The sequence below is a fragment of the Strongylocentrotus purpuratus genome, unplaced genomic scaffold, assembly GCF_000002235.5.
Source record: "Strongylocentrotus purpuratus isolate Spur 01 unplaced genomic scaffold, Spur_5.0 spur5_contig_844, whole genome shotgun sequence".
Taxonomy (NCBI): Eukaryota; Metazoa; Echinodermata; class Echinoidea; order Camarodonta; family Strongylocentrotidae; genus Strongylocentrotus; species Strongylocentrotus purpuratus.
The window spans coordinates 490630-542185 of NW_022145551.1; the positions used below are offsets into that span (position 1 = coordinate 490630).

General features: G+C 36.0%; 2 protein-coding genes across 4 annotated transcripts; one reads left to right on the forward strand and one right to left on the reverse strand.

Annotated features, from left to right (window-relative positions):
• Positions 1 to 10672: 10672 nt before the first annotated feature.
• Positions 10673 to 25171, reverse strand: LOC115926169 (glycine-rich protein DOT1-like). The gene is made up of 2 exons (XM_030990711.1): positions 24387 to 25171; positions 10673 to 11178 (listed from the first exon to the last, which is right to left on the reverse strand). The coding sequence occupies exons 1-2, from the start codon at positions 24651 to 24653 to the stop codon at positions 10912 to 10914; spliced, it is 534 nt and encodes a 177-aa protein (XP_030846571.1). The 5' UTR covers positions 24654 to 25171; the 3' UTR covers positions 10673 to 10911.
• Positions 25172 to 27125: 1954 nt separating this feature from the next.
• Positions 27126 to 49372, forward strand: LOC100891423. Of its 3 annotated transcripts, none has more exons than XM_030990718.1 (13): positions 27126 to 27472; positions 28288 to 28563; positions 30425 to 30537; positions 37105 to 37266; positions 38357 to 38503; positions 39543 to 39638; positions 40314 to 40739; positions 41237 to 41356; positions 41888 to 42091; positions 45733 to 45808; positions 46371 to 46529; positions 47878 to 48018; positions 48416 to 49372. In XM_030990718.1, the coding sequence occupies exons 2-13, from the start codon at positions 28306 to 28308 to the stop codon at positions 48482 to 48484; spliced, it is 1971 nt and encodes a 656-aa protein (XP_030846578.1). In that variant the 5' UTR covers positions 27126 to 27472; positions 28288 to 28305; the 3' UTR covers positions 48485 to 49372. The 3 variants fall into 3 exon arrangements, with proteins under 3 accessions (XP_030846578.1, XP_030846594.1, XP_030846585.1); XM_030990734.1 differs by having other exon boundaries at positions 41252 to 41356; XM_030990725.1 differs by having other exon boundaries at positions 27129 to 27472; positions 41240 to 41356.
• Positions 49373 to 51556: the final 2184 nt, after the last annotated feature.

Here is a 51556-nt window from a genome sequence, read left to right on the forward strand (position 1 = left end):
AAGTCTGTTTGGAGCCAGAAGGGCGCTAACTCACACACTTTAATACAGAGGTATATAAGGCCCTTCTGGCTGTGAAGAGGTTGCATGATTGTTCTACATATGTTGAGTTACAGAGAGCACCCCAGGCACAGTACAACATACCTTGATCTCTTCAATGCTACTTCAGCATGGATTTCAATTGCTTTTCATAGGCTAGACTTATTCTAATCATCATCGTCCAGACCTTGCAATTCTATGGCATCTGTTCTGTTTTCTTTCTTTCTTTGAAATTGTGTTGTATTTTGAGTGTTTCCCAAGAGCAATCTTGCGATTACGAATTTACAAATCATATGTTTAAAGCCAGGTGATCTATACATTAACAGAGAGCTAACACCGTTTTGGCTCTGAACAAATAAAATGATTACACTGTACCTTGTTTCCTTTTTTTAGATCATGGTCAAGAATGTATCGGGAAGGGGAGACTGCCCCCACCCGAGACTGCCCCCACCCCCCCCTCGCCCCTCCTTCACATATGCGAGTGGCCTTGGTTTACATTGCTGTGTCAAAATGGTTTCAATTGGTCTATGTAGGTTGTACTTCTTAAGCCTTCTTTTCATAAAACTGCCTCAAGAAATTCCACACTACAGCATACTAAAATTACATGGTGGAGTGGGAGATTCCGTCAAATGATTCCCATATAAATATACAATGGCATATGACTTTTACCCATGTATTTCATCTTGAAAAGGAGCATAGAAATATGTTAGATAGCTCTATCAGAAAGGCAGAACCATTATTCTATGTACCTGTAATATCAATATATTGTCTATTTTTGTTGTTCAATAAGTCATATGCCATCATACCTGTATGTCGTACAGGACAAATTGCATAGAATCGACTGTCTCTACCTTAAATGACAGACATAAATGAGTGCACATACATATATAGGAGCCTAAATTGTTTGCTGCTACCCTTTTTTCCTTCTCATCTTCATTTGCCATACATGTACACTCATTCACATGTAGAATGTGCTTTCTTTTGCTGCAGTGTTTTTTGAGGTGGCTTCTACCACATCACATGTGGACTAGGCCCTACTGTGCCACAGGATTTGTTTGTTTTTAAACAGGATTAAATCATTAATCTGCTTACATTTCAATCGCTTGCACACCTGAAGGCATGTCTAGTATCAAGCAGTGTTATATGTATGGTGCAAGTTCCCATGGAACATATTCCAGTGACGTATGAATAAAGAATGAACAATAAGTTATGTTCTTGTTGGCACAGAAGTTGATACTGGTACACATTTTCCAAAATGTTGTGCATGAGCATTATACACACCAACAGGATGCTTTGTTGGTTGTTTGTCTGTTATTTGCTTGCTTGCTTGGCACATATCCCAGTTTTTAGGAGCAAAGTGGAATGCAAAAAAAGAAGAAAATTTGAGTTGAGCCCCCTATCCTATTTTTAAACAAATCCTGGATACGACATGAGGATCAAAAGTAATAAAACTGGATAGTCAGCACTCAGCTGCACTGCCCCTGTGCCCCTGCCCTCTCTTTCTAATCCATGAAAAGTGCCCTCTGTGCCCCCTCCGCTACACTATTTTAAAAATCTTTCTATTTACTAGGGTTAATATCAATTGCATTTCATATGCACGACAGCAGTATTGCCTTTAACATGACTGGGTAACATTAATAGGTGGCATTTGTTCATCGGTTGAACCTCACAGGGCCCCCTTATGCCCCCTCCCCCTCTTTATACTCGTTTTATATTATCCTGTGCATAAGGGTCATGTGTGTACAACAGTAGCACTATACCTTTAACATGACTGAGGAAACATAATAGGTGGCATTTGTTCATGTGTTAACCCTCTTGGGGCCCTTGTACCCTTACCCCCTAATTCAAATTCCTTTTGCCCCCTCCCTTATAATCTATTTAACTCTGTGTATAAGGATCATTGTGTGTACAACAGTAGCACTATATACCTTTAACATGACTGCAGAAACATGATAGGTGGCATTTGATCATGTGTTAAACCCCACAGAGCCCCCTGTCTGTTATGGTATTCTAATGATCCAACATACACAGTAACCAAGCTAGCCACCGTTCAGCTGGTATAAAAACTGAAATGAACTTCAGGATATAGACTATGCACAGTTCAGTAATGCACTACAGTACACACAGTGACATAAAGAGAAGGTTGAGTTCCGGGGGATGTTTCACTAAACTTGTCATCAGTGACAAATCACAGTTCATGTTATAAGCTAGTGAAATCCTCGCTTCTGATTGGTTAACAGCAGATTTGTCACTGATTTTTGTCAATTGTTATTGAAAAAAGGCTTTGTGAAACACCCCCTGGTAAAGGTGAAAAAAATTTGTGAGCTTTCTCACTCGTTTCACATTAGTTTGGAAGACTATTATAGAGAAGTTCCTGAAGAATATTGCTTTCCACTGTTCAGCTGGTACATTCACTTATGTGAACTTCAGGGTAGAGACTGTGTGCAGTTCAGTATTAATGCAACATTAAGACTATAGTGACTGAATGCCACATGGTAGTTGTGTGCTTGATAACAATAACTGTAATTAAGATAGCTGCAATATATTAACGTAAAATACGACTTTAGGATATTTTCATAGACTATAATGAAATATATATTCCAAGGGTATATGAATTATTCCAATAGCTTTAGAATTTCCTGCTCTTAAAAATACCTTTCTTACAAGACGGACTGTTGTCTATTGATCAGAAACTACCAGTTAGCCAAAGCAATGGACAGAATTTAGAAAGGTTGAAAGCTAGGATATTAAAGGTAAAGAATATTATGTGAAAATGTTTTATAACAATTACTAAGGGATCAAGAGGAGGGCTCGTGTGGCCCCCTGGTACAAGAGGTATCCTTCCAAAATAAAATCCTCACTGCTCACCTACATGGGATGGCTGAACAGGAAATTATCAGTATGGTAGCAGACAGCAAAGATTTAAAGCCCGTCTGCACTAGTTTGGCCAGGGGTATTAGACCTCCCTGCAAAGTCACTGAAAGGTGGTTATCTCATCAAATCAGCTATCAATTAACATAATAAAAGGGGCATCATGGGGGACCAACAGGCACCGATTAGGCATTGTTTGCTATATAGAGGGTGCAAGTAGCTATAAGTAGTGCAGTGGGGCATTAAGAAGCACCTATTTGACCCTGGGTCCTCATTTATTGACCTACTCCCTCTCCCCTACTTGACTTCAAAAGTTGCACAGACTTATTTCCTCCAATGAGTTCACATCTTCATAAGCAAGCACATGGTTTGCTTTACTGAGGATAAGACCCCATGGATCGTTCCATGTGTGTCTGATTGTACAACACATATGAGGTAATGATTGTACTGCAGTCCAATTCTAAAAGCTAATCAAATTCCTATCTTAAATGCTGGATATGACATCATACAGGTACATGTATCCCCAAACATAACCCTAAACATGAACAAAAAAATATCCCTAAGCATAACTCAAAACATACTGCTCAAAATAAAGCAAAATGTAACCTAAAACTGAAATGCATCCAGTCCTTAGGTAGCTTTGCAAAAAGTATTGGCACAAAAAGACATGTCCGAAAGCAAAGTGCATAATACTTTAAAAAGTTTTTTTCATAATTAAAAGTTCCTTTCTTTAAACATTAAGCCTCATCAAGATAGTATAACGCATTTACCAGCTCCATATCTGAACAATGTGGTTTAAATGTTGATTTTCAACAATTATGCAGTTTGCATATATTCTAGGCTGCGTTCATGCTTAAATTTTGAAGGCAGAATGAGCGATCTGAAACGCTCATCGTAAACGCTCATCGTGATCGCAGTTCCACGATGTAGTGTTCATGCTTACTTCTCCAGGCAATTCTCCTTGGGTGGCTTTCAGCTGGATTCGCAAACCTGTGTGCGAATGCTACGTAGACCCAATAGAGGTCAGTGCGTTGACCCCATTTAAACGCGTTTACAAATTGTAAACGCATCTTTTTGTGAGTTTACGATCGGCGATCGTGATCGCCGTTTTTCGGTGATTCTACAAAAGTGAGCATGAACGCAAGCGTGTTTTAAACTAAACGCGTAACAGATGCCTGATTCTGGCCGTCAAAATCAAGCATGAACGCGCTCCTAGACGCATGTGTTCACGCCAAAACATTTTGCTAAGCGACCTTACTTATCTTCGATGACTTATAATCCAGAGGTGAAGGCACAAATTTTGCTAAAGTAAATATTGGATCTCTCTGTGTTTAGGCTATGATAGTATTTGCAGTTCACATCAAGTGACTTATTATGTGTCATAACAAAAGATACACTGACCTAGATTAAGGTTCCCCAGTAAGGTCGGCTGACACAGCCCCACCTATAGGCTTTCACGCTGGGCATCGCTGACCGATACCCCAAGGACACGAGCTGCAGTGGGCAGTTTAGATAACTTCAGGAATGACAATCAAGATGTTGTTGATTTTCTCCTACCCACAGAGTTTTGTTTATTGAATTGTAAGATAAATTCAACTTAAGCCGCTGCTGCTGCTGCAAAAGCAGTTCAAGCAACTGTCATGTTTGACCCAGGCCTGAATATTCCATTGCCGATATCCACAGCAGAGGCTCGTATTATATTTTTTCTATCTGCGGATATATATTCCCGTAACCTACATACCATTTCTATCTCTCATTTAGAGAAATATACGAACTAGGAAAATGTTGAAATATATAGGGACTGTCACACACATACGGCTTACAGGAGGGAAAACAAATCCCCCCCCCCCCCTCCTTAGCAATCCTACAACATACCATACATCCCTTTTTATGAGATTAGACCAATCAAATTGTCTGCCAGGCCTCGATCCAATCATCTCGCTATTTTCCAGCTTTCAGGAGACAGGGATAATACCACCTCTCTCCATGGAATGCATCATTCTACGGATGCACGCTCATCAGTCAGTAGGGATGGAGGAATGTGTAATGTACAGCCATTCTGACCATCCTGATTAAAGGGAAAACTCAGGGGCTGAGGGCCATTGATCCATTCATGGATTTGGGAAGGGGGAAAATACATCATTAAGAAGATTGCTCACCTAATTACACAGTTATGGGTTACAATAGGGGTGTAAGGGGAGGGGGAGGGGCTAGAGACCACCCCCAGGATCAACAACTTCGACGTCCCTGACTTTTCTGAACATAATTGAAACGCATATTGGTGATGTCTCAGCCCATTAGAAATTTAGAAAATCTATTATATAATGATTAGCCAAAATTTACAGTAAATGAGCCCCATTACTTTAAAGATTGGTATCCAACAAACTTCATCACTTACTTTTGAAAGAAATCAGTCCAAAATGAGATGGTTAAAAATATAGGTGATATCAAAGTTAAAATATCTTTTTAATTATTTTTGTTACTCTGTGAATTTCAGGGAAATCCACATCCTACAAATTGAATTTGGTTTATTTTTCATTTAAATAAACATTAATTTTCCTCTAACTAATATTCAGTTAGTTTTCAGGTATGGTTGTTTCTCATATTCCATACCACATCCAAAGTTCATAATTCATATACTGTTGAATTGTACCTTAATTAGATGCAGGTTTTCATCAAGTTATCCTGCATTGCATTATGTGAATGAATATCCATGTCAATTTTTTGCAACAATGTCATTCGGGTCAACAGGGTGATGCAATCATAACAGACAGGGCAAGGATAATTGGCTGCTACAATGTTTTCAAGTTGTCCATTCATGTTATTACGCCATAAATGAACAAGCAAAGACTCTCGTTAAATATAATATTAATTTCAGAAAAGCACGACTTCAGGCAATGTATTATACTTGAAAATATTAATATCCTCCTCATGATAAAAAGAAGCATGGGTACAAACTTTGTGGCACTTTGTTCTTTTTTCTCAAATTAAATTTAACCTATCATGAAAGCTCTTTTCTTTAGTTCCATAGTGGCATCTACTGTATACCAGCAGATAGAATTCTTTCATGATATTAAAATGAAATCACATGGAAAAAAATCTCATGAAAAGGGACAAAAAAAGTATGCTTTCTGTTAACAAAACCTTCATTTTTTTAAATAGTCATTTCAATGATTAAAACATGTCTCATCTCTACAAAAAATATTCATAATATAATTTTGTGATAGTAACAAAATAAAGATGATTTCAATTTTGAGCAAGAGTAGTATTTAATTTCATACCCTACCCCGTAAACCTTTCAAAATTGATGAAACATCTACTCTCCAAATGCAATGACCTCTTGCACTGGAATCTTAAAGATTCCACCAGAATCATTCTCACTTCATTAAACTTCCCAGGCAATGAATACAAGAATGTGTCATCTTTTCCTTGACTACATCTCAGCTCTGAATTCTTATGGCCTATTTAGACCGGAGGAAATTTATACAAAACTTGAAACGTCACTTTAAATATAGAATCATCGTACAGTGAATAGGGCGTACACTCTGGGTAACAACAGTGTATAACATGACAGCTGACCAATCATTAGTGCGCACTCACAATAAGCCCAATGCATTTACACACTTTTATTTAACATGCTGTTCGGACAAGAACAGGCCCCCATTTCACAAAAGTTGCCATCAGTGACAAATGAAAGTTTTTGTTATAAGCTAGTGAAATCCTTGCTTCTGATTGGTTGTCAACAGATTTTTGTCATTTTTCTTTTGAAAAAGGCTTTGTGAAACGGGTCCCAGGTCCCTGATTCTTAATTTAAAGCTTTTTATCTTTCATAACAATGCTCAGACATACAGTTCATTTTGCTATACAACATATATTTATGTTGAATGTTTTCTATTGTTTAGACTAGTTTTTCATGTTATTTAAACATGGGGGGGGGGGGAGGAGGATTATCAATCTTTGTTTTCTTCTCAAAACAATACCCTAATATATGTGTCACGATCCAACATTTCATAATACAATGGTTAGAATAGAAAATAGTACTTATAATAGATTTTTTTATAAAGCCGTACATCAATTTTTTGGGGCTGTGTAAATGGGGTTTATTCATTCACACAGCAGGAGCACATGCCCCGATGGCCTTGTGTCATTGGTATCCAAGGGTTATCAGTCAGGTACATAGCATTTATCAACATGATATGTTTGCAGAAAGAAGACGCTACTGACATCACAATTTAAAGGCCATTCATTCATCCATGAAATACACATAAATATTGTTCCAAGGACTGTGCACTGACCCTCACCATTGTGAAACAAAACTAGAGCTATTAGTATTGAACATTATAAGTTTTGAATGGTTTTACATAATAATTGAACTTATGAAACATATATTGTTTTGAATGTGGTTAGAGTTTATAGAGCTCTCTACTTCAAAAGAATAAATTGAAATATTTCATCATCAAAGTCTGTTTTGCAGAAAAAAATATAGGCTCACTCATGTTTCTCTAACAAAAATCCCTCTCCCTCTCTTTCTCAATCTCTTTTCTTTTTTCCCAATCTTTCTCTCCTTTTCCCCATCTTTATATCTTTCTAAAGTTCATCTCCTTTATCCTTGTTTCCAGACCAATCCTGAGGACCCACTCTATTCCACTTTGTCTTTAAACAAAACACAGAGTTTACTCTTGTACAACAACTTATAGCCAAATTAATTAAGGGCCTTCATTTATAAATATCTAAAACAAAATCATCAAAGGATTCGGCAGGCACAAACTATTCTATCCGTTCCTTGAATCTTTACGCCACAACCTCTAAAATATCGTAGGAGGAAGTTATAATCTACCAGTTTAGGGTGCTCTTTTATCATCGTTCCCTGCCGTTTTGACACGACTTCCCAAATTAGCACGCCCCCCGAAGCCAATCTAATTTAGTTCAGGCATTTAACTGTCAACTATTTGAACTTTGCAGCCATCGTATCTATAGTCTGTCAGCTCATAACCCCTTCTGTAGAGACAGATGTACGATGACAATGAAAACATATGAGTCCGTTCATGTCTATACGACGTGCTGAGCTTAACCCCGGTATTTATTTTGGTTCTAAGACCAACTGATGTAAAGGTACATCTACAAGTTTGTATTACTCGTAATTACAGATTCTATTAATCCTTTTACAGAAAATTAGGTTCCTTTCAGAATGAGATGTGAAGAACTCTTTGTCAACTTTTCAGAGCTGAGATCTGCTTCTACGTAACTCTTTGATCGAAGTATGTTAATAGTTCCCTTACTTACGGGGACATATCAGCTGATATCTAGTAAAGAATACATGTGATCTTGCAAACATCCTTCCATATGACATCATACTACCTATACCATTTATCAATCTGTCAATTCCACAAAATATCAACCTTCTTTCAAAATTGTTAAGTGTATCATATCCAGAGTTTCAAGACTGGTGAATGTCTACTTTAAAATTGTTAGTAATCTATTGTTCATAGAATGTGACACCATCTTTTCTAAAAGCATTTGTACACATACAGTGAACTAAATTATTGATAGGCCTTGTTAATGTGATGTTTTTTGTGTTTTTCATAACTCAAGAATGAAAGTTGGACTGGTTGAATCATGGCCTTTGTGGAATACTTTAATATGTAAGCTTTCATATGTCACATTCTTAAGAAACATAAATTGGGACAAATACATTTTTCAAAGCTTAATAACTTACGAAACTTGGTAAGAGTATGAATAACTTATTTGTTAACTATAAATCTACTTCTGAGCTCTTCTCTGCTCAAACTGTAGATGGATTAAATGGGTTTAGAATAGAAGATTCTCAAGAAACATGAATTGGGACAAACACATTTTTCAATACTTAAAAAATTACAAAACTTGGTAAAGGTATGAATGATTTAGTTGTTGACTGTAAATCTAACTCCTCAGCACTTCTCCACTCAAAATGAAGATAGATTAAATGGGTTTAGAATGGAAGACTAAAGAGGGCCAGAAGCAAAGTATCCCTGGAATCCCTGAGTGTCATTTTACAATCCGATAGACTCATCTTCCAATCGCACTCAATGCTTCTATACTGTGTTTCTATACCAGGTATCATTTTACAATCCCATAGACCCTATCCTTCCTGTAGCCCTCAATGCTTCTATACTGTACGCATGGATGAATTCACATCTCATATCTTATTCTTTTGTTATCATCATATTTTTTAAGTTTGTGAAAATTTCCTGCTATTTTTCTTCTTCTTGAGAAAGTGACATATAAAAGTTTACATCTAACAGTATTCAACAAAGGCCCTGATTCAACCAGTCCATCTCTCATTCTTGGTTATGAAAAACAAACAAAAATATCAAATTTACAAACTGTAGCTAAATACATGTACAGTGTCACTCCTACCATACAAAGAATTAATTATCTTTTTCTTTTACTTATAGATGCTTCTTTTCATATCTCTGAAATCCCTGAGTGTCAATTTAAAATTAAATAGACCTCTATTCCTATAACTCTCAATGCTTCTATACTCTATGCATGGATTTTTTAGTATGTACAGTATATGTAAGCTCAGGCCCGAAATTCCTTTAAAAAAATTATTGAATTATCATATTGGTCATAATATTCGGTATTCCCTGCAGACTTTTACTACTAAATTTTCTTTTTTAGTATCCCTCCAGGGAAGAAGGCCGGAGTTATATGTTTGTAGCAGAACATTTGCTAGCTGCAATGCATAAGTCACAATCTATTCTAACTTGCCAATATTGTAATAAAAAGAAGGCCAAATATACAGTACAAGATGTATTGTTTCTACTCCTTCAACACACGATGACCATAATCAAGACTACTCATCAAATTAATACGATTATTTTTTTTTTATATCATAATCAATAATAATATTAATCATCATCAATAGTGATCTGTCAGTTTATGACAGGTTCAGTGACCCATTCAAAATTCTATATCAAATGTCTCTCCAAGTTTCGCTCCAAGTTCCTCGGTCTTGAGCCAACCGTTTCATCGTTTCATACCCAGTTGCTCTGTATTAATATCTTGTGTAAAATATAAATCATAAAATCCTCTTAAATCCTAAAAACTCCTAAACTAATGTGTTAATAAATATTCACATTTGATAGTTATTGCTTTGTTAAATTACAAGTCTCCAAATCCACACAGTCAGACTTGCAAGACTATACTTCAAGGCACTGTCAGGCCGATTAGCGCAAGACTTGTTAAATCTTTATCCCAAATCTTCAAAGTGATTTAGGAGAGAAGGGATTTATGGCTCTGCCACGCACTTCTGCTATCTGCTTTGGATGTTAAAGTACTGCATGGAATCTGTGATTCTTCTTATGTGTATTCCTGCTTGTACCTTCCTACACCTCTTAAACTGCTTTCCTATATTTCTAGAATCCTGTACTATTGTAATGGCTTATCTCTCCATCTACCTCTATCTATCTCTTTCTTTCTGTGCTACTACTTCAAATGGGGACAATAAGAACACATGCCTCTCCCTTCACCAACACAGGTGCGAGCACTATATAACTCTCCCTCTCTCCTATTTCTTTTTCTTTCTCTCTTTCTTCTTCTCTTCTTAAGTTTGTGCACAAAAACCCATTGATGCCTATTATTGAGCAGACCATCATGCAATCAATGCCTCCCTCCCCCTTTCTTTCTCTCTCTCTCTCTCTCTCTCTCTCTCTCTCGTTATCTCCTCTCTCTCTCTCTCTCTCTCTCTCTCTCTCTCTCTCATCTCTTGCTCTCTTTCTCTCTCTCCTTCATCCTCTGTTATTAACCCTCTCTTTCTTTCATTCTTTTTTATTTAAAAAACTACTCCAAATTCAGATCTGTGAGGTTTATGGCAAATGAAAGTTAAAGGAACTGCACTTACTGTAGGAGAAAAATATATTAACTATTCAACCAATGATGATAGTTTTAAATTCTTTTCCAGTCGACTGAAGGTTCACTAGCCTGAAGTTCTGCATGCAAGACCAAAGACCCAAGCTTTGAGGATCAGCCTGACAAATGATTTTGTTTGCAAGACAAATTTTGTAGATCTATAGTGGACAGCAGCCTAATACAGGACTTCAGGAACCAAAGCTTACCATACTGAGAATACATTCTCAATGTAACGTCAAGTTTGTTTTTAACCAAATTAATTAAACATTTATACGTGTACAATGAAAGATCATAATAGCTTACCCCGTGATCGTTTCCGTTATGACTAGCACCGTTTCCATTTGCTTCTTGTTTTTCTCCTTCATCTCCTCCTTCCTCATCCTGTAAAACAAAATAAGAAAAATGAGAGGATTTTTATTAACATTGACATAGTATAATGCAGGATGCCATTTCAATTATGAGATTTTATTGAATGTATTCACAGCAATGATAGCAGATTATGAAGCATTAATATTCTTGATATAACATGAAAAATACAATTTTGCTCAAAAATGCAAAAGAAGAGCACTGAAATATCAAACTATGTACATAACAGCTCTCAAGAGCCCCCCTCCCTAAAAATATATCTCTTTACTCAACCCCCCCCCCCCATTTTCTCTTCTCCTCTCCCTATTCTTCTCTCTGTTTGCCCCCCCCCCCTCCTCCTCCCCCTCTCTCTCTGTCTCTCTGTCTCTCTCTCTGTCTCTCTCTCTATCTCTGCATCCATTCCTCTCTTTCTCTCTCTCCCTATCTTTCTTTTCCCAAGCTTTATATTTTATCACTTTCAAATACATGTACCTAAAGCCTCTACATAATATGCTAGAGATTGAGCCCCACATCATGAGGAAGACCAAAGCTCCCAAAACACTTCAATTGTAAAGCAGTAAACAATTTGTGTACAGGGCTTGTTTTCACGATTTCCTCCCACATTCCTCACCCATTGGGAGTTCATGACCCAATTTACACATAATCAATGAATGGCGTAGCCACTAGGCTTGTTGATGAATAGGGGGGGGGGGGGGGGGGTTGACACTCAAAATCACAGAGACACATATAGTTGGGGTAGGGTAAAAGTCTTGGTGGTAGTGACCCCTAAGTTCTGCGGTTCACGTCTTGACACCTAAAGGCTTGTTCAGATATATATGACGTTGCGAAAACGTTGCGAAAACGCTGCGGTTTTTTATGATGGCGTAAAGTGTAATATGCTCCACATTTCTGAATCGTACGCAGATTTCAGTGGATATGCTGAAGTCCTATGTAGAGCACAATTGCCTTTTAAAAAAAAGATATGGCAGCTTTTTGTGACGGTCTACTGTGCCATATCTAAACAAGCCTTAACTTAGTTTGGTGAATGACTACATTTTTTAACAGATGAACAGAGGGAGGGAGAAGGGCATGTCCCCATTGTGCCCCTGGCTACACCTCAGTCGATGAGTACTCACACCACTGAGGTCATAGACCTCTGAATATTATCACGCAATTTCAGAGAATTTATGGTTTAGAAAATGAGCCTCCGCTGGTATCCCTCTTGCTGAGTCCCTGGCTAGACTGGTCTCATTATGCTGAAATCCACTAAAATGCCCCCTGGTTTGGATTTCAATCATTATTCAAGTAAGGGTGCGAAATACAGGCTAATCTTAACCAGATGGTTAGGGACTGCATGAGGCAAGCAATATTCACATACATGTACCCTTGTATTTTACAACATTTATAATTAAATACATGCAAAATGCATGGGTTGAGGGGGCACCTTAATGCATTAGAATGTTTAAGAAAAAGATATTTTATCATTATTTAAGAATAGTTTCTTGTACCCGATATGCAATGTTATAATTTCTGGCAATCGGACTTGTATATCTTGACTCGCTAACATTGCCTCAGATTTTGAAACAAAATTCTGGATTTAGCTCATGCTGCAATGATAATTATAAACCTTTAGGTCAGTCAGGAATCCCATGACTTTTACAAGCAGATTGCCTGTCTGATTATCAAGATATTTATGATTGGAAATTAAAATTTCATTTTTTTGTTTTCCTAACAATTTTTATATCACTACAGTCTATTGGGCAAAGGTTTCTACTTTCTTGAGGCACTTCTGGATCATTTTGAAGCACAATATTTTTTAGGGCTTCAATATTACACCCTATCACAGACACTGATAACACGTAGGGCCGTACATCTCAGATTTAACACTGTTAAATGATGCCTTTAAGTTGATATCTTGTAAGTCCTTCCGATCATGTCCATGCCAAAGCATAAGCCCATTGCAGCTGTAGGAGAGACTACCGACTTGCCAGAGGGGACACTCCCAGCAGGACAACCAGGACCTACACCAGCAGGAGATCGTCAAGAACTGACCCAGAATCTTAACTGGATCAGACCGGAAAAGATACAATACCCCTAATGTAATTGGGATGAATATTAACCACAATGACTGTTTACATTCAAGATGTTATATTCTTGTATTAAACTTATTATGATGCAAAGTGATCCAAATCACATTTCATCAGAAAAAAACTATACCCCCCCCCTCCCCCCCCCCCCCCAAAAAAAAAGAACAAGCAAAAGCAAAATGATAAACAAAACCCAAATCAATGAAGAATATTGTAGAAATGTATGTCATCATGTTTGGAGCATTTTCAACACAACATAGAAGAAAAATAAAGAGAGGAAGGGTAGATCTCCTATGTACATGTAACAACTCAATTTGGAGCTTTACCTTTTAGGCAAATTTCATTTACTTCAATTATCATACACATATATTTGCTAGTAGAACTTTTAAAACATTTCCACTTGATTGACATTGTAGCCCTGAGTATAGAGACAGTATGATTTACAATTCTTTAAAATTAATGGTGGATTCTGGTGGACTACTGTAGTGGATGTGAATGTAGGATATCCTACTTCAAACTGATTTACCATAGCAAATAAACCTGTCACTTCTTTAATAGTGCAATAATTATATCAAACTCTTTTTAAAGTCCCTGTCACAAACTGTTTTAGACCTTTCCACAGGCACATTGCTTAGCACTCCTTTTCGTTACTATGAGCCAATTACAACTCCAGGCCTACAAATACATAGCTCTACATCCTTCCTATTAGCTTTTGGACTTTGATCAAACATATATATGTCCACAATATCAGAGGTAGAATACTTTACTAAAGTTGTAAAAGTTTAATTCTCCTATTTACCTGGTAAAGTAAACAACATCAACATAAATGCACAACTACACAAGCTATCAACTTCAATAATCTGCTGTATGATTTGTTAGTTTAATGCCAAATAGAAATTGATAAATGGAGCCAATAAAGGGAACAGGTCACTTTACAATTTCGATGTCATTCTTTGAATGATAACATGTACAAATAAGATGATTCGCACAATGTACACAACTAACACTGATAGTGTATGACCTTCGATCGAGAATGCTCAGTAGCTCATATTATTTACATAGAATCTATGGGATGGATGGCAGAAAACAGAGACGTGTGGAAAAATGTTGCAATCAACCTCCGAACTGGGGGAAATTACCTTGATATTTTAGGATAAAGTTCACAAAGATATCATAACTAATTACATAGTTAACTGTCCCTGAGCACAAAATGAATGGCTAGTGGCTCGCTTAGGACAGCAATTATACACCAGCAATTTAGGAGTGAATTACTTTGAAACCTTGTTACAATTATGGACCATTTTACAATTATTGACATTTCCTTAAGCAGACAGTGTACATGAATAATAGAGGATTGTTTGTATTCTCAGGTAGTTTATACTACAATTTGTCATTTGATTTTTAAAGCAATTTGTAATGGCACAATGTAATGTGTATGATATTGAGAAATTGTTGTAAACATCCCCAATTCAGCCTTTTGCTACAAAGCATTGTCAAATAAAACCATTATTGAATTGAATTGAATTGAATTGAAATGAACAATGTACATTGCTACTTTATGACCTTTGATCAAAAGTGCTCAAATGTTCTGCAAACGAATTGTGTATATTGTTCAAAATTTATGATACTTATCCTACAAATTACCAAACCACAATTGAAGTGCACACTTACTGTACACTTATGACCGAGGACTTTATGAATGAATTCTCAAAATTGAAAAATTGTAAATAACGGTCATCTGTCGACCATCCACCCAGTTGAGTCAGTACCTAAATAAAGTTGACCCCCAAAGAAAACAATGGATTGAAAAGCATTTTTAACTTTGGCCGTTGTTGTTACGATTTCCAACTACAATGACAGTGTAGCAGCGTGTCTCATTGACAATGACATGCGAGTCACACTTTTCAAGGGCAGAGCGTGGGTAGTTTTAACCGTCGGTATGTCATTGGTAAAAAAGAGTCAACAATGTGTTTTGATTTGAACGATGACTGTCTGTGAATGGTTTGACAGTTTGATCACGCACAATCACTATATGCCTACATTGTAGATACAGACATCATGTGTCACTATGTGGAAACCGGGCATTGTGAATAATTATTGCTTTAATCAAATACTCTGAAGAGCCTGAAATATTGTCAGGGGTTTGTCTAAATTAGCAACAATTAATGTATGCAATTCCATGAGCACAATCAAAATCACTGACTTTGTACTATTTATGTTATGGGTGTTTCTTTTACAGACCCTTAATTGATGGTACAGTGCTCAATCCAAGTTAGCAAGAATCATATTTATACATTCAGCATTAAAGAAGGAAAAACTAATTTTGTTGGTAACTTGTGAAATGAAGAGCCTGCCACCAATGATACTGTCACATATATCCCAAGGAATCGTGCTCAAGGCGCACCTAAGAAGTACTTATATCATCTGGCTTTAGCCTACATAGCTGCCGTAATGTACTGTAACTGTAAGCAGTCAAGGAATTATTTTCTACCAGGTACCCATTTGTTATACACCAGGGTGGAGAGTGGCAAATGTACATTAATGCCTTGCAGCAGAACTTGAACTGTGTACAATGTGATCCACAGTTGATGACATCTCAACATTGTATGTAAGGCCTTTGAGGCCTTTGACATGACACATGGCATCCATATTTATGCACAATGCTTTTAATGGATGATTTAGGCCTATTACCCTTCTTCATCTTCTTCTGGTAATCTTTAAAGGGATCGTTTAACAATGTTAAATCTGAGATACACGGCCCTAAGTGTTATCAGTGTCTGCGATATGGTGTAATATTGAAGCCCTAAAAAAGTTGCGCTTCAAAATGATCAAGAAGTGCCTCAAAAAAGTAAAAATCTTTGAGTGACCAGTTTTACCATACTCGTTTTCCCCAATAGACTGTAGTGTTATGAAAACCGTCAGGCGAACGGTTTTCAAAATTTGTAATTCCAATCATAAATATCTTGATAATCAGACAGGCGATCGGCTTGTAAAAGTCATGGGGCTCCTGACTGACCTACATGTAAAGGTTTATAATTATCATTGCATTATGAGCTAAATCCAGAATTTTGTTTCAGAATCTGAGACAAAGTTACCGGATCCCTTTAAAATGCTATGTAGCCTATCAGAAAGAAGAACTACCGGTAATGATTACAGGCGGTGTGAGGAAGAAAAATGTATTTTACTTGAGGGATAGGCATTAGATGCCTCAGGAGTAGTCCCTGGAAGTTCTCTGGATTATCAGCGTGCACTACATTCAGACATTAAAAACAGAGTTCATTGTTCTTCTCCATGTAAATCTGATAACAAAACAGGTTCATTAATTAGGGACAGGGTTTTTATCACTCATTAATTATCCACTTTACAAAGATAGTTGATACGAAGTGCATTCAACAGAATGAACCGAAACCTGATCTTGTATTCATGAGCCTTATAACCTTACTATACTTTAACCCACTGCTTACTGGAACCGGGTGGATCCTGTATTAAGCCTATGGAAATGAGATAATTCAGCAGTCAACAGGTTATTGACTCGATCTTACTCAGAGGTGTAAAGCTTACAATCACACATGAGTTTTAATGGATCATAAAACCTGAAACTGCATGTAGCTGGATACAGTTGACTTATTTTTGTTGACAAAAGGACCGTTCATTAACTTGAGACGTCCATTACTTTATCAGAAACGGTCATAAAAGTTAGACATTTTGACAACCAAGAGATACAGGTGTAGCTAACTAGCTATATACCTGCCAGTACTAATACATGTACATGCAAGTCATTGACATTCAGGGCTTTTAGAATGTTAGAATTATGACCATAGTAACCATCAATTATACATGTATGCTAATACTTCAATGCCAACACCCGATCCGGCGTCCTCCACTGGACCAGGCTTGTGTAGTGACTCAAGAAGAACAAGATGCTAATACTTCATTAAGGTTTCTAAAGGCAACTTGAAATTACTCATGGCCTTGAACAAAACCAACAAAATGCAAAGCTCATTTAAAATCTTTTATTGCTCAGTTATTGAATGAAAATATAAACTACCTCAACTTGTATATCTAATGTTTTGAACACAGAACAGCTTGACAATCTCCTTAACATTTTTAACTGGTTAGTGAATTGTGAAGTCACATTGATTACTGGTATAGATAAAATTAAAATGGAAACAAAATTGACGAAGCACTATTGAAAACTTGATTTCTTCTTGAAATATTATTTGTGAAACATATATTAGGTGGTAGTGTAGTGTAAAGGTTAAGAAAAGTTCTGTAAGAGATTTGGCTAAAGTTTGATTCTTGTGTGTACAACCATGGACAACCGACTCAACAAAAGAGCGATACTTAAATGGCTTCAACTTATCTACTTCATCTATTGCAACAATAAAAGTAGCAAACCTACCCAAGAAACTGCTTTTATGTTAAGTGTTTTGATTTAGAACCTTTCAATTTAGCCCTACGTGAGCAGCAACACGAGGGGATATATACAATAGATTTCCCAACTGACTGACTTTTATATGGTTACTTTTAAAGGGGGATCTACATGGAGAATTGTAAATGATATGTCTCAATAACATAGTGTGAAGAGTTATGTGGATATATGGGTACATATCTTGTTCTGGTTGCCTTCGGTGAAGTCAATTTGTGTACTGACTGGTATAAGAATTTAACATCTTTTCTGACATTTTCCTAAATGGCTGATCATGTATCAATTAAATGATGTGACTGTTTAGGTCAGCAATCTATAACAGCCAAACTACAAATCAATTCTTGAGGAAAAAAATTATGTTAACCTACCAGTAAAACCAATAAGAAAGGTCTTGGCTTCACATAAACCTAGATGCATCAATTACTAAAATCTAATTTTCTTAATATTTATTATGCCACAGCCAAATACTTGTTTCAACAAGCAAACTAATTTCCATAATATAAATCTCTGATACAATTGATTAATTCTAAAGTTATCTAACACCTTTAACATTATGTGTGTAATACATTTTTCATTTTAAACATTGTATTTCCACTTGGTTCCACCTTTAATATGAACCCACCTCATTAAAAACTGGTGCAATTTCGACAAACCTTCAAAGAGATTTTGACAATTTGAGCCACAATAGGACATGGCCTTAGATAGTGCTTCTAACAGATTTGAGCATTATCCCCCCTCTCTCTCTCTCTCTCTCTCTCTCTCTTTAAATCACAGGGAAAATAAAACATGTACAGTTGTAATTCATCTAACTGTATCTAACGGTGGGGAAAATACACAAAGGTTGAATAATTGCCTTGATTCTTAGTTACAGAGTATGTCAGAAAAACAGATACCATTTTCTACAAATTATAACAATGATTTCAAGGGAATACTCATTTCCTCTATACTCTACTATGTAATGTCACCATACAAAGACAGCAGAATCAATGTCCAGCATTTCAAAAGTATTGTGTTGTGACACTTAAAACGCTGAATTTAACACTACATAGGTTGCGTCTTGCATGTTAAAAGTGATTTACATACATGTAGACCATATACTTTTAGGAAAAAGATTGTTGATTGCAAACTTTACCTTTTACAGTGGCATACTATTTACAAGGGGACTGTCAATTACCGGTACATGATTTGACATAATATTTGTTACTGGCAGCTGCTGATTGTATTATTCTAAATAACCCACTGCCATTTAAAAACAATGCATGAATGCTCTTGGAATAGAAAATTAGGAAAAGATTTCTTTCTCTTTTGTAATTTTTCTTTTAATTCTGATCATATACTCACTAATACCACTTTAATATTTGCAATATTTGACTCCCAGGTACCTTGTAAACACACAAGATTTAGTGGCTGGGATATGCTGCTATAAATCTCTGAGAAAATGACAAATGTCCTGCAGTGCTTCCAAACTGAAGTGGTATTTTGCATCAGTACATTATTATACACATTCCCTCCCTATATTTGGAAGATTGTAAGTTGAGTCTCTTCTCTATCCTTCTCTTGCTATCTTCCCTTTCTACCCCTCCCCCCTTCAACCCATCTTCACTATCTTGGTATATTCTTTTCAATAATTCCTCCCTTCCTATCTTTATTTCACTTACCAGTACATCCCTTTCTCTCACTTCCTCTATCTCTTGTACATTATGTTTTCCTTAAATTTCTCTCCCTTTTCTGATGTATTGTATCTCTTTGTCTCCCTTGCTCAGTGCTCACACACTCTTTCTTTCTCTCTCTCTCTCTCTCTCTCTCTCTCTCTCTCATTCCCCCTCTCTCTCCTCCAGAGTCTCTCTTCCTCTCTCTCTCTCTCTCTCTTCTTTTTTGTTCTATTACTAAACCATATATATAAAATATACAGGCCACTCTTCTTTATTCCATTACTTACAAATGTCTCACATAACATTTGAAATGTCTCACATCTCTCAAACATATTTGCTTGAAAGCTTGAAGCTTCACTTCTGTAAGTTCTGTGCATCCTTCATTAAAAGGGCTTAGGTTACAATTTTACCAATCAATTGATGTAAATTTGATCTATAGATGTCAATCATCAAATGTGCTTGAATATACACAATGGGATGTTTGCATGAAACAAAAACAATGCCTCAATTCTAACATTTATCAGTGAATGCATGTGGGCCTGACCTTGAATACAATGCATGCTACCTGGCTAGACAGGCATAGAACTTCATAAGAAAATATGTCAAAATTTATATAATATGACGTTATACTGAATGAAAATGTATTGTGACTGCACTGCTATGCTTCGATAGCTTCCAGATTTATAATACAAGCCATGGACGTTTTTGGAGCGCTCAAACAAAATGTCTCTAATTATAGCAACGACAATAACTCACTTCTATACTGCAGACATGCAACGGTAAAGGTTTTGTAATGGATGGGGCATAAATATGTTTATCCTCCTTGACAACAGTTTATCCAACAAAGCATTTTCTTTTGGGAAAATCAATATTCAATTGATGGTCCTTATCATCTTCACCAAAACTTAATCAAACATACAGGAGTACACTTTGGAAAGATAGGGACTACGTTTGACAATCCTTTATTTCATGTTTAATCAAATTAATGTTTGAGACTTCAGTCACTTCATAATAGATCTACATTAAGCTCTACATTGTACATAAGGAGCACTTGCTTTAAATGATTCATACAGTCAACAACTACATGTAAACATGATGAAGACTTCATACTTCCAAATATATGACCTACGGGTTTATAAGTCACAATACAGGTCTTTTTATTTTGATGCTACCTACATTTAACAACTGAACTATTTATACTCCTTGTAAATGTCATATTTTTTGTGTTTTCATATTAACACAAGGATGAAAGGTGGACTAGTTCAATTAGGGACTATGTTGAAAATTTTAATATGTAAGTTTAATGTGCCACATTCTTAAGAAACATCAATTGGTACAATTCAGTTTTTCATATACTTAGCATGCTTATGAAATTAAAAAACTTGGTAAGGGTGTGAATAATGCAGTTGTTAACTGTACATTATATTTCATAATTATCAGGTGGCAACTTCAGTGAAAATGTCTGACAAATTATTTCCCTAAATATGTCATTATCCACTTAATGAAAGCACCCTTTGCGGTTTATGACTCTAATTATTATTTCCTTGTTGTCTTCTCCAACATTCAATAGCAGGTATGCTCACGGTATGTTTGCGGAGAGGTCTCAGTGGGTGATTTCATACCAAAAACACAGTCACACATGACTCACTTACTCGTAATAAACAGCATGTTGAGCATGAAAATGAAACCAGCTTGATTTCTTTGAAATGATGGAGTAAAATATGTGCTTGCAATTTCTAATGTGCTTTGTAATTTCTATAATATGTGCTTTGCAATTAAAGTCCCACTATATTCATTTGCTTTCAATGTTCTTACCCTGCCCACTCAGTATCTTGTACTCCTAAACTCATAAATTTGTAAAAAAATAAGGAAAATTACTTTGTTTTCTCTCTTTCATCCCACTCCCTCTCTCTCTCTCTCTCCCTCTCTCTCTCTCTCTCTCATCCTCCCTCCTTCCCTCCCTCCCTCTCTCTTTCTCTCTCTCTCTCTCTCTCTCTCTCTCTCTCCCTTCCTCCTTCCAGCACCACCCCTTCCACCTCTCTCCACTATAACCACAAGAATACATTTTAGTTTATGCAACATTAAATTTTGTCAGATATTTAAATGGCCCCGTGCATTGTGATTTACCTTGATTATAACCCTAAACAAATCGTCTCAATTGTCATTACTTGCAACAGTAATCAGTTCCTGTCTGGTGCTGGTCTTAGTCCACAATGGGTGAGGATTTTTCACAAAATTCTCATTCACAACACAAGTCACAAATGAGTTATTAAATACAAAACATTTTGACCATGTTTTTATTCCCTAATCACTTATACTAGAGTCCTTCTTAACCCTTATCCTTAAGACTCATTGTGTTAAGCTTTCAATAACTCTAATCTATTCTTAGTTCAGCCTCGTAATTTTGCAAATCTCTAAATCCTTAGAATAGGTCCCCTTAATAGCCAATATAATCGTATAAAATGATTTAAAATAGGCTGTTAGGGCTAATTCCCATAATACCCCAAATATTCCAGGATATCACACAAATTGGTAGTCATTGTGCAATGTAACTATTGCACCAATTAAGGATGCTTTTCAATCATAGAAACATATGTCGAAGGCTGTCTCTCTCAATGTGATTTAATTCAAAATTGATTATTAAATTGATTATTTTGAACAGTTTGAAATGATCTATATAATCTGAAAGACATGCTTGCCCTTTCTTAATAATCCTTCATCACTAGGCACTAGCATTACTCATCATTTCCCTATATATTCTTGTAAATTAAATGCATAATCCGAATTTAAGTATAACCTTCCCTTCATTTTCCCCTAACATACTGATTGTTAAAGATAAAGACCAGTTCTGGTCATGTGATTGCATTGTGAAAAAACGTTGTGGAATCGCTCAGAAAAGGTTAATCATCTAACATAAGTATTGGTGTGTACTACAAGGTTCTGGAATCATCAAAATGATAAGAAATTTGGCCCAGTCTTGGTAAAGTTACAAGCACTGTACACAGAAAGATGTATATGGGACTACACGACACGTGCGCGATATCTATCCGGTCCAAATAGGTATTATAATTTACCAAATATATCAATTAGTAGGCGGTTTCTACTGCAAAATTTGTATCATCACGTATTAGTCAAAACATCATCTTTCACATGAGTGGTAATAAGAGTTTCCATTTCATTTTTTGAGAGGGGGGCGTTTCCAAAACTGGTCTTTACCTTTAAGAGTTTCATTCTCTCCATGTGTTATAAGAAATATCTCAACATCTATTTTATAAGTTTTAGGAGGTTGATGTCCTGAGTTATCTAATAATCTTCTAAAGGTCTTTTCATGCTAAGAAACTGGAGATTCGGTATTAAACCATCACAGTCCGTTGCTGATTCGTTGAAAAATTATTCATGCATTATAACCCCCTTTAAATTCCCTTTTCACCCAAGTCTATCCCAAAATCCAAATCCAAAATCCCTCCGTCTTCTGTCTCTTTCCTGATTATTTTATCAACTTCTTAGTGACTACTTAAGAAGATGACTCATCTTTCTCTAAAGTAAAGAAAAGTTTTGTTCAATTTCCTCCCAGCATAACAAATTTGTCATCTTTCATCATTTTAACAAGTTACCTCCATCTCATTTTGTAATCTTCAAATTCACCTCCTGCTTCTTGACTTCTTAAAACAGATAGGAAAAAAAATGCTGATTTTGTTTTGTTCTACTTTTCTCTAGTTCAGCATACATCAGTTCAACTTTCTTTTAATTCTTAAATAACTTTTCTGCTTCTTGATTACTTTTTTGTTAATAAAGAGGGGAAACAAGATGAATGATCACCTCAAACCTTTGCTTCGTTCCCCAAGCTAAGCTTTCTGACACAGTGCAAATAAATGTCACCTTGACCCGTTAAATACCAGTCTAAAGGAAACATCAGCCCCTGTAGAAGCACAGTTTATCCATCTGACGCTCAGGGGATGGCTAAAGAATACAGCAATGAAATGTCATCTACTTCAGATCACGTTCTCTGAGCGTTCTGCAAGCGTCCCCCAATCAGGGTCAAGATAGCAAAGACGTTTTTTTAGCTATGTGTGTACACATCTTGAGCGCATGCAATAGGCCAGGGAGGTGACAGGATGGCCAAGTAAACCGAGGGTATCAAGAATTATTCTTCCTCATGAATTATTTCAATGATGCATGGCTATTAGCATCATCCATTGTGATCTTGTTATCAAATTTTATATATGAATTCAAAGGTGGATTCAATGGACAGGGGGGGGGGGGGGTGAAGTGACAAGTGAAAACAACTTGGAGCAACTTTATATCATTAACAATTAGCAATAGTTCATAACAACTCTTATCCCCCCCCCCCCCTCCTTGAAATATTGTCATTTGATTCCAGGAATGGGTGTACATGTATGGACAACATCTCATATTTCTACACAGGAAATATTTGTTTATAAGTTCTCAGCAACATGAATTTATAAAAATGCCAACATCTTCACACATACATACCCTTGCGTCAAAGTCATGAACAAACTTTGGTACATGTACACGTAGCCTTCTAATATTGTCAAGTAAGTCACATGCATGAACCACAAACGAGTCCCAGTACCTTTTTCTTTTCTTGTTGCTAAGATTGCTATTTCAATGATGTTCTTGCAGATCTTGTTTTCCTCTCAAAGATTCCCATCCATATTTAGTACCCATTATGGCCTCTGACACTATAGAAATACATATGTGACTGTAATCCTAAAATATACTGCACCATTTTCAAAAGAAAAGAAAACAGTGTATTTAGGATTTGAAGGAGCTTAAATCACTGCACCTGTGTTTCTATATATAACCCCTCAACTTTAATAAATCTTATTCTTGGGGAACACAACAAATCATAAATCACTCCAATGTTTCCCATATAGGATTGCAATATCACAGGGCTTTGATTACAACCATTCCCGACTTTCAAGTTTTGATGATGTAAAACTAAAAGATCGGATGGATGCATCAATACCTTATGAGAGATCCTTAGTCTCGTATCACTTCAATCAGACCTTTCTTAATTGCTTCACACAATACTTCAGCGTAGTGTATACTTACATCTAAAACCACGATACCCGTTCCTCTACGTTTTTCTCTCTTCTTGCCGAACCTTCCTCCCTTTCCACCCTTCGCTCCTCCTCCTCCTGCTCCTCCTGCTTTCTTTTCTCTCTTCTTTCTCTCCGGCCTTCCTCCGCTCGCTCCTCCAGCAGCCCCCTCCTCGCCTCCTTCACCCGACCCCGATGCAGCGGCGCGTTCCCTTCTCCTTGCCGCTATTCGACTAGCGGCATTCGGCTCCATATCATCTGCCTCGCCGTTGTTTGCCATGGTTTTAATCCCTCAAAACAAAATACTGTGCTATTCCAAAAAGTTCCAAAGGGACGAAATCAGGTCGAGCAGACGAAGAAATTCGGGAAATTCCGCTGCCTTTTCCCCCGAAATCCGTTTATTCCTACTTCAGGCCTTTTACGGCCAAATTCCTAACTGGGCGATCCCGTGCGTACAACTTTCCGCACTCGCTGCTCGAATAACTCCACTACCAAGCGAGCGGGGCCACGAAACGGGATCTTTTGCAGACGACAGATTTTATGTTCAACGGAGCCGTCCAAAGTCCGCCGCGCTTTTAGAGAGCGCTTTTCTATGCAAAAGTCTATCCGTTGTGTACCCACTTCGCATTCACAAAAGAAGACATTAAAAAGACGTGAATACTCTTTTACGGATTCTCTTTTCTTCCCTCTTTCTTCATGGAGACTAGAAAAAAAGCCTCTATTCACAGCTTGCTACAAAAACACCCCATTATTGAGGTATTCGTTAACCCCACAACAACCAAGCCTCATGAATATAACCCAGGCTTATTAAACCAGGGGCTTTATACTAAACGTAAACATTAACACAGCAGGATTAACCTTCCGAAAGTAAACTTTGCCAAGTACACCCAAGTAACTGTCCTTCAGCTATTGTTCGCCGAAAATAAACTAAAGAAAATGCTATGTGATCGTGCAGCCTACTTTACATGACGGTTGTATTTTGAAAGTTTTTCACTTGTTCTCAGAACTTCGTTTATAGTGGTGGTAAAACGTGTCGGTTGCAATCTGGTGGTGGCGCCATTTTAGAACTTGCCGGATTCACAATAGAATGTTTCTCCGTTGAGAATGAGTTGAACTTCGAAGACAAAGAGCGAAGATAAATATTGACACCAGTATAGTTTTTGTCAGTGGATGTTAACTTCCAGAAGGTTTCATTGATGGTTGTAACAGTAACTTATTCCAATCTGGAGGCGGTGCCATTACTAAAATCACTAAATGAATCATCATCAATCATGGTTCCTCATTTTACCACCGAGCATAATACTGCTAGCACAAATATTATCTAGTTACTTTTCTATCTATAGTGTTATCTGATTTAATATTAGACATAGAAGATTCGATCCTTACTAGTACTTGCACAAACTGATTCATCATCATCCTCTTACCCAAACTCTTAAAAATATAAAGTCATGTTTTTCGGATTTGTAAAAGTTAGATTATCGACAAAAAAAGTTATAAGCTTCCACTTTTGAGACGCTAATCCTTTGAAATCCCAATGATAATTATGTGGGAGAGAGAAATGAGAGAGAGAGAGAGAGAGAGAGAGAGAGAAGGAAAGACAGATTGCAATCATTATCAAAATCGCTCCGTACAGTCATGGTTTTTCATTAAAAATAGGATAAGAATACCACCGAGTATGCACTGCGAGCACAAAGTCAGTTATGAATAAAAGTGGACTCAATTTGTAACTCTATCTATAGGGTTATCTGTTATAATATTAGACGTGGTCATCCCATTTGCTTGACTCGTTCACTTCTCAAACTCCTATGAAGGTGTGTGTGTTTTCGGATTAAAAAGAAAAAGCTTATCAACAAATTTGCTCTAAGATAGAGCTGTTTAGAGGTTCCTTGTGCTAATTACAATGTTCATAAACATTCTCACACTTTCATGATACCGATCTGAATCCGAGTGATTCCTCTTATCTCTATGCTTTTTAGCACCTACTATAAATCTTCTCAATGCACTGGAAGTTGTTAAATACAACATTGGCGTCATAATTGCATTCTCTGTACGTCTTTCATTGGTATACATTGATAATATCTAAAATGGCTGTGCAAGAAATCAATGTGATTTATAGAGAAAAAATAAACTATAATAGAAAGAAAAAGAATTAAGAGAGACAGAGAGACAGAGACAGAGAAAGAAAGTGAGATATATATGGAGAGAGAGAGAGAGAGAGAGAGAAAGAGAGAGAGAGAGAGGAGGGGGAGGCACAGGAAGAGCAATGCAATATTCAGTGAACATTGTATTTCATTTTAGTTATCAGCTAAGTGTAAAACTATTGTAAATTACGATATGCTGAAGTTATGGGAATTGGGAAATAAGCGAGAAGATGAATCGGGGTAATTATAATTATGTGATTTTTTTTTTGACAAGCAAAAGCGAGGCAACTGGCAATCAGTCATTCATCTACGACGCTACCAGTAGTCGAGCGCCATCTCTCGACTGCAGTTGCTATGACTACCCTAAGCTACTATCGCTCCAATCGAGTCCAAAGTCCGTAAAGTTATAAATGAACTTTGCAACTCTTAGCCCTCCAAAATATGATTCAGGATAATTTATGACCAACTATGATTATGATACTTATATACATTATCCATTAAAACAAACAGAGATATAACAGCTAGATAGGGGTGTAGAAATATCGGTCAAGTTTGTGTGGACGGTTTTTCGACAGGGTCTGGGCCTGGGGTAAATGCTTGTACCCGTTTCGGATTGTTACGCACAGGTGTAGTAGGGGGTTGAGCATGAGAGCTGTTGCAGGTGCATTCATCTGCAGCAAAACTACGCCCGCACCAGTGTTGGCAGCTCTTGCGCAGATCATAAGCCCAGTCTTTGCAGTGCACGCACGCTTGTATTTACAACTGAGTGTTTGCCAAAGTCCTTAGACGAAGGCTCTTTAATCACTTTGAAAACAGATTAATTACAGATTAATTGCCAGATCTTTAGAATGACACAAGGACTTGGCGATCTCTCAGATCAGCTGAAAGTTTGATTGCCATGGAATGTAACATTTCCTGGCCAGCAGCGACCGAGGTGGATTTCGGCTTCATGTTTTTGGTGAGTGGATTTCTCATTGGTTTGGTTTGGGTTTCGTAGAAAGTAGTAGTCCCGTTAGATCATTTACAACATATTTGAAGACAAATATGATGAGATGATGTTGGAACGAGCATCTTTTAATGAGGAGGAAGTAATTAGTCGAGAAAGTATAGCTTTATGCGGATATTATGTCTTATGATGGCATGTGATTTAATAATATCTGACGTTGGAGTGTGGGAAAATTATACCAAGGCAATGATTTTAAAGCGAAAGGTGCAATTTGCCAATAGTACGGTGGCTCATGATAATGGTGATTAATTGTTATTGGTGTGTGGTGGTAGTGATGATGATGATGGCGGTGGTCATGATTGTGGTAATGATGATGTTATTGATATTGTTATCATTGCATAATTTTGTAATTACATAAATGTTATTAATTTTATGATAATAATAATAGATATAACAATAAAAACAATGATAGTACTACAAATTATGATTATATTGATATTTGATAATCATCACATTATTACATTTTGTTAAAAATTCAACCCAAATTGTTTTTTCATACATTTTAAAAAGAGATCGTTCAGCCATATTCTGTTTGTTTTCTTTGAGGAGAAATATGTAATCTGTGTCTCTAAATCATGGACTAACAAGTCTAGTCTGTCGACACGTACCGAAGAGGAAGAATAATAATGTTTTGTTTTCTCAATCATTTATTTTGATCAAAATTGCTGAACGTGCATTGAATGTTCGTGAAAGTATTTAATTTTATAGTGTAGTAAAGTTGTTAAATGTTAGTTTCCCTTGATTGTTTTTTTTTTGTTCATTTTCAGTTGATGTCAGTGTAAACAATGAAAGGCCATTCTGGCGATGTGATGACCTCCGACCCCAACAAGCAGACCTTTCCACTCATCACTGGAGCCAATGGAGGGGCAACTCTTCCTTCCCTCCCAGATGACACCCTGCCCTCCCCTTCCAAGGAAATGGAATCTCTCTCCTCCAATAGCAAGGCTTCAATAGAGCTGCCCAGACTACTCCAACCCAGGGAGGAGTTGGCTCCCCCTTCTGGGAGGGACAACGATAAAGCGTTAAAACCCAGTCTTCCCCTGGTGAGTTTTCTCTTCACTTACCTTAACCCCATGCAGTCACATGAACGAGACCAATTCCAGATCGACTTAACAGACCTAACAAAACTCAAATGGCTAAAAATCATTAATTTTTAGCTGGTTTGACTGAGGATTGAATAGCTAAAGAGCATGTGGGGTATTATTAACATCCTAATTAACATATTAATATCATCCTATTCAGGTAGCCTGAATATGTCATTTCTGTAATTTTCAGTACCAAAAAGTGTCAAAATTTTTTTTAGATAACAAAGAGTTTAAGCCTTTGATATTTAATGTTTTACAAACCCAAGTTAGGCATGAAATTGCCAATTATTTTGGACACATTTTACCCCAAGATTATGAGCTGAGCTTGAGAATAAATTTCAATGAAATGAAAGAGTTTTTGATTCATTTAAAGTCTATAGAATGTCAATAAAGTTTGAAAATACAGATGAAGAAATGGCTTTAGGATTCTTAACCATACGGTACTTGTATCAATGAATTTAACCTTTTGGAAATATTCTGTTTGTGGTATTTCTATGAACTACAAGAAATATTGCTCTCCCTATGTTCAGTATGGCCCCAATGAAGTGAGCTGCCAGTTGCACTTTGAACAGGTAAAAGTCGTTGTGAAGGAAACATGGTGAAAAATGCTTTACTTTATATTTGCACTGGAAATGATATTTCTGTCACATATGAATAAATATATAAATTCAAACAATGTTATGTGGTTGTGTGGTTATCATGGGCTACTCGGACCTTTTACGATGTCAGTAAGTTTACTTGCTTCACTTTCTAAATATTTTAAGATACACTTTCCTTGGTTTATTGGCTTCATGGGTACTTGGTCGCTGTCAGTTCAAAATGATGCAGTGTATTATTGCAAGAAGTTTGCAGGTAATGGATATGTTCTAGCTCATCTTACCCTTATTCAAACACTTCATCCTACAATTTGATTATGATGTTATTGTGCCTCTTTACTTATGGATTTCTAGGATATGTGTATCTAGGATTTCAAGTTTCAGCATTTGAGGAACATTGTGATTTAAATTGTTGTGCAGAATTTTATTTTCTCTTTTGATTGTTACAGTTTATTTTTCTGTTTGTACTCTCTAAAAAAAAAATCGAGTGATCACGGACATCACTCCTCTGGAGAGTGAAAATGTAGTGAAAATAGAGTGAACATTCACTCTTTTCTTCTTAGAGAGCACTCTAAAATCAATTGACTTTCACTCCTAAACAAGTGATCACGGATGTCACTCCCAAGAAAGTGAAAATAGAGTGAAAATTCACTCTTTTTTTTAAGAGAGTATGAGGTTAGTATCAAACCTGGGCTGTAATCTCAATAGCGTGTCAATAGTGTTATGAAAACTATTATTCAAATTTCTCTCTGTTTTTAATATATTTGTACTTTTTTGGGGCAGTTTCAAGAACTTGGTTCTTCTCTTTTTTGTGACAAGCAAATCATGTGTCTAGGAATTAGCCTACTGATTAAAATATTGATGAAGTTTGCGAAAATAGGCGGATTTCTGTCAGTTCTAGGAGTTCCTGTTATTCTACCGTAAATATTGTTAAATATCAAGATTAAATGAATATTTTCCAGTGTTTGAATAGGTTGTCTGAGGTATGATAATTTTGTACATTAGTGCAAACCAAAAAAACTACTTTGTGGTTCTGTGATTATTCTTAATTTATTTATTGCCATTAATTATGGTTTATTGAATGGAACCAACCTTGACTAGCTTTGCCCTTTGTTTTTAAATTTTCATGCGCAAATACAATGTAGTAATGTACTGTGTATCTGAAAATTTGGTCATGTATAACTGAATGAATTTAAACGTAATTGTTTTATTCATACTCTAAGGTGCGGAGATCTCGTTACAAGCGCTCTGGAACACCACCGGATCCTGACCGTGATCAACTGGCCAGTAGGTTTAATGTGAAAGACTCTCTTCCCTATCAGGCTTGTAATTTCAGGTAAGGATCATCTAAAAAGTTTACCAGTGAAAAAAGAATAAAAAGGTTCATGAAAGCTGTGCGGGATTTAGCTCCTGAAACCTCCAAAGGAGATAAGAACAAATAGGCTCTGGTATAAAATTTTTATAAAAATGATTCTAATGAAATCTCAATGTAAGTACAAATCAGCTAAGAGCTCCAGAAAGACAAAAAAACAGTTATTTACACCATGTTGTGCCCCTTTCATATATACCGTCTAGTGTCCTGAAGAAATCTAGATCTAGAACTGCTGATATGTTATACAGTGCGTCCCAGAAAAAAAGAAACCAAGAATTATTGATGTTATATCATCACTTAATCACAATTATAATTAATAAATGACACATATTTGTAAAGCTTAGATCCTCCTCGGCTTTCATTTGATGTAACTCATATGATGCATATTTCATGCATGAGTGATTAAAAACAATTTGAAGAGAGGAAACTAAATAGTCATTTTTAGGGCGGATCTGAATTTCAAAGAGAAAATCACAATTTTAGAAAGTTTATTTTCTGCCCTTTTATGTGACACCTCAATCAGGAAAAATGAGCCAGGAATAACAAATTTCTGTTGGTTTAAAGTAATGTTTGCATTTCCATAATTTGATAAAATAAATTCGTTTTCACTTGCTGCCTGCTGTAGCAACAAACAGAGTTGACAAAAGACTTAACTCCGTTTCGTTGACGATCAGCCATGCATCAAGTCTTTCGTCTTCTTTGTGAAAGCAGTCTGGAAACTTGTTCAAATATATGCCACATCTTACAAGCAAGGTGTGAAAGTTAGTAGGATTGTTAGGCCAGCATTAAGACCGTCTCCCACGTTGAATGGACAGTTAGAAGAGAAAAGTCCAAGATTAATGTTGATACACTCCTTAACAAACAGAAACCTGTATTAGCATTCTGTTCTTACGCCTTACAAATTGTTAGGGCTATGTTTAGTTTCACTCTCAGTGGCATTGTTTCACACCAACACTATAAGATCATTTACACAACAAGCAAACACCCTCTGATTTTTGTCACATTCTTGAGTTTCATTGTAAGTTGCTAGGCCGCAACTACATGTAAAACACAATTCAAAATTTGTATAAAATACCCTCCTCTGGTGTGTTTTTTTAAAAACTGTAGCAGAAACTCCACTGCTTTTTGCAGTGTAAATTCACACTCTCAAAACACCGGTGAACTGTTTCAGTATTTGCTCTCGTGGCTCTTCTCCATTCCATGCTATCACATGCAGTGCAGTGACAAGTTGCGAACGGGCACTATTCACGAAAACACCATAATTTTTTAATTGAATTAAATTAAATTTATTCCACAAAACATAAAATAAAAGTGTACAAAATGATACATAATCAAATGAAGAAGAGCAATAACAAAATTATAAATACTTATCTAGGTTATCCAATTAAACAACTGGAATTGAATTGAATTGAATTTCTTTATTGTCATGCACAAATAAAAGGAAGCCATAAAAATCATCTTACATTTGTATAAAATATCACAATAAATTAACATAAAACAAATAACTACAAATAACATAATGTAAAATTAACAATGGAGTACCGGTACATCGTATTAGCAAACATTGACAGTTTTTCCAGGTTTCTCTTCAGTACAATATATATATATATGTTTTTCAATTGTTTTCTTCTTTTTTGGCAATGCAAATGGGCCTTCTATATCCTGTATCTTTTTCATAGGCTCTGGCATTTTATATTGACTTCATACCTGGTATCCACTATTCATACCCATTCATTACAATGGATTGTAAACATAGCATCTATTCATTTGTTTGGGTATTACATAACAACCCTCACCTGCTACTTACAGCGTGTCCACACACAAAACAATTTATCCCGAAACTCTATAACGATACGTCGTATAAAGAATCATCGTATAAATTCCAGGATGTCCACACACAAGAAACGTCATCACTAAAGAATCATCGTATAAAATGCCCCCTGTCCACACACAACATTTTCCGTGATTCTTTATAGAGTTTCGCGATAGTGATAAGAGGTCTGGTCTCATTTCGCTCGAGGTCACGTTAAGCCCCGCCCAGTTAGTTACACTAGTTACACTCCCCCTGTCCACACACAACATTTTCCGTGATTAGGCGTGATTCTTTATCGAGTTTCAGTTCGAAACGATGCCCAAACCTGCGTTTCGTTAGACTAGTTTCGTTATACGACGTATCGTTAGTGAGCGTCCACACCTACAATTTTGGTCGTAAAACTATCGCGAAACGGTATCACTATCGCGAAACGGTATAGCTAATCATGATTAGTCACGGAAAATGTTGTGTGTGGACAGGGGGTAAGGTACATGTAATTAATAAGTAGTCTTTGCTTTCAGGCCTTGATTCATATGAGGATATGTTCCATTTTCTTCTTTTCTTTATTTTTTACGGTATGTATATGGAATTCACTAATCATGGATTGTTGAAAAGCTTATTTTGTTTGCATTCAAATGTAAAAAAAAAGAAGATAATTCCAGTAGGTTTGTTATCAATATTTGATTCATTTGTGTTGTTTTGGCTAAACATTCTCTGCTTGCTGAACTTTTGTATGTCTAGATCAAGATTAGATCATGAAACATTTAATTAAAAATAAAATCAGTATAAACCTCTATCAAACAGGGTAAAATCAATTTTGGTTAGAAGTAAACTAAATACACTGAAATATAAACCTTTCATGAATGATATATTGTGAAGGATTGTTTGTTTTTATAGTCTGAACTACTAGACTATATGAGGCTTTCATTTTTCAGAAAAATCAATAATTTTCTTAGAGCTGCCCATGCTGTTGAGCAGACTTTGAAAGAAGGAACCTATTAACCTAGCTTGTATAGGCAAGCAGTGTAACAAGTGAAGTGTTTCTGTAGCTTTTTGTAGTTTCCTTGAAGTCACATGTATGCCTATATACGTATCGCAGGACTGTGGATCACAAGGTCCGCAGTTCGAGTCCCGGCGCGGCACTAATGTCCTTTGGCAAGACATTGATCTACATTCGCCACTCTCCACCCAGGTGTTAAATGGGTACCGGTAGGAAGGAATTCCTTTAAATGCTGTGAGCGTCGAAATCGGCAGCATAGCATAGCCGGGTAATGTTGGAGCATCTTGAGGACCTTGCAAGGTCAATACGTGCGCTATATAAGAATCCAATATTATTATTATTATTATTATTATTCATTACTGCGTTTATATTCATAAAACAAATTTGGAGAGAAGCCAGTTTGTAATACATGCATTCTTACAAGTTTATTCAACCCATTATGCAAGCACATATTTTCAAATATATTTTGAGATTATTGCCCGGCCCCCCCACTCCGAGAACGGACAGACCCCATGCATGTTGCCAAAATGTCCTTTTCGTAACAAAAGAAAAAGGTCGACCCGTATTGACTTTACACACCGGACTTTTGCTGAAAAGGGGGGGTCGGTTGGAACACGCATATGCGTACCCTAAATAACACTGAGTGGGGGGGGGGGGGGCCGGGGATTATTGTATGGAAAAGTTCAATTCAATACATACAGAATGCCCTTTTCTGCTAATAGCTGCTCTGTCTGTTAAAAATATACTGAGAGATACATGTATCTATGAACATTTTAAAAATAATGATACAAATTTTGTTCTTTGAAACATGTGTATAGTAAACCTATGGTAAACATGATTAAAGTAGCTTCATTAGTCGAATGTATTGGCATGAAAAGAAGCATCCAGAACACAAAAGACAACATATTTGGTGATTTTTGTGAGTTAAAAGTTCTTTTTTGACATATTTGAAAGAGAGTTTAGGTAAACTTTAAGCCTAATCAATTAAGATAGTACACGTATTGTATTGTGTTGTATTTATTAAACTTCATTGATGTACATCAATATTCTGTTTATAAACATATAAATCAATTTACAATGCAATGTAACAAATCAATATTCTGTTAACATATATATCATATAAATCAATTTACAATGCAATGTAACAAATCAATATTCTGTTAACATATATATCATATAAATCAATTGACAATGGAATGTAACAAATCAATATTATGTTTGTAAACATACCGGTATATATTATATAAATCACTTTACAATGCAGTGTATATAAGAAAACAGAAAGAAAATTATATACAGCAGAAACACTAATTTTTCTACATGGAAAAACATGACATATAATGCATAAAGTAAATAATACAATGTAACATAATACATCCGAAGATTTAGATATATAAAACCTTATATAGCAATTTTCTAAATACATTATAACTCATGATAGGTAACTGATATACCTGTACATGGAATGCCTAAAATAAATGACGTAATAGTACATATGAACATATTTACAAGCTCCATATCCTATCAATGTGGTTCTACAATGTACCTCTATGTGATAACTTTATGATTTTCAAAAAATTTGCGTTTTGCTTTCCGGACACGCCTTTTTGTAACAATTGGTACATTCCCCCAAGCTATCTAATAAGCAAGGGGCTTGGTTAAAAAGTTTTGCTATTTTATGCACACAGAAATCTTTAAATATAGCTTGACAAATAAATTCAAATCCATAAAAAACACATAAAATACAGATTATAGACAATATCGAAAACAGAAAGCACACACAAATTCAAAACATGTCTACAAATACACCAGAATTACTGGTATACAAAGTTAATCAATAGAAATGAATTGGGGAAACTGCACAGTTAGGTTCTGTTGAGGCAGTCCCCGTTAATAAAATATAAATACAAGTTCCAACAATTGCTGTAGCGATAACTATTGGAAAATTTCCTACAGACGCTCCCTGTATGTCTGCTGACTGGGTATCCGTCTCCATCGCTAGTACCCTACGTGACTTCAGTCTTATACTGCCACGTCGGGTGTACCTTTCCTGTGCACCTCTCTTGTCGCCGTCTCCGGAGTGGACTGGTCCAGAGTCCTCTGTGTTCCCTCGCTTTTTTCGAATTTTTCCACAATTAAACCTTGGCTGATCTTTCATTGGCATCCAAACATGGTCATGCAATGAAGAGCTTTGTTGGTTCAGCTTATGAAAAATAAGCGAGTTTCCCTGCGTTCCACGCTGTCTTCAAAGCCGCAACTTGGCTCCGCCTGATCATTCTCACCCATTTCAAAAGATCGTCTGTGATATGGATCTTCATTCCTTTCAATAATTTAGCCCTTTGTTGAACCGCTACCATCAAGTTCAAGTTCAAGTTCAGTTTATTTCACATCCAAACAAAAACTTACAACAATATAACATTCAAATACAATAATATAACATGCAATATATATGAAATATAATGAGAACAAATACAACAACAACAGTTACACTAACAAATAATCAATGGGTAGAGTAGGGATGTGAGGGACCAGGAAATGCCATTGGCCTAGCTAGGCTGGTCCCCTTTTTCTACAAACCAAAAAGTAAAATCTTCAGTACGGTAATTAGAAGTAAAATATTGACAATATAGACATTACATTAACTGAGACATACACACATACATAGGACAGGCAGAGTTAATTAAAGCTAAATAAGTATATTGTAACTTGTTTTTTGTAAATAACAAAGGTAACAGGCTTTTATTGGTTTTGGTAATGATGATGTTCCAGTCCGAACACGATGAATTCTCTGATATTCAATCTTCTCTACGTCCTGTTCTGTAAACTGTAGTTTCGTAATCATAAACTTTTTCATGATTTCCCGCTTTCCTTCCTTTTGATTCTTTTCTGGTATGTTGAGGAAGACCAAATTCTCTATCGCGGCATAAGTTTCAACTCTGTCCAGTTCTTCTTTATACTCTTTCTTAGTAGTATTCTCCTTCATTTTTGTCATTTCCTTTGTCATTTCCATGACAAAACAATTCATAACATGACAAGATAAACAAGACATGACAGGACAAGACAGAACAAAACATTACAGGACAAAACAAGACAAAAATAAAGCTGCACACTACAGAAATTAGAAGAAGATAGAAAGAGTGTGTGAAACAGTGGAGATATGAGAGGTCTACCCATATCCTGGAAGTTTAACCTGTAGGAGACATGTACTTTTCTATTAACTTCTTATAAAAGTCAAATAAAGAAAAAATTGTTTTGCAAGTATTAAACTTTGCTGATCACATTGCTAATCACCATGATTTGTGTAACATGTACAAAGGGAATTATATCATGTACATTTTATCCATTGTATCGTATTGTGTGATTTCATACGAAAATTAGTTTGCAGGATTTACTGAAATCATTTTATTTGTTCATTTATTTCCATCTTCATATAAAAACAATAAATCATTACAATATTATACATTAACAAAAAATACATGCAATCATACATGTTAACAGTATCAAAGAGATCAAATTAACCAAATGAAAATAAGAAAAGGGGAACCAAAATAAGGCCAAAAGGCCTTGTAAAATAAGTTCCCTAAAAGTATAGAATTATCATTTGGTTTAACTTATTCTGTTACTGAAAGACATGTAAACAAATTAAAAACAAACAGTGGATAAAGAAATAAAACTAATATATAACTTTTTATTTTTTCTTATTTCTTTTTTATTTTAGGTCTTCCACCCTCATGAAATCTGTATCAATCCAGAAGAAGAAAGATCAATCCCCTCTTGCCATCAAATCCATTCCATTCCCACTCAGCAAGCAGAGAGCCGTTCCCATTCACACACAGCCGTTTCTATGGTCACAAGTCGAAGAATCAGATAAGCCTCAAGAGTAAGTATTCCTGCTGAAACAGATCCATAATTCTCTGAATAGGCTTGAATTTCTGCCATTTTAGACATTTTTTTAGTTGGATAACTAAGTTCTGGTATAGAGAATATATTTTGAAGATTGATATTCCATTCCCTCTCAACAAGTAGAGAGAAGTTGAGCAACCATTTCTATGGTCACAAGTTGAAGAATCAGATAGACCTGTTGAGTAAGTATTCAAGCTTCTAGAAACACAGTTTCTGCTGAAACAGACCCATAATTATCAGAAAAGTCCAGAATTTTTGTCATAATTTTGGACATTTTATTTGTTGGATAATGAAGGCTTGGTATTAAAAAAAATTATTTGAAGAGGTGCACATACTCCATTTCATTCCCTAGCTCTCAACATTCAGAGAGTTGTTTCTATTCACACGCAGCCATTCCTATATGGTCATGATTAGAAGAATCAGATATGCTAGTTGATAGTGAGAATTCAAGCTTCTAGAACTACACAGGTACTGCTGAAATAGGTCTATAGTTTCTCCAGATAGCCAACAAATTGTCTCTTGTTGGGACAGTTTTTGTGTTAGATATTTAAAAAGAGGTAGTGGAAAGAGAATTTGAGAATCTATACATGTCCATTCTATATCCCTTTAATGAGCCGAGAGCTGTATCAATTCACTCCCACTGATTCCAATGGTAAAAAATTATAGATACGCCAGTGGAGTAAGTGGTGAAATTAATCTACCGGTAAAAAAGAAGCTAATAATTACAAAGCGAGATTTTACCTGTGACAGTACTTATGTTATGACCATTCAACACTAAATGTTCTCTGATCAAAATATGACAAGAATGGAGGAAGTTGTACATTTTCAACCCTAAAGGCTTGTTCAGGTATGTTGATGCAAAAAAGCCAGCACATTTTATTTTTACTTGTAAATGTAAGGTGAATGCGTGCAACAAAAGACTTGTGCGTATATTCACCGAGCTCTGTGTCATCATAACAAAACTGCAACAGTTTTGCTGCGTCATATGTTAAAGAGCCTTGACTGTTTGCATGAACCTGTGATTACTGACATCAGTGCAACTTTTCTTCTGTGACTTTTTGTTCTAGGGGACAGAGTTTGCCTGAGAAGTTTCTTGCCGAGAAGGAGCGCCTGTTCAATGTCAGAGGTCAGAAGAGGCGGATGGCCCACCCCCTTCACAGACAAAAGTACAGTGACCTTCACATAGGGGGTCACTCCCACGGCTTGTCAAACAAGTAAGTGTTCCTTTTGCAGATACAGTGAAACCTGTCTATAAAGACCACCCAAGGGAAACAAGAAAAGTGGTCTTTCTGGGCAGGTGGTCTTTATGTACAGGTTCCTTTAGTAAATGTTTCAATGAGAAACCATTTTCAAGGGAAACAAAAAGTGTGGTCTTTGTAGACAGGTGGTCACTAAAGCAGATTTGACTGTACAATCGTATCACATCCTAATTTATTAGAAAGCTTGTAAAGCAATGATGCCAGAGACATATGTTTAGCTTATAAAGATATAGAAGACAAATCCGGTCATGCTTAAAGATAAACTTGAGTTCTGGTAAAAAAGAAAAACAATTCCCACAGAATCTAACGAAACTTACACTGAATGTTCAAGATTACAAATAAATGTCATGTGCCAAACAATTTTGGAAGAAAATGTATACTGGCTGAGTAATGAGCATAGAAAGATAAGGAAATCAAAGTAGTACTAGTCCGACACCATTTGTGTTGTCCCATATACATCTTTCTGTGTACAGTGATTGTTATTTTACCAAGACTGGGCCAAATTTATAATGATTTTGATGACTCCGGAAACCTTGCAGTACACACCAATACTTACATGCTATATGATCAACTTTTTCTTATCCATTCCACAACGTTTCTTTCACAATGCAATCGCATGACCCGACCTGGTCTATACAGAAATGCCAACCAGTATGATTAAATCGTATTTAGTACGATAATAAAAGTGAAATACGATAATATGATATCACCTCTTAAAATAAATATTTGGACATCATCTTTGTCAAGATAGCCACTGCAAATACCACTGACAAGACCAATATGCCCATTAAATAATGAAAAATGATAATTAGATTGCCTATCTTACATCAGAAAGGTGCTATTAGAGCATTCAAGCAATTTTGTCCGACCGGGTACCCATCTACAACACCTAGGTGGAGAGTGAGAGTGGCAAATGTAAATTTATGTCTTTCCAAAGGACACTTGTTTGGGTATTCTATATTTTACTCCTCTTTCTCTTATTTAACACTTTTAGGTTAGATTGGCGGGAAGAGTATGATAAGGTCAAGAATGCTGTCCTACCTACAGAGGCACAGGAACTGTTCCTTGGGAGGGGGCTGACATTCCCAAGGTAAGTTTTGGTTTCATGTTAGATGATGATTGTTTTACCCGACTGCTCTAAGAGAGCATGCATGTGCCTTTAACTTTAAGTAAACAGCCTGGGGACCGGATTTACCGTGTATTGCCAGTTACACTGCCGCTGCATGTGCGAACCCCTGTTAAGGGTACAGATTTCTTATTTTCGAAGGCATTCCGTGCTAGAAATTCCTAATTCATATTTTCAAATGTTGGCGGGTATGCATCGATCCCACCGCTGCCACCAATGTTAAAGAGCTACATCTAAATCTAGATGCTTGAGCTCCAGAGTGATTGAAAAAGGCTTTTTTTTTACACATGAATAGCGATGAAATGACTGATTTCTTCACATCTGGATCTAGAAGTTTTGTAGTTGATAAGTTCATAACTTTTAGTCATGAATCATTTATGGTAGCCTGTAATTATCTATGTAATACGCTATCAATTTATACATATATGTAGTTTTGTTTATGTAACTGTGTGTCATACATATTATATAGCTTTGTCTGATATTATTCCGATCGGTCGATGGGGATACTCTTGGCCCAGGATGCTGACCATGAGAATCTGTCAACAGGTTCATAGAGATAGCAATCCCTTGAATAATTGTGCTCTCTTTTTTTCTTCTCTTCTTCTTACTTTTCCTCTTACTCTACATTTTCTTCACCAGTTCGCATGGGACCAATGTCCGCAAGCAGAAGTGGCAGGAGAGAATCAAGCAAGAGGCTGCCCTCCCAAGCTCCGCCCCTCCCAGCGTATCCAATTACAAAGCATCACCACCGGCTAAAGATGCCGCACCGAGGAAGCAAAGTATTACAGCGCCCCCAGTGGCGAGACAAAGAACAGAGCGGGATGTTGATCCACAGCATGTGCCTTTCACTGTTCATAGAACTCCGGTTAAACCGAAAGCAAATCGGCGAGACCTGCGCCAAGATGACTCGGGAGTGAGCACAGCAGATGGATCGACCGTCCGGGGATCGAGAGCTTCAGGAGGTCAAAGGTCACAGTGTGGACATGGAGGTGGACAAAGAGTGGAGAGGGTGAAGAAAGTTGGATCTAGAGAGGAGATTGTCGATGTACCCGTAGTGACAGAAAGGTAGGAAAAGCAACGTTGATTCATGCTTTGGGAAGAGACTTTTTAAAGATGCCAGGAGTAGTGAGTTCCATATTTTATCTTAATTTTTCCACCTCTTAAATAAAACTGAGTGGGATCCTTACAGTGTCATGGACAGTATAATATGCTCAACTTTTAACACCCTTTGAAGAATAAAGTTTTTTTTTTTCTTGAAATTAAACAGATAATTAAGTAGTTAATGAATAGTGACATTTTATACAATGAATTACCATTTATTTGTTAATGAGACATAATGTAACCAAACATGATTGAACAGCTTGACTCATAAAATCTCAGTTGTTACCTCAATGGATCCCAAAGAGTTTGATGATATTGCAGTGAGATTAACTCTTGATACTTTGCAAGGTAGAAAATGATTCTATTGTGATCTGTTGTTGTTGTTATTTGTTATAATGGCAATCAGTCAAGAACTGACTATAATCACCAACGCCTTTCTTTTTAATATTAACCTCTCTAAGCAGTGCTGAAGACAGGACTGAAGAGAGGATGGAGACAGAAGAGAGACTGCAGGAAGAACCAGTAGATGCTCTTGAAGATATCACATTAGACCAGCCTGATGATGCAACCAATGACATCAGGTATGTGGGATTTAAATTATATTGCCATGTCAGATATCTTGAATTCATGCCATGATTATAACAGTCAAAATCAATGATATATTTATCACATCCGCTTGATTTTTTAGCAGCAAATGTAGACTAAACAGCTGGTAAGATTTCTTTTAAACATTGATTGAGGATTACAGTATTGCAGTAAAAAATAAAAGTGATTATGAGATCCATTGCAATCTATGTTAAACGATTACTCATTCAGTGGATTTCAATTGATTTTGAGAAATAAGATACATATAGTAAGACAACAGTGAATTCCTTCCTTGATTTAACATTGGTTACTATTCAGCTTTTGAAATGATTATTCTTATAACTCATTACTTGTTAGGACAAATTACAGGGAAGAAAATGATTGTATGGCATAACTCTGTATTGGTTGTGAGTTTTTAATTACTTCAAAGAATGAAATGATATGAGCAAGTCCTGTAGTTGGCTAAATTCAAGTTATCTGTCATCTTCCTATATTTTATATTAATCGAAAATCTCTCATCAATGCAGCTTGCCACGCCCAGATTCTGAGATGGATATTGACGAGCCTCTTGAAGATAGTGGCCCCGTAGGACCGGTCCTGGAGCAACCTTACACCCCTAAGCCCCCCTCACCCAACCCCCTCATGTCAGCTGATCTTCATCTTAACATGAGTGATGAGAAACGTGATGCTCTTGCTCTCAAGTTCACCAAGCTTGACTCGGATAAAGATGGGTAAGCAGAACATTCTTGTACTAGTTTTTAGTGGATGGAACAAGGCTATTTTCAACATACATCACTGATTTTAGTATTTGGGATGATTGTATTAAATTTAAAATTAAACTGGAGCTTGGGTCGAGCAAGATATGGAGTCAATAATACTTCTGAGGTACATTTATCATTTATGTTCATAATTCCACGATACTGTGTAACGTATGGGACAGCAAATAATAATAATAATATGTACCACTTATATAGCGCAATTCCTGTCCTAAGACATATCAATGCGCTTTACACAAATTACATAATTAATACCCCAGCTTTAGCTCTGGCACCAGTTTTCAGCGCATAGTGCATTTCAAGAAATAATCCTACCAGGTACCCATTTACCTCACCTGGGTCGAGTGTGGCAAATGTAGATTAATGTCTTACCAAAGGACATTAGTGCCGCTGCGGGACTGGAACTGCGCAATTTGTGATCCACAGTCCGGTGACATATCCACTCGACAACGACACCTCTACAGTGACCAAATACCTTGGCCTTGCCCTAGTACATAAACATAATTATCCCTAAAGAAGTAGTTTTTTTATTTAGGACACTGATGAAATTCATATAATTATATGCTTAATAGTCTACTTGTTGATGTTGTTGTGTTTGATTTCTATATGTCTTTATTGATGGTATTTATTAAGTAACTGATTTAAGTTTTAAACAAAATTATGTTCCAATTATCAGATCAGATATATTTTTATCAAACAGTTACATTTGATAAAAATATATCTGATATGATAATTTGAACAGAAAAAAAAAAGTTACTTTAAATCAGTTTCTTAATATATACCATCAATAAAGGCATATAGAATCGAAAGAGGACAGAAGTCACAAATTTTCGTTTATTCTGTTACATGTATTCTGGGGTTAAATTCCAGGCCAGATAATTACCCAATTTAAATCGGTTTCCCATTCCCCCCCCCCGATTTTACCCTGATTTTACAGGGGGGGGGGTGTGGTTGAGGGGAAGAATAAAACTTTAGTGTTCACTATCACCCCTGAAATTCTTTGTTATTCAATTTTTGTTATTCAACTTTGATTTTGTTTTCAGCTTGATTTTGGAGAAAAAATATTACTACAGATTTAAGCTTTTAAAAATGAACAAGAGTGCAAGGTTGAAAATAATTTCTTTGAGAAATTTTGTTCAAAGGCAGACTTCAGTAAAAAAAAATATTTTAAACTAATAAAAATTGTCAAGGATTTTGTTTTTAGTATCACCTTGCTTTGGAAATAGAACCTAGTAAGTGATACCAATTTAAGCTGTAGAGAAATCAAATCTTCTATTTGCTCAATATCAGTTCTAATAAAACAATAAAATAAATTCAGTTTGTTTCAGTCATACATCATAACGTGTTTGTGGTTATTTAAAATAGCAATAGTTTAAATAACTTAGAATCTTCCCATGGCTACTTGTGGGACATAACATGCTATATGTACATTGAATCTACCTGCTTTTGCTCTGTTTTATTAGCCCAAATTTTCTCTTTGCTTTCTGCTAAATTACTCTCAGGTTAAACAGCGATATTAAGTTGAAGCAACGGTAAAATAAACATATTCTCTGTTTGATGATATTCCTGTCTTCATACTAGTTAACCCCATTTATTTAAGCTGTACAATTTTGCTTTCCTTAATGTGTTGAAAAGTAACACAAGGCCAATTTGAATTCCAAACTGGTTGATGTTAAACTGGACATTAATTAAAGCTTTCCAACCTATTGCTCTTTTGTTAAAACCAAAGTTTCGTCTTCTTCTCGCTCATAATTGCAGTCAAAAGAGCAGTATGTACATTAATCGAAATTAACAACTATAAATTATCTCTCTTTTTTAATGCCTTTTCCTTTCTTATTGCTATATTAACTAGCTTTTTAAAAAGCTGTACAGCGTCTGCTTAATGGTTGCATTGAATATTAACACAAGCCCAGTTTAATCCCAAATGATTGATGTTTTTTTTTTATTTGATTTGGTTTATTGAAATAAAAGAACATACAGCTGGGAAGCTGAAATTATTCAATTTACAAAGTCAATATACAACACAATAAACGATCAAAATAAGAATGACTAAAACGTACAACTATAAATCATTCATAATGAAACAAAATGAGAATCAAATATTAGATCAAAATCTAAATATATTACAAACATTAAATCAAAATCTAAATATATTACGAACATTACATCAAAATCTAAATATATTACAAATATTACGTTAAAATTTAAATATATTACAAATATTAAAAACATTAAAAACCTTCTGTGTCATCAAAAAAATAGAGAGAGAGAGAGAGAGAGAGAGAAAGAGAAAGAGAAAGACGGAACTAGAAAGACAGAACTAGAAAGAGGAATAGAAGGAAGAAGAAAAAAGAAAGAAAAGTTGATCAGGGACTATACGAAAGATTGGAGGAGAGGGGTAGAAAGGGACAGAGTAGAACAAGGAAAATAGAAAGAGAAGTCATATTCAATGTTACTATTAAAGCATCAAAGAACATGTAAGAAAAAAGAAAGAAAAAAAAAGCTTTTCCAACCTTTTGCTCTTGTGTTAAAACCCAAGTTTCTCAATCTTATTGCTCATAATTGCATTAAAACCAGCAGGGTGCATTTAAGTAGTGCTCTAATAAACTGATCTCCTGCTGATGATCAAGCTAGTTAATCCCAATTTTGTATGTGATTTCTTTGCTTGAGGAGTAACACAGACTACAGACAATTTCTGACTTTTAATGTCTTAATCCCCTATCTTTTCAAATTAAACTTGACACAATACTGCCTTTGACATAATACTGTCTGTTCTAAAGATAAATTTCCTTTTTCTTGGTTTGCTACTACATGTACATGCAGTTTTAACAGCAGAATGAAAAGAAACAGTATGCTTTATAATTGAATCTATTTTCCCTTTTGAGGCTCTTCCTTTCTCAAAGCTAGTTAACTCCAGAATTTTGTTGAAGAAGACATACAAAACCTATGCAGTTTGCTTTGATATGTGATAACAATCTATACAAAATAATTTGTGTTACTGTTTTACTGAACAGAGATGACACAGGCATTTCAAGCATGTGACATGTCATGAACCCAACAAAATCGCTCAGAGAAATTTCCAGTTTGGATATCCAATGAATAAGGTCCACAGAGCTAGAGGGGTAGGGGTAGGGGGTATTTTTTTTTAATGCTTCACGCTCGCTCATTGTCTGAAAAATCAAACATGTTGACTGAAAAAAACGCTCTCAGAAAATGTATTTGGGACTCAATTATTAATGAGCATTATAAAACATTGAAGATTAAACTTGTTGTAGAAAATACAAATCTCCCTATATTCCCAGACAATTTTCATGGTTTTCCACTGACTTTTGTGTCTAGTTCTGACTCAGCAACCTCTGTGTCATTTTGATGTTACAGATCATATATACAATAAAACTGCATTGTATTTTTATGTCATGAAGTCTTTTTCTTAATGGTTATGTTGACCATATCTCAAGCCTCATGTTTTAAGTGAACTAGAGTCAAAGCGTTTTTGCATAATCCCTGGACAGTTCACCATGATTGTAATGTGTATAAAACATGTATATCATTTTTATATATTTACTTACAACTGAATTTCCATTTCTCTTTCTCAGACACATAACCTTCAAAGAACTTGAGACCACGTTTCCTGAGAATTTGTCAAGACCTCAACAGAGATACATCAAAGAGGTGAGAAAATCAAAATATTTGTATCATATCATATGATACAAATATTTATATCACATCATATGTTGTGGTTGTGGTTGGTGGTTATTTTACCTGACTGCTAAGAAAGCATAAATGCTTGTTAGTAAGCAACCAGACAGCCGATGGCTTTAGGTCCTCTCTGATGACGATTGCTCTGCGATTCAGTTTCCTACACTGACCAAATTACTTATTTCAACCCTATAGACTCAACATTATACCTACTGTACCCAAACTCTAACACTATCACTTTGACAAAAAAAAAAGCCTGGAACAAATTGTCACCAGAGCATATGTTGATCACCTTGTCATAATGTAAGTGGAAAAAAGAGACATTTGGATCTTCTTCTTGAGCTCAACAAATAAAGTTGACATCACATATCTTGACTGATTTGTGTATAGATATTATCCATGTTTTAGGGATCCAATTTCGTTAAACCATAACTTTCTCATTTACTGTCTTGTTTTTTCTCAACACTTCTACTAATCTTCCCCATGCACACATATCATGATCAGAATGAATATCTTGACTTGTCTTCTTCCCCAGGCTTATGAGCTGGTTAGTGCTAGTACTTTCTTTGGTTTGGAGGAGTTTGTGACGATCAGCTGCCTGTGTGAGAGACTAGCCAAGCTGACTGGACCTGTGAGGGATGCCTTTGAGAAGGTCAACCAGTCAATGCTCCAACAGAATATTACTCAGTTTGTGGTAAGCAGCAATATTATCAATACCTTATTTTCTGTTTGTCCTTTGTCAGTCTTTCTGTGTATGTGTCTGTCTCTCTGTCTATTGCTCTTTCTTTCTCTCTGTCTTTCTTTGTCACATTCTTTCTCACCATGTCTTCATATACTGAGGAATTCCTTTGAGAATCTAACCCAGTCAATGCTACAATAAAACATTACTCAGTTTGTGGTAAGCAGCAATATTATCAATACTTCATTTTCTGTTTGTCCTCTTGTCAGGATTTCTATGTAAGTGACTGTCTGTTTGTCTCTCTGTCTATTGCTCTTCCCTTCTCTCTGTCTTTCTTTGTCACATTCTTTCTCACCAAGTCTTCATATATTGAGGAATTCCTTTGAGAATCTAATCCAGTCAATGCTACAATAAAACATTACTCAGTTTGTGGTAAGCATCACAATTACAATGTAGGCCTTAATGCTCTGTATGCTTGCCTGTCTATTACCCTGCATATTTAACTCTCGGTCTCTTAATACAGTCAAACCTGTCTATAGCGACCGCCCAAGGGAAACACAAAAAGTGGTCTTTGTAGACAGGTGGTCTTTGTAGATAGGTTCCTTTAGTACATACTTCAATGAGAAACCATTTTCAAGGAAGACAAAATTTGTGGCCTTTGTAGACAGGTGGTCTTTGTAGACAGGTGGTCACTAAAGCAGGTTTGACTGTATATGTCTCTCTTTCTATCTCTCTCTCTCTCTCTCTGTCTGTCTGGCTCTCTCTCTCTCTCTCTCTCTGTCGCTCTTCTCTTGCTCTTCCTCCTATCTCTTTCTCTGTGTCTTTCTCACACACACTCTCTTTCTCTGTATCTCATAGTACCAATCATTTTGATCGAGTCAGTTCATATCCCACCGCTGCCACCAGGACATAAAGACACAGTGACAGTCTCAGTAAACTTAAAATCTCTGTATTGAAGACACATATCACAAGCCAAGGAGGTAGTGCACTACCAAGAGATGGCTGAAGATAGCTGCACAATATTAATGATTCTTGCAGAAATTAACAGGAGGATGACACAAGGTGGCGCTAAAGCTTAACATGTTCCTTCATTTCTTCATTCCAATAGGCTTAATGCAGGGAGCACCCGGTTCCTAGAGGCAAAGGATTAAACTTAGATTTAACACGATGGCGCTTGTTTCTCTCACTCCAATCTACCTCCTCTTTTATTTCTCTGTCTGTTACTCTTCCTCTCTCCCTCTCTCTCTCTCTCTCTCTGCCTTCTCTCCTCTCCAGGGATGTCAACATTGGCAGAGTTGAAAGCATTCCCTTCCTATTTTACATCCATGTAGTTAACATATATTTTTTAATTACAACATTTCAGGTAATGTTTTCCACTGTGGACAGACAACAGACTGGCTGCATCAGCCTAGCCTCTTTCCAGGAGTTACTGGGAGCATTACTGAACAAGGATCTAGCCTCCGACACCAGGCTCTTCAGTGACATCCTGTCCACCATTGGCAAGGTAAATGAACTTATGTGTTATATATCTGAAACTAAGATTACATATCAATGTTAAAAACCTGCTCTGATCTTTTTAGAAATATGTCTATGAGACATAGGCCTATAACAGCTGTAGTTCTTTTTTGGTCTAAATAGGTATTATGCTCTTTGATATGAAAGTTCCATGAAAGGAGGGAGGGTGTTCCTAGGGGTGATTGTACTTTACTCTATAGAATATGTATCCAAGAGTCTTGCAGTTGAAGTAGATTTCAAACTAGATGGGTTAAATTCATTGCATTATTTAATTCAGCATTTTTCACCATGTTTTACATGTATAATTAATGTTCATAGTCTTTCGATTTTTATACTCCATGATAAATATATCTAGTTATATTTGGGTGTATTTTCTTATTTTTCAGAATGGATCATTGTCAATTGACAAGGTAGAGTATTTGGTCCTCATTCCGTTCTTCCTTGGCTTCAAGTGAAAAAGCACCCCTTCCAGAAATAATGGTATGCATGGTCTTATCCAGCACCTTATCTATGATGGTAAGGGTTCTTCCATCTTGAAGATGGGTAGGACAAGATCCCATGATGTCTTCATACTGTACTTCCTCAGCTACCAGTGAGAAATCACCCCTTCAAAAGTTAATGGTATGGTCTGAAGCTGTTCCATATCTATTTTGATCAGGGTTCTTCCATTTTGAATACAGGGTTCAACGTGATCAATACATTGTCTTACATATTTGTACTCCCTCAGCTATCTGTAAAATGGCATCCCTTCCAAGACTAATAAGCTTTGATCCAAGTTGAAATGGATTATTTTTTTTGTACACGTAGTTCTATCACTATTAAAGATTGGAGCCATCGATCAAAATTGTATAATATAAGAATAGTCTTTATCTTGCAATTAAATCTGTATAAATTGTATTTTATATGGGGAGAAAATTATAAAAGCCAGTGATGTGACCTCTGTATACATAGTGCCATTCATTTTGTCCACTTGCAATAGTTGTTTCTTATTGATATCCGTCCAGAAAAGAAATATGTAAAACAAAAGTAAATTTTACTTTAAGATGTAATGTTACTAAACATATTTTCTTCTTTAATAAGAATAGGAATTGCCTGTATTTATGTATTTGCCTTAGCCTCAAGTTTTATATGATAGCTGATCTGAGATGATTCTTTATGTGGTAGCAATTGAATATCATGTATTACAAGAGGCTAATATTAAGTTTAATTTTGCTTGTTTCATGGAAATGTGATATCTTGGTGCCATTATTGTTACAGTTTGCAAACAAACTTGTTTTCTCAAAAGTGTTGATTTTGGTTTTCAGGTTTTTTCATTTCTGATATACATGTACAGTTAACAAGTATGTGAATTATGTGAATAATTGATTTGTCCAATTTATGTTTCTTGAGAAAGTGACATATCAGAGCTTACATCTAAAAGTATCAAACAAAGGCACTACTAATGCAACTAGTTCACCTTCCATTCTTGAGTAACAAAAAACATAAAAGTCATCAAATTTACAAGGGTTATGAATAATTCAGTTGTTAACTGTTCATGTATATCAGCCATTGCACTGCATTAATGATACATATATTTGTGCCATATTAGTGTATGCAGTGTACACTAATATAGTACATGCACATGTAAACATATTGTTTTGCTGTCTTTTAATACCTCTTCCTACGCATATTTATGACCTTGAAAGGTTTTGAAAGATTTCATGCTCTAAAAACGTGACCTTCTGCAGATAGTGTAATTGCTTTATAGTTTTGTGGTGTCTAAAACTGATTACAATTTACAAGAGAAAACAGATTTTAACTCCCTAAATCTTGTGTTAAATGATCATTCCATGCAGTCTTAAAATCATGTACCAGTTCTTTGTTTCAGCATATACCTTTTTTTTAACGTTCCAGCAATGAACTTGACAAGTTTCAGTCATAATTTGATTGTGACTTTTACCTGGGTGCATGCATGCAGTGCATATTCACTATAATGCACCTGCAAACATGAAATAGTTGTAAAATAATGTACCTTGAAAATATCCAGTCTTTCTATAGAGTAAATGCACCTTTGAAACATTCTGAAATAAGTCAATTTTTACTATGTATATTATATATTGACTTTGATGTAAATATAATATATTAAAACACGATAGTCTATTGATTGACATGAACAAATGCATGCCAAGTAAAAATGTGTCACAGGGCATTGTAAATTATTGGTATGCTTTGCTGATGTCAACAAATACAAATAAGTTTACGTGTGTATTTTTGAAAAGTTTGTGTGAAGAGATTGATGTATTTAAATCATATGTATATTTATCTATGAAAATGAAGAGAGATAAATAGAGCTATCGCATTTAGGGCTGCCGTTGCATGAAGTACATAGATGTGCTATATTATTTATGATTCCCTATCCAGAGTTGGTTGAATTTGAATAATAAATAATGGAGAAAAAATGATTTACCCAGTAAATAGAATGTGTTACACTATTTGTATGTCTGTACTTGTTTTCTCTGAATATTTTAGTACACTTTTTTTTTCCCCTTTTGATTGGCAAATCATTTTCTTGTAACATTTGACAATTATTCACCGCACACTTGGACATGAAAGACTTGCAGTAATCTCAGCATGCCTCTGTTTTTCATGACCTTATATCTGGGTGAATCCATATGCATCAAGTCCATTTTCCTTGCTCTCATTACATAATTTAATTCATTAGCTTTGATTTTGTAATGAATAAATGCCATTGTGTAGTGATGATTAGTGAAAAAGCACCCCTACCTTTTCGAAAGAGAAAGACAGACAGAGAGGGAGAGATACAGAAACAGAGATATACAGACCGACAGATGGAGAGAGCAAGCTAAATAACCACAGACAATATGCTCTCATTACATAATTCAATCATTTGTATGGAAAAGGGAGGTTGACACTTAAAGTTCAGTGATAATTAACTTTGATTTCTGTAATGAATATGCCATTATGTAGTGATGATTGGTGAAAAAGCACCCCTTCCTTTCTGAAAGAGAGAAAGACAGACAAAGAGGGAGAGATACAGAGACAGAGATATACAGACCGACAGATGGAGAGAGCAAGCTCAATAACGATAATAATATACATTTATAAAGCACAGACAATATGCTCTCATTACATAATTTAATCATTTGTATGGAAAAGGGGAGGTTGACACTTGAAGTTCAGTGATGTTTTCTATAATGAATATATACCATTGTGTAGTGATGATTGGAGAATATGGTTGTCGAGTCCTGCCCAACACAGTTGTGGCAGTGTCTAGTGTACAAATAAATTATTTGAATATGTGCCGCTCAGATACATGTAGTTTCAGAGTTTTGCCTGTTTGCCTAAAGAGAATTACTTGTATAGTGTGATTGAGTGTGGAGAAAGCGAAAGCCCTTGATGGGAATAGAGAGAGAGAGACAGAGAGACAAAGATACACAGAGAAAGAGAGACAGACATACAGGGATAAAGAGACAGAGAGAGACAGAGAGAAACGGACAGACAGGGATAGAGAGACATAGGAAAACAGG

What these genes read in the sequence shown, in the direction of transcription:
- LOC100891423 (XM_030990718.1), top strand. Translation starts at nt 28,306, where the DNA reads ATGAAAGGCCATTCTGGCGATGTGATGACCTCCGACCCCAACAAGCAG. An exon ending in GAATCAGATAAGCCTCAAGA is followed by an intron (nt 37,267 to 38,356) that starts GTAAGTATTCCT and finishes TTTTTGTTCTAG; the next exon opens with GGGACAGAGTTTGCCTGAGA. An exon ending in TCCCACGGCTTGTCAAACAA is followed by an intron (nt 38,504 to 39,542) that starts GTAAGTGTTCCT and finishes TAACACTTTTAG; the next exon opens with GTTAGATTGGCGGGAAGAGT.
- LOC115926169 (XM_030990711.1), bottom strand. Translation starts at nt 24,653, where the DNA reads ATGGCAAACAACGGCGAGGCAGATGATATGGAGCCGAATGCCGCTAGT. An exon ending in CGGGTATCGTGGTTTTAGAT is followed by an intron (nt 11,179 to 24,386) that starts GTAAGTATACAC and finishes TTTGTTTTACAG; the next exon opens with GATGAGGAAGGAGGAGATGA.